The 72,089-nt window shown below is 35.6% G+C and overlaps 3 protein-coding genes and 1 pseudogene across 9 annotated transcripts; 2 read left to right on the forward strand and 2 right to left on the reverse strand.

The window, feature by feature from the left end:
* The first annotated feature begins 39,515 nt into the window (after positions 1–39,515).
* On the forward strand, positions 39,516–43,907 carry LOC141657720 (uncharacterized). 5 transcript variants are annotated; one of them, XM_074465048.1, is made up of 16 exons: positions 39,534–39,776; positions 39,885–39,997; positions 40,826–40,948; positions 41,062–41,121; positions 41,196–41,291; positions 41,475–41,555; positions 41,793–41,911; positions 42,007–42,108; positions 42,282–42,398; positions 42,488–42,544; positions 42,639–42,705; positions 42,847–42,900; positions 43,028–43,117; positions 43,222–43,254; positions 43,526–43,648; positions 43,780–43,907. In XM_074465048.1, the coding sequence occupies exons 2-15, from the start codon at positions 39,980–39,982 to the stop codon at positions 43,646–43,648; spliced, it is 1,140 nt and encodes a 379-aa protein (XP_074321149.1). In that variant the 5' UTR covers positions 39,534–39,776; positions 39,885–39,979; the 3' UTR covers positions 43,780–43,907. The 5 variants fall into 5 exon arrangements, with proteins under 5 accessions (XP_074321148.1, XP_074321149.1, XP_074321151.1 ...); XM_074465050.1 differs by having other exon boundaries at positions 41,065–41,121; XM_074465047.1 differs by having other exon boundaries at positions 39,516–39,776; positions 43,526–43,907.
* A 1,038-nt stretch (positions 43,908–44,945) lies between these two features.
* On the reverse strand, positions 44,946–46,768 carry LOC141657721 (uncharacterized). 2 transcript variants are annotated; one of them, XM_074465051.1, is made up of 2 exons: positions 46,554–46,768; positions 44,946–45,730 (listed from the first exon to the last, which is right to left on the reverse strand). In XM_074465051.1, the coding sequence occupies exons 1-2, from the start codon at positions 46,629–46,631 to the stop codon at positions 45,416–45,418; spliced, it is 393 nt and encodes a 130-aa protein (XP_074321152.1). In that variant the 5' UTR covers positions 46,632–46,768; the 3' UTR covers positions 44,946–45,415. The 2 variants fall into 2 exon arrangements, with proteins under 2 accessions (XP_074321152.1, XP_074321153.1); XM_074465052.1 differs by lacking the exon at positions 46,554–46,768 and adding an exon at positions 45,996–46,110.
* A 1,124-nt stretch (positions 46,769–47,892) lies between these two features.
* Positions 47,893–53,333, reverse strand: LOC141657722 (zinc finger CCCH domain-containing protein ZFN-like). 2 transcript variants are annotated; one of them, XM_074465053.1, is made up of 7 exons: positions 52,865–53,333; positions 51,456–51,628; positions 50,649–50,711; positions 49,989–50,108; positions 49,598–49,885; positions 48,626–48,955; positions 47,893–48,510 (listed from the first exon to the last, which is right to left on the reverse strand). In XM_074465053.1, exons 1-7 carry the CDS (start codon positions 52,983–52,985, stop codon positions 48,235–48,237), a joined length of 1,371 nt encoding a protein of 456 aa, XP_074321154.1. In that variant the 5' UTR covers positions 52,986–53,333; the 3' UTR covers positions 47,893–48,234. The 2 variants fall into 2 exon arrangements, with proteins under 2 accessions (XP_074321154.1, XP_074321155.1); XM_074465054.1 differs by having other exon boundaries at positions 48,626–48,949; positions 52,865–53,318.
* An 11,702-nt stretch (positions 53,334–65,035) lies between these two features.
* The window catches only part of LOC141657725 (putative pentatricopeptide repeat-containing protein At3g23330), a 9,132-nt pseudogene continuing 2,078 nt past the window's right edge, over positions 65,036–72,089 (forward strand).

The raw sequence follows: 72,089 nt of genomic DNA on the forward strand, positions 1-72,089 counted from the left end.
GGTATTTTTGTTTCACAACGAAAGTACGCTCTCGATATCCTAACTGAAACCGGTATTCTCGGGTCCAAACCAGCCGACGTACCAATGGAACCGAAACATCAATTCGCCTTGTCTACTGCAGACCCACTCCATGATCCACAACCATATCGTCGCCTTGTTGGACGATTGGTATATTTCACAATTACACGACCGGAGCTTACTTATTCCATTCACATCTTGGCACAATTTATGAATGCTCCAACGAAGGAACACTGGGATGCAGCCCTCCATGTTGTACGGTATCTCAAAAACTCTCCGGGTCTAGGCATTCTCCTTCGTGCTAATAACAACCTTGCCTTACATGCTTATTGTGATACGGACTATGCAAGCTGTCCCGCCAGTCGACGCTCTCTTAGCGCTTATATTGTCTTCCTCGGCTACTCTCCAATTTCATGGAAAACTAAAAAGCAAACAACCGTCTCTAAATCCTCCTCTGAAGCCGAATATCGCTCAATGGCATACACCACCTGTGAACTTAAATGGCTAAAAGGCTTCTCGCTTTTCTTGGAATACCTCACTGCCAGCCAATCGAACTTCATTGCGACAACCAATCCGCTTTATACATGCTCGCAATCCGGTCTTTCACGAACGCACCAAACATATAGAGGTCGATTGCCACTTTATCAGGGACGAGATTAAAAAGGGAGTCATTAACACCAAATACGTCCATACTAAACTCCAACTTGCGGATATCTTCACGAAGGCACTTGGCCGTATTCCCTTCACCGAGCTTATGTCCAAGTTGGGCGTCTCCAATCTCCACGCTCCAACTTGAGGGGGGGGGGGGTAATAGCAAGGCGCACGGCTAAGAAAGGTAGCCGTTGCTCATATGCAAGGCAACAATCCTTTGTTTCTTCCATTGTAAATATCATAGCTGTTAGAATTATTTCCTTCCGTAAATATGTTTAGCAAAGCTTGTGTATAAATAGTCTGATGTAATTTGTAATTAGAAACTTGAATGAAATATAATCATATACTTCTTCCCATATCAACGTTTATTACAAGAACACTTTTTTAAGTTCCAACAAACAAAAGGATAAAGCAATCGCCTGCAAATGATCAAGACATCGAAGCACTACAAATCCCGTGCCTTTAGCAAGGAGTCAAATCGTGAAAGAAATCAAGTCTAAAGACCTTCTTTCACCAAGTCAAATTCATCAAAGGAGATTAAGTTAAGTGACCCTCCTCCATTAATAATCATTTTTCGAATCCCGACCAACGTCAAGCACCCAAAATCGTGCAGTCAAAATTGAAGAGACGAAAGCTTTAGTGAAGGAGATTTAAAATCAACTAAACCCTCCTTTCAAATATCGCCATTCAAAAAGTGGAGGTAAAGTTATCAAGACCCTTCGTAATCAAACATTCAAATTCACGTGGAGATTGAATCAATGAATAGAATAAATAGAGATTGTACGAGAGGTCTCTCATTAATATTCATGAAAGACCGTCTCTCTTAAGAATTTGTGATACAATAAATACTATTGAGTTATAAAAGTTGTAGGTTAACATGTAAACCCGCTATAGCAGATAATAAATATTACAAATAACAATTACCAAAGAAATGTAAATTTTACAATGGTGATTATAGAAAAAAGTATTGTATATGATGCGGTCGTTTCTACACCAAAAATAAAATACCTAAGTACTACTAACAGAAGTCAGCGGTAAGTAGGGTCGATCTCCACAGGGAGGCGGTGTACTATCTATTTGTCTATTCTATCCGTCTGATGTCACAATTGGGGGTTGAAAGGTTTGTGTTAACTAAACTAAAGACTAAGCAAGAGAAATAAAAAAGAGAAATTAACAAAAAGAGAAGGGTAGTATGCTAAGAGTCGGTCCACCGTGGCAGCTATCGGATCTATTATATCAGGAATATTAAGGCGATTAGACTATTGATAGGAAGAGCTATGGTCGTCACCTTTCGGTCCTTAAACCGCCCTAGAGTGTAAACAGCTTAACTTTCGCCCTCACTGCAATACCCTATTGTAATTAAGCAAGCCTTCCCTTCCAATCTTTCGATCTAGGTCGGGGTTAACTAAATTTATGGTCTCCTGCATGCATTCATTCGACCGGATAACAATTAAATTGCCCAATACAATTCCTATCGCAAGACTAATCTATTTAATACAGTTAAGGCATCGCTACCACGGCTTCCCTAATCCTAACATACCAGGGGGATTTAGCTAGACATGGAATAAATAAGTACAATAAATAAATAGGGAGAGGGAATAATAAACATTAAAATAAAAAGAGAGAAAAGAGAGAAAAGAGAGAAGAAATTACCAAATTAAGGATCCGGAAAATGAGAGCAAAAGTAACAGAGCAATGATAGGAAAGTAACGTGATCCCACTTATTGGATTCTTGGATGATTACAAATGACAACCCTTACTCCTATTTATAAGAAATTAGGAGTAAAGGTTAAACCTAATGACGGAATTTAGACTAAAAAGCCCAACCCGTAGCAAAGTACACTCGATCGAGTAGAGAAAGTACTCGATCGAGCAAACTCAGCCAGGAAACAGCTCGATCGACTAAGGAAACTGTTCGATCGAGTAAGGGCATAAAGAAACTGGTCGATCGACTTAGGCTAGAGCTCGATCGACTGATTATTGACTCCTAAACCACTCGATCGACTAGAATAGCACTTGATCGAGTGGATCTTTGACTTCAGCAGCTTCAATTCTCGTTAATTTAACTTTGACTTGTCCTTTTAGCTCCCGAAACACCTTCACGCATCCCAAGACAGCAATATTTCCCGCTCCAAATTATCTCTTCCTCCAAATGCATGCAAGAAGAGTGGTAAATGGCTTGATTTCGCTACTTTCTGGTTCATTCCTGCAAATAAGACAAAATAACCCAAAGTAGCATATTCGGGGCATTTCGTAGCATAAAACCACGATAAAAGCATAGAAATACGTGCATAAAATAGGCTAAAAAGACTATATAAAATGCACGTATCAAATCTCCCCAAACCAAACCTTTACTCGTCCCCGAGTAAACTAAAATGCAACTAAAGGAACGGAAAAAGATAACTCAGAGCTAGCTACAAATGCCCACTTAAGCCAATTTAATGCGAGCAACTAATACTTATAGCTAACAGTCAAATGCAAACGAGTTATAGGATGTTTATAAAAGTAGCTGAACCGTCGACCTTGCAAGACCTTTAATAGTGGACTCTCACGGGTCACTCTTCTCTCATGAAGCAAAGGGTAAGCATATATATGTAAGAGAGAAGGAAAAATAGTCGCTCACCTAAACTACGACCCACATAAACATGCATGCAACAAATATGATAGACAATTCTAGCTACCGTACATACATTCCAACCAACAAGGTCCTGTCACAGCCGAGGGCTTACAAGAATATGGTAAAGTGAGGCAATGGGTAAGAAAAGGCAAAACATTTATGGGAATGTGGAGGTATAGGTGATCAAGCTAGTACCTAAACAAAACCATATGAAAGCATCCATTTCCAACTCAATTATGAAATAAGCACATGCCCTTCAGTTGGCATAAAATCTCACCAAACCCAACTGCAAACACTCCTCAAATGATATAAGATAGAACATAGGAGCAGAAACCGATCACCAAACATGAACCTCTTTTTTCATAATTTTTCTTCTTTCTTTTTCATTTTTCTTGGTTTCTTCTTTTCTTTTCTGAATTCTCTTTTTTTTCGATTCTTTTTTTTTCTTTTTTTTTTTCACATCATTTCTCATCATCCTCCTTTTCTTCATAAAATACCAACTCCGATTCAATAGAATATGCGCCAATATTTGATACAATAGAAAATATACCGCAAAACAATCTAAACTAGCTTGACAAGGCAGGCTAATTTGGATGTAGCTAAGGGTCAACTGGCAAATTTGGCTAATGTGGAGTTAAATGGGTAAAAATGAAAGAAAGGGAATTTGTAAGCACCTCCCTGCATGTGACACCAACCACTAACCCGAATGTATGACGGCAAAAAGCAATTGAATTTCATATATGTGCAAATTAATGAACATGTTATGCAAGGAGTAACTACTCACAATCCTACATGAAACTGGTCACAAATGACACCAGTTTATAAGGCTCTAAATCTTAGAAATTATAAGTAGGTTGCCAAAATTTCAGGTCGAGTCTATTCGTTCAGCTAAATTAAACATAAACTCGTAGATTATGCAATAAGACAAAGCTAAAAGATAACAGTTTAATGCAAGGCTTAAGCAAAAAGACAGTTATAGAGCAATATCATCATTGAAATCTACCGTTCCGACTCAACCTATATGCTAAAATAAACGTGAAATTTTTGAAATTTTCTATTTTTTTTTGGGATTTTGAATTTTAACGAAAATAAACAACAATGCAAACAGAAAATTAAACGTGATACAGAAATGCAAATAAAAACAGTATGCAGACACAGATATGGATGCATAACCTCCCCAAACCAAACCGTACAATGCCCCCATTGTACCAAAACATGGAAAGGAAATGCAAACTAAAGGAGAAAGAGAGTAAAAGCGGAAAACTTACAAGATAGCGCGAAATAAGGGGACCTCCCCAAACCGACCATGAAATGGGAGGTTGCTAAGGGCCCGGAAAACCGTCTCAGGAAGCTAATCCAAGTCAAATACACTCGATCAAGAGGGATAGTGGCTGATCGAGTATACTGGGCACCCAAACCTGCTCGATCGAAGAGGGTACAAGTCGATCGAGGGGTTTCTCATCCTGCAGGTGGTCGATCGAGTGGTTTCAGTTCTGCAGGCGGTCGATCGAGTAACATCTTCACTCGATCGACTGGATTCATCAGCAAAGGTACTCGATCGAGTAGAGAAACTACTCGATCGAGTGGATCTCAGCGTGTACCTGCAAAACACAATGGAAAACAGCCCGTAAACTAACTAGACAAGCAACTGATAAAGTCTATGGTTCAAAAACCATTTATTACAACTGAAATGAAATAAAAAAACAAAATAAAATCTCCGGGTTGCCTCCCGGGTAGCGCTAGCTTCAGTCAGGTCCCAGCTCGACCTTCTTTTTCTTCGAGCCTCTATAATTAATCACAATCAAAGCAACTCAAAGCGCGCAGCAACCTGTCAAATAGCTGCGCATGTGCTACACAACAGCATAAGTAGCACCAAAGTGGAATACAGAAATAGGAAATAAAAACATGTAAGCATTTAAGTCTAACAAATTTCCTATGTGAGCTCCCAAATTTATCCACATAATAAAGGAGCGCGGGAGCAACTGTCAATATATAAGGGTTCCGATTCAGATTAACAGTTTTGAAATGACGAGGACGGTGAGAATTTGCTAATTTAATCGTCCACTTGAGAGGGGGTATAACTTTAAAAGAAATTGCGCAAGTCAAACGAGGCAGGATACTATTAGAACAAACAATAATAGAATTATCGTTTACCACCTCAGATCGGTCGCTCTTAATGACGGAATCATAAGTAAAAGAGTCTATTACCTCTTCCGTGCTAGGAGCAATTACCGTCTCAACTGCTTCTTCATCAACCTCCTCAGTGGAACCCATCCCGTAACTCGCAGCTTCAAGTGTACCCGACTCGGCTGTGAATAAGGGAGGTTCACCATAACCTTCATCATCGTCAAACTCGTCATCCAATATGAACCCAAGTGACGAATAAAAGCTCCCATCAATGGCCAATTCAGTCAATCGAGCAAATTGCTCACTCGATCGACCAAGTTCCTTCCGCACCTCACTCGATCGAGCAGAATAGTCTCTCGATCGACCAACTTCCTCCTGGATTCCATTCGATCGAGCAGTGATATCATTCGATCGAGCAGGTTCTTCTGGAAAATCACTCGATCGACCAATAATTGTCACTCGATCGAGTGATTCCTCCTGTACAGCGCTGAAATCCTCGTGTGGGGCAGTGAAATATGATAGAAACTCGTCATCCGAGTCATAGAGGTCATGTTCCGCATTGGGTAACACGGTTTTCTCAGGGGAGAAACCGCTCTCAGCAAGGTATACCTCTTCCTCTTCCATCTCAGCTGCTAGCTGAGCAATTACAGACTCGAGCTCAAGGATTTGAGCATCCGCACGTCTATCACTCTCTTGCCTCACTCGATCATAATTCTGTATTTGAGATGCAAGTATCTCCATTAAAGACCTCAGTTCTGCAACCTCTTCTTCTTGTATCACAGCTGCTAACTGAGCAATGTCAGTTTCGAGCTTTTCAAGTTGCGAAGAAGTGCGTCTATCATGATCTTGCCTCTCTCGGTCACGATCTTGCAATTGAGATGCAAGTGTCTGCAGTAAGGATTTCAGCTCCGCAATCTCTTCTTCTTGTATATCAGGAGGATCTTGTTGCGGCGGCCATTGATAGGGTGGATGTGGCGGCACAACTACACCGCATTGTGCTCGGCAGACCACATCTCCCGTAGCGATCACCTACTGTTCCATATAATGGGACATCGGTGATGGGTCAAAGGTACTCAAGCCTTCCCTTTGACGGTCTTTCACCTAGAACTGTCTAGGTAGTACCCGTAAGGCCTATCAAAACAAAGACTAAACAAAAGATTAAAACGGCCTCAAGGGAAAAATCCCGAGGCTAAAAAAAAAGATAAAATTAAACAAATAAATAAATAGATTGCCTCCCCGGCAACGGCGCCAAAATTTGATGCGGTCGTTTCTACACCAAAAATAAAATACCTAAGTACTACTAACGAGTCGTCGGCGGTAAGTAGGGTCGATCTCCACAGGGAGGCGGTGTACTATCTATTTGTCTATTCTATCCGTCTCGATGTCACAATTGGGGTTGAAAGGTTTGTGTTAACTAAACTAAAGACTAAGCAAGAGAAATAAAAAAGAGAAATTAACAAAAAGAGAAGGGTAGTATGCTAAGAGTCGGTCCACCGTGGCGCAGCTATCGGATCTATTATATCGGAATATTAAGGCGATTAGACTATTGATAAGAAGAGCTATGGTCGTCACCTTTCGGTCCTTAAACCGCCCTAGAGTGTAAACAACTTAACTTTCGCCCTCACTGCAATACCCTATTGTAATTAAGCAAGCCTTCCCTTCCAATCTTTCGATCTAGGTCGGGTTAACTAAATTTATGGTCTCCTGCATGCATTCATTCGACCGGATAACAATTAAATTGCCCAATACAATTCCTATCGCAAGACTAATCTATTTAATACGCTTAAGGCATCGCTACCACGGCTTCCCTAATCCTAACATACCAGGGGGATTTAGCTAGACATGGAATAAATAAGTACAATAAATAAATAGGGAGAGGGAATAATAAACATTAAAATAAAAAGAGAGAAAAGAGAGAAAAGAGAGAAGAAATTACTGAAATTAAGGATCCTAAAATGAGAGCAAAAGTAACAAGAGCAATGATAGGAAAGTAACGTGATCCCGCACTTATTGGATTACTGGATGATTACAAATGACAACCCTTACTCCTATTTATAAGAAATTAGGAGTAAAGGTTAAACCTAATGACGGAATTTAGACTAAAAAGCCCAACCCGTAGCAAAGTACACTCGATCGAGTAGAGAAAGTACTCGATCGAGCAAACTCAAACCAGAAATGCATTTCGATCGACTAAGGAAACTGTTCGATCGAGTAAGGGCATAAAGAAACTGGTCGATCGACTTAGGCTAGAGCTCGATCGACTGATTATTGACTCCTAAACCACTCGATCGACTAGAATAGCACTTGATCGAGTGGATCTTTGACTTCAGCAGCTTCAATTCTCGTTAATTTAACTTTGACTTGTCCTTTTAGCTCCCGAAACACCTTCACGCATCCCAAGACAGCAATATTTCCCGCTCCAAATTATCTCTTCCTCCAAATGCATGCAAGAAGAGTGGTAAATGGCTTGATTTCGCTACTTTCTGGTTCATTCCTGCAAATAAGACAAAATAACCCAAAGTAGCATATTCGGGGCATTTCGTAGCATAAAACCACGATAAAAGCATAGAAATACGTGCATAAAATAGGCTAAAAAGACTATATAAAATGCACGTATCAGTATAATGGCAGTTTTAGAGAAATCTATATATCTATATAAAAGAGAGTTTTTTCGAGCGATTCTAGAGCGTCCACATCATCAAAAAATAATTTAGAAAAGTTTCATAAATAATATTTTCCACGTAAAAAATAAAGTTGGAGAATCTTTTAATTATTAAATATCTATATTTCCTAATTTATATTCATGAGAAGTTTCTAATCTAACGACCTTATACTAAAAATTTTGACATTTTATTTCGCAAAAAAATGTCGTTATAAAAATTATGAAGATAATATAATTAGATTCGTGGTAAAAAATGCTTTCATTAGAGTATAGATTTCATATGATTTGCACATATTAAAGATGGTGTACTTTTTACTATGTTATATGTCCCACATTGAAAAACAATGTTAGGACGGTGATTATAATACGTACAAATTATAGAATTGTCCTACATCGAAAGATTGACATAAGGTGGGTGTTCCTATGATTATAAATAGGAGTCATCATTGGAACCTATATACCAACCAAAACCTTTTGAGTCTCTGGTCTCTTAAATATTGTTTTAGAGAACTCTTAAGAGTTTATATAATTATCTTCACAGTATGATATATAAATACATATTTTTTCTATATTATGTATTATATTCAAGTGATATTTATAATCTTTATATAAAAACTTATACATCTCATTTGCCCAAAAAGGATTATAAAAAAATATGAAAATTATATTATAATAGATTCTTGGTAAAAGAAATGCTAGCATTAGAATATACTACATATAAATAGTTGAATTGTTTCACATTAGAAGATTATCATGAGGTGGGGTATCACATGATTATAAATAGGAGTCATATTTGAAACTTAGGGGTATCAATCCAAAATCTTTTGAACCGCTTAAATATTATCTCAGAGAGTTCTTATAAGAGTTTTTATTAACGACAAACCTTAGTTACAACAATACCATACAAACATTAATCACGTAGATATTTATAAAAGTGATTATATATTACTATATTAGTGATATTATAATGTTTATTTTAAGACAATCGGTAGTATAATAACTTTATTTAAGACAAAATCAAAATTAAAAAATAAAATGGGTGTTAAATATACATAAATTGGTTATTAATGTGTCTTATATAATGATAAATCTGCACTAAAAAAGAAAATTTATGAATTATAATACAATCAAGTGTTGCATAAAAAGATCTTGAATCCACAAACAAATCAATAATGAACTTTTTTACTTTGATAAATAGTAGAATTAAATCTTTTTCACTTTCAAATATAGGTAATTATTATGCCTTATTACATTTGAGTAACTAAAACACATCATAATTTTAAACCATTAATCAAAATCGCATCATAAAAAAAAAATATTTTGCATTTGTTTATACATTTTATTGCTCCCTCAATTACATCTTAAAAGTCGTGTTAGAAAAAAAATGTAATTTAAATCATATCATTTGTACATATTTTAATTATGACAAAAAATGGAAAAAAACATACGAATATAAATAGATAGTATAGTATTTTCTCATTATTAAATCGGGTTGGATATCGAAATAGGTGCAAAAAAGATGATGTACTTTTTTACGTGTTATTTGTCCCACATTGAAAATAACGTAGTTGTGGTAAATATATTACATATAAATAGTTGAATTGTCCCACATCAGAAAATTATCATAAGGTGGGGTGATCATAATTTAGGAAACTATTATAAATAATATTTTTTGATGTAAAAAATAAAGTGGAGAATCTTTTAATTGTTTTAATATTTATTTCTTATATTATATTCAAGTGATGTTTCTAATCCCCTATTTACTAAATGAATAGGTAAACTCAATTATTTTCCCGCCAAAAAGCATATTCTCAAAAAAGGAAACTAATGATAATTATGTTCATTTACTAAATAAGAAAACTAACAATTACAATTTAATTCATCTATTACATTTTCATTAAAATTAATATTTTCATCCAATAAGATTATTTTCACTAAACTCTAAACTATATTATTTAAAATAAAAAATTGATATAAAATTATAAATTACTAAATCTTTTATTGATCGTATTATTAGATGATGAGTAGACCATGTATAAAATGATGGTTATTATTACTTTCCTGACAAAGAAAATTGAAAAAAAAAATATAACTTGAAACTCATTAATTTTATGCTATAAAAATATTTTCATTAAAATATATTTCAACTTATTACTCAATTCTCTTAAATAATCTTCAGTTTTAGCTTTTATTTATCCAAGCAAAATACAATGATGACAAATGTAAACAATTATAAGGTATCAATATTATATAAATAATTTTATAAAAATATTAAACTTTAAATACCGTACATATAATGCACGGGGTCTAAACTAGTTTTTATATAAAAACCTTTAGATTTCATTTGGCAAAAAAATATCGTTAAGAAAATTATGAAAATAACATAATTTGATTCGTGGCCTGGTAAAAAATGCTATCATTAGCGTATAGATTTCATATAATTTGTACATATATAAAATTGTGTACTTCTTAGTATGTTATATGTCCCACATTGAAAAATAATATAGGATTATATAAAAATAATAGAATTGTCACACATCGAAAGATTAACATAAAATGTGGTGGTCTTATAGTTATAAATATAAGGCATCCTTGGAACTTAGTTATCAACCCAACATCTTTTGCGTCTCTTAAATAAGATGTTTTGACTTTTGATCATAACTAAATAAATGATTAGACATAAGATAAATATTAAGACCTTATAACCAATTTTTTGTTACTAAGTTAATTACCCCGTTGCAACGCACGTGCATCCAAACTAGTATATGTCTTTTATAATGGGGTTTTTTTCTAACGTGTGCCCTATAACCTAAATGTTGTAAGATTTGCAAGAGATTCTCATCAAATATTCAAGTATAAACTCATTTTTACCATAATTAGTAAGAATCTCTTGCAAATCTTACCATATTTTGATTATTAATGTGTGCCTTTAGGACACACGTTACAAAAACCCTTATAATGACATCAAATGCTTTTAACTCGCTAATTGTTCCAAAATTCCGACTTCATATAATATGCTTTATTGATCATTTGATCGTGGAAATATTCAAGGATATAGCTGATATTTTTCTTAACTAGTAGGAATGTAGGATAATTAGTTACGGAGTAGTTAATAAAGGATAGTCAATTGTTAATAAGGGCCCCTTATAAATGGCAAATGCTACCAAATGAAGAATAATTGCCAAATTAAAAATATTTGATTTGATTGTACAAGAATAATTCATGTAATAATAAGATTATTCTAGCTCAATTTCAAAATATTTTATTTCCATAACCATAATTAAACCCTTGTATACATAGTAGTATAAAATGCACAACAACCCTTTTGTTAGTTTCTCCATTAGTGAACGAGGAGGCTAATGGAGATGATGACTAATTTGATATATATATGCCTCTTACTCACATCAATCGTAAACCCTAATTCCGCTACTAATCGCCTAGCTTTCTCGTCGATGTCCGAATTGATAAGTTTCAATGTAGTCAAAAGTTTTGGTGCTAGGAATGACGGTAAGGTAGACGACAACAAATGCGTCATTAACGTGGGAACGCTGCATGCGCGTCCCCTGTCCCTAGCCAAATTTATGTACCAAATGGTAGATATTTGTTAAGGCCTATATCTTTTGAGGGACCTTGTAAATCAGGTATTTTGTTTAGAATTGATGGCACACTTTTGGCGCAAAGTGCTTATTTTGGTGAACAAAAGTGGATTGTTTTCCATAGTGTTGATGGCCTTCATATTAAGGGTGGTGTCCTTGATGCTAAAGGTGGGAATTTGTGGGCTTGTAAGGCAGAACGTCAGAGATGTCCCAATGGTGCCACGGTATGTACATTTTTCTTATACTGAGATAATTTCTCATTAATTATATAAAACGGTTTTACATAATTATTTATCTAAATTCATATATAAAAAATAATTACAACATCATCGTAAAAACATTTTCTCATCGTAACTACCACTATTTATATTAGGGTTAAAAACGTATTTTTGTTTATGGTTTTAGACTTTTAGTGCTATATTATAAGACAATTTTTCAAAAGACCTTCATGTAAGACATTTTATTTTATTTTATAATCACAAGTTCGAGTCATTACTTCAATGTCCTTTTATGATAGAAATCCATTTATTTAATTATCACTCAAAACTTTTAGCATTTGACCGAATGAAATGTCGTTTGTATGGTTTCTTTGTATTATTAATTAATAATATATCGATTTTTCTAACGTGTGTCTAATTTATTTATTTCTGTATAGTGTACACCCCCAAAAAAAAACAACACACACTATAATTCTCAATGATGATTTTCCTTGGATGTTACGGAAAATTTGGCAAGTCTATATTTCAATCAGGGATTATTTTTATTCTTACCTTTTAATTAGTAAGTTAAATAAAGAAACTTTTGGTACTCCTTAATTGTTTAATTTAGATATTTCCTTAATTGTTTTATTTTCTTATTATCCCCCTCCTCCCTATTATTCTATATCATAATGCGAGTAAGTAAGCGCCTCATTAGACCAAAAAAATTATCGAACTTCCTTAATTTACTCTTTTAAAAAATTCGGTATCACTAATATTATTTTTCTGAATTTAATTTGCAGTCATTGAGCTTAGATAACTCGAAGAACATAATTGTTGATGGTTTAACATCAACCAACAGCCAAAAGTTTCACATTACTCTTAACGCATGCCAAAACGTAAATATCGGAGGTTTGACAATTACGGCCGATGCAGATAGTCCTAACACTGACGGTATTCATTTTGAACAATCGTATGGAATTCAAATCATGCATTCTCAAATCAGGACCGGAGATGATTGTATCTCAATCGGCCCTAATAACCAAAATGTCTGGATTGAAGATATAAATTGTGGACCAGGTCACGGCATTAGGTAAAACTCTTACGGATTTATCATATAATTTAATGGTAATAAATTACTTACTGAAATTTAAATTTTTTTAATTGAGCAGCATAGGGAGCCTTGGACGTGACTCGGATGAAGGTGTAATGGTACGAAATGTGACGGTAAAATCTGTAACTTTTACTGGTACGGATAATGGGCTGAGGATAAAGACTTTTGCAACCCAAGTAAAAGGGACGGTAAAAGATATTTACTTCCTTGGAGCAACTATGAACAACGTCCGCAATCCAATTATAATCGATCAGAACTATTGTCCAAATAATATGTGCCCTAAAGCAAAGGTATCCTTCTACCTTACAATAATTCCCTTAAACTCGACTTTATTTAATAAGCTCTCTAGCAAATGTAAGCTCAGTTGGTCTTATTTAAAACCGTCTTAACTTGAGATCTTTGACCAAGCCACAATGCAAGCTCATGTTATTTCCACCTCTATTATTATCGCGGGTGAGAGACTGAGAGCAATCTTAAGTTAAGACGGTTTTAAATAACAAAACGTGCAAAATGCTAATAGATTATAACTTGATTATATTATTTTAACAGGGTTCGGGCATACAAATTAGCAATGTAATGTACAAGGCGATTCATGGAACATCATCTTCAGAAGAGGTAGTGATATTTGATTGTAGTCCATTGAAGCCATGTTATGGAATAACATTACAAGACATCAAGCTTTCATATGAACCAGAGACTCCTAAATGTGAATGCAACAATTGCTACGTAAAAGTGGAAGGCATGCAACCTTCTAAGTGTCTTGGCAACTAGTTAGTCTCGTGTAAGACGGTTTTACACTGATATAGTTGTAAAACGGATCTAAATTCAACCCTGACCTATAAGTGGGTAGAAGTGGTTACTCAAAACATCCTGTTTTACAATAAATTTGTGTAAAACCGTCTTACACAGGTATTTGTGTTAGAGTAATTTTAGGAAGATCTGTTTTGGAGTTTAGGGTTAGAAAAGGTTAATTAATCCCTATTTTTTAGTTAGGGTATTAGCTTAGTAAATTTAATGTAAGTTTGGGCACACAAGAAAAAGGTGGTAGGACTATTGAGGTGATGCTAAATGCTTCATTTCTCATGATGGTTAACTAATGAAAGCCTTTTTTTCTTTGTTGTGATAAGAATGACTTCAACTATTTTGTTATATGTATTATTTTCATTTTTCTCATTTTAAATGTTAATTATTTTAGTTGGTAAAGTTACAAGAGGTGATATACTCATAAGTGAATTATTTGAACCATGTAAGCTTTAGCATCAAAATTGCCCTTCTAATTCTCTTTTTACCAGAAAAAAAAAAAAAAGATATTTGCTACTTTTTCTCCAATTATCTCCAAAATATACCATGAAAATCATCAAATATTTTTGTAATATTAGATTGTCATTAACTTAACTCTAAAATATACTGAGTTTAGATCCTCCCCATTTCTTCTAATCGATGTATCTCATTTTCTATAAAATTCCACTCAAATTATATATAGAAACCCATATTATATACTCCCTCCATTTTTTTATATGTGACGTTTTGCATTTACGAGGTAAGCCTTTGAATTTAATATTTACAAAAATATATTTGTCCAAAAATATAAAAATGGTACCATTATATTCCGTACGAAAAACTCTTTCATATGAATATACATATCATAGTATTTAATCTTATATTTTAAGAGATATTGAAGAGAGAGAGAGTGTGTGACACCCCCATATACCAAGGAGCCTTACTAAAACCTTCCCTAACATATAAGGATATCACCATCTCGGTTGCCCGAGGAAAGTAATCATCAAAGGTCAATAAAAGAACGTTAAACTGTTTTACAAGCGTTACACCCAAACTGTTAAAAGAAAGATACAACTCATCACTATATCCTACTTCCTGTCATAACTCGTGAGGACTCATCCCAGCCTGGACTCCAGCAATCATCCAAGACAACACCTGTTAAGACTGACTGCTCACCATAAGGGATCACGGCAGACACAACAAAACAAACAAGACAAACCACACAAGATCACTAACCGAGATAAGACACGGCAAACATAACCAACTATAACAACCACAACCAAGCACGCCCACAGTCACAACCACTCTAATCAATCTCCGTCACCGACCGTCCACTGGACCAGCCTTGCCAAAGGGGGACCGCAGCCGTTCCCACCTAAGCCCCGCTCATCATATCGAGCGATAACCCCGTCCCATTAATGTGCACATCCCTTCCCATGGCGGGTTCCACGGAGAGCGAATTAGGGCGTGAAGCCACTCCCGCAAGTGACTCCACTCAGCCGAGGACGCACCTCGAGAACCAGAGACAATCAATCACAGACAGCTGCAATACAACAACAACCAACAACCTGTATACACCAATCGATTACCGCATATACTCTACCACACACACTCACAACAACAACAACAACAACACCACAAACACGACACAACAACCGACACACTAGACCAACCACATAAACTGAGTAGGCGAACCTACCTTTAAGCGACTGCAGCGGTTCCATGTCCACACACGCAAGACCCAGCAATCAAGCAACACCGATACACACAATACAATCATCTATCACTACCATTCTAACCCTAACTGAAAACACAAAGACATGGATGATGATGACGACATACCTACATGAGGAAATCTGGCAAAGGAACGCTACCCGACTCAAGCTACGCACTCCTATGGCATAAGGACCTTCAAAGGCTCCCATGGAAGGTATGTGGTGAAGGAAGGAGGAAGAGACGCCATTTAGGTTTAGAATAAAGAGGCGGAAATAATTTGCGGTTTTAAGAAAACACGATTATAAACCCTCGCTGAAAAGACGTTACTCGATCGAGTAACTAACGTACTCGATCGAGTGGCCCCTGTGTTGGGAAATGTGTCCTCAACAATAGTGCGATCACATGATTTAAATATCATTATTAAATCTCATTTTAAAGAATACAATTGGGAAGTAATTTTGTTATCATTAACCGGTCAACATATATCGGTAATGATTGGCTGACTAGAGTTTGACATTACTGTCGTATGACGGTGGTGATCAGTTGACCCCCTAGGTCATACCTATAGGGCAATACTCTTAATTGATCATTTAATTAATCGTATAACGTTACGAGTTAATTAAATTACTTGAAAAATTGACGGACGATTTTGGAAGTAAAAATTTACGTATCAAATTGAAATGTGATTAAATGAGATACGGTCTAAGTAATTGAATTGTATCATTACTTGGATGAAATTATTGTTTAAGGAAACAATTAAACTTGAATGAATTATTATAAATATGATTTACAAATTGGTAAAATATTTTGGCACAAGTAATTATGAATTACTAAGTCGATTTTGTATATGACGTATTTTTATTAATACGTTGATTTTTAATACGTTAAAAATACATAACAAATTTGTGTGACACATGACATGTGACATAAGACAAAATTGACAAAAATAAAATGGAAACCATGTTATCCAATGTGCCGAAATTTGGAGGAGAATTGAGCTAAATATTGTGTTTGTATTATAAGTGGAAAACATAATAATTATATGCTTTAGTAGCCATGCAACCCTAGTTTGCATTGTGAAGGCAAACAAGGGCATGCATTGGGTCTTTCTCTTCCACCTTTCTTTCCTCTTACACGGTTGGACCAAAGGAAAAGGCAAAGAGTTTTTGTCTTTTATTTTTGCCATACACTACATGTAATAGTGTAGTAAGATTATTCATAATTCCAACTTCAAAAAGGATTAAGTTTTAGAAAGATAAAAATCCTCTAAAATCTCTCTCTCTCAACCGGTTTTGAGAACCCAAAAACCAAACATTTTTGGTTCAATTTTTCACTAGATTAATATTATACTAGCTCAAATAATATTAATTAGATTAAGAGTTAAGCTTTGGGTATTATTCCTAAGGAGAGATCCTACACTTGGATCTTGTTCTTCCATTAAAGGAAAGCTCAAGAACAAAAGAAAAGGAGATTTCTTTTGTGCCCATTTGAACCGAAATTTCAATGTAAGGATATGATTTCTTCTCTATTTTATTATATTGTTTGCATGCATAAAATCCACATTTAATTTTATGACAAATTAATTAGACATATATGAGTATGTTAATATGTATATGAATCTACATTTCCTTCAATTGGTATCAGAGCCACGGTTGTTTGCATGCAAATTGGTTAAAAGTTTTTCCGAGTTATATGAATAACAAAATAAAACTTGTAAAATTTGTGTTATTATGATATATCACGAAATAATTACATGCATGTTAATATTTCTGGTCCTAAAGTGTTTTAGGATATTTTGGTTAATTTTTCGGATTTTTATTGTTCATATTTAATAATAATGACATTTAAATGTGATTTTATGAGTAAAAATGTCATTTTTGGTCGAAAATTAGCTATACTTCGAATTTTCACTTGGTTTTTGGATATGTTGTTACATATATTATTTTGAGATAACCTGTAAATTTTCATAATTTTTGGACTAGTTATGCTCGAAAAATGAATTTTTCATCATTAAATTCGGATTTAAGAGAAAAATAGGTTAATATGAGTTAAATTTCGAATCTGGTCATAGAAAATTAATATGTTGTCACATGCAATTTTACAAGATGTGTGTAAAATAATTGGCTATAAAGAAGTCTTTTAGCATGATTTATGGATTTTTGAAGAAAAATAGCATAAATAGTGACATTATTAGTGGAAAATTAATAAAACATAATCTATGACTTAGGAAAAACGTCTAATGTTGCATTTTATTATATTTTTCAGATATAAAATTGAAAAGTTAATGAAAATAATTTTTCCATGTTTTTATGATTATTTTATTAAAATCGATAAACCGCAACATTGTTTTTCCGGAAAAATTTCGAAATTTTTTAACCTAAGATTTTGAACATTATGAGTGTCATGGAATTTTTCCAGAATGTTCATGAGTTTAAATTTCAAATTTTGAATTTATTTGAAATTTTGTGAATTATTTGAAGTTTAATAGCTTATTTTTGTGATTTTTGGTCCATTTATGAACAACTTTGTAAATAAAGGTTAATTATGGTCAAATTTTTAGTGAAGACTAAATTTTGAGTCCTAAGAGGTTAGGGTAATTAACTTATGCATAAATATGAGTTTATGTATTTTTGTGATTATAAAATGTTGAAATCACGCAAATCGTAAAAACCGAGTAATATACGATATTGGCTAATTAAAGGCGATTTAGCATAAAATTGAGCATGTTCATACATATTATAATGCTGCATTTTTCTTTATGATTGTCATAATTTTAATTTATGTAATTTTGAATTATGTAATTTTACTTAGTATGGCCTTAGATTTAATTGGTATTTCCCGAAATGTATGGGAATATCGATTCGGTTGTAATTTTATTTGTGATCTCGTATCACCGTTTTGTAATTTAATAGATTTATTTTATTTTAGTTACAAATGTATAATAGGAAATTATGTAATTTATTATGTAATTTTATTCATTCCGGAGTTCCTAAAGACGGATTTCTTCAAGAATGGCGATACATAAAGACGGTGTTACCTCGAGATGCGTGTCACAACCGAAGTTCAAGGGACCAATGGAGTTGGTTTCCGAATATGTAATAGATTAATAGTTTTTCTATTTTAGGAAAGGCCATACTAGGATTTATTTACTTTTATGCTTGCATTTTATTTTATGTCACATGCATCGCTAAATCGCCATAACTAAACATGCATTGTTATTTTATCGAGTTTATCGACCGTGTCAATTCGAATTATCGTAGTTCACCGCTTTAGTTCACTTAAAACGTGATAGATAATAAATTGACATGACCTCTCGCTAAAACAATTAATTGAGATATAGCCTTACCAAATAGTAGAAACCATGAAAACCTATTTCGTGAGGGAGTGCACTCGGCTATCCCGGGGTACAAACCTTGTTACGTAGGGGAAGTGGGTGATGAATGTTTATCCACCGAATTCGTGTTGATGAGGGTTGTATCGGCCATCCCGTGCCCAAATTAATATGAGTTTGGATCATGGACACATTTATTCGAAATTTGGATTGAACTCAACAAAAGTATTTAATAAGGGTTGTATCGGCTATCCCGTGCCCTTGTTGATGTGTTTTGGGCTATAGATAAACATTAGAGTAATTTTATCGACCAAGAGTTCTAAAAGTAGAATCGATTAAAAGGTTAATCCACCGAGTTATATCGATAAAGGTTGCATCGGCTATCCCGTGCCTAAGTTGATATGAATTTGGGTCTTGGAATCATTTATAATAGTTGGGTAGAGGTCACTATATAAATGTTCATATCTTGTTAATATTTTACAAGTATGATTTTAAAAGACAAATGTTAATATTTCCTTTTCCTCCATATTTGTAGTTCTTTACAAATGAATCCATCAAATGCTACCGCACCTATCACTATTGATTCTTATCACAATGTTCTTGACGACATTTGCTCCAACAACGATTTCGATACAACTAGAGAACTTCATTTCGGGATAGGTTCGGATGGAAACCTTAACTTCATCACCTCTTCTATACCACCCACTACTACTAGACCTCGTGTGAGTCCGTCTCAGGAAGACTACCTCATGCAATCTTTAGGGTCTTTGTCTCTGGAAGATAAAAATGCCAAAGCTAGTGGGAGCTCTAGCAATCAAGTTCTTGCTACAAAGGGCAAGAGGTTTAAGAAGAAGGGAAAGAAAATCAAGAACTTCAAGCAAGTTAATGATGAATGCCATTATTGCTATGGCATGGGACATTGGCTTAGGAATTGTCCCGTGTATTTGCGAAATATAAGGGAAGGAATCATCACTCCGAAAGGTACAATTCCTAAAGAAATTTATGTTATTGATATAAATTATACTTCCACTACGACATGGGTACTAGATACCGGTTGTGGTTCTCACCTTTGTAATCATTTACAGGGTTTAAGAGATGTGGAGAAGCTTAGCAAGGGAGATGTGGATCTTCGACTTGGAAATGGAGCTCGGGTAGCGGCCGAATCCAAGGGAACTTATGTTTTAGCTTTGCCAAATGGATTTGAGTTGTATTTGCATAATTGTTTTTATGTTCCTACACTCTCTAAAAACATTATTTCAATCGCCATGCTAGACATGGACGGTTTTTGTTTTGTCATTAAGAACAATCGTTGCTCTATTTCCAGGAATGATTTGGTTATTGGCCAAGCTTCTTCCGTAAATGGCATATACATTTTAGAGACCTCAAATCCGACAAATGATATTTATAACATTCATTCAAAGAAACTCAAAACAAGTGACCCAAGTGAAGCGTTCATTTGGCATTGTCGATTAGGTCACATAAACGAGAATCGCATCAAAAGATTAATTTCTACTAATGTGATTACACCATTTGATTATCAATCATTTGGTACATGCGAATATTGCCTACTTGGCAAAATGACTCGTAATCCTTTTAGTGGTAAAGGGACACGAGCTAGTGAGCTATTAGGACTCATACACACCGATGTATGTGGACCAATGAGTATCACCGCTCGTGGAAATTATGACTACTTTATAACCTTCACCGACGACTTGAGTAGACATGGGCATGTCTATTTAATGAAACATAAGAGTGAAGCGTTTGTGAAATTCAAGGAATTTCAAAACGAAGTAGAGAACCAATTGAACAAAAGGATTAAGGCACTACGATCCGATCGTGGTGGTGAATACCTTAGTCTTGAATTTGATTCACACTTGAAAAGTCGTGGTATTATATCACAACTTTCTCCACCCGGAACACCACAACTCAATGGTGTTGCCGAAAGGAGAAATCGAACCCTACTTGATATGGTTCGATCGATGATGAGTCAAACCGAGTTACCGAACTCGTTTTGGGGATTTGCGCTTCAAACCGCAATGCTATCTTTAAATAATAGTCCCACTAAAGCCACCGAAAAGACTCCATTTGAAACATGGAGAGGAAGAGTTCCTAATCTATCCTACATGAAAATTTGGGGATGTGATGCTTATGTCAAGACTAAACCCGACAATAAGCTTGCCCCAAGATCCGAAAAATGCATCTTTGTAGGTTATCCCTTGACCTCTCGAGGTTACTACTTCTACAAACCTCAAGATAACAAAGTGTTTGTGTCTTGTGAGGCTGTCTTCTTAGAAAGAGAGTTTATTTCTAAGAGACAGAGTGGGAGAAATTTTGAACTTGATGAAGTTCGAGAGCCACAAACCGAGATAGAGACGCAAGAAGATGTTCCTTCGTCGTCTAACGCGGTTGTACCTCCTCCACTAAGAAGGACGGGCCGAGTAATTCGCCATCCCGATCGATATGTGGGACTTATCGAGGAAGATGGAACACTCGATGTGTTGCTTATGGAAAGTGACGAGCCCGCCACCTACAAGGCCGCAATCTCTAGTCCTAATTCCACCTTATGGCTTGAAGCCATGAAGTCCGAAATGGATTCTATGCTTGAAAACCAAGTTTGGGACTTGGTAGATTTGCCTAAAGGGGCAAGACCCTCCAATGCAAATGGATATTCAAGGTCAAAAATGGCATAGAAGGACATGACGATGTCTACAAAGCTAGGCTAGTGGCAAAAGGATTTACCCAAGTCCAAGGTCTCCATTATGATGAGACATTTGCCCCCGTAGCCATGCTAAGATCCATACGGATTTTGTTAGCGATCGCCGCATTTCATGATTATGAAATATGGCAAATGGATGTCAAAACCGCTTTTCTAAATGGGCATTTAGAAGAGGAGGTGTACATGATACAACCCGAAGGTTTTGTTGATTCTGAAAATCCTAACAAAGTGTGCAAGCTTAAGAGATCCATTTATGGTCTTAAGCAAGCATCTAGAAGTTGGAATCATCGATTCAATCATGTTATAAAGGAAAATGGTTTCACTCGAAATGTTGAGGAACCATGTTTATACATGAAATTCAGTGGGAGCAATGTTGTGTTCCTAATCTTGTATGTCGATGACATACTACTCATTGGAAATGATATTCCAATGTTGTCTTCTGTTAAGAAGTGGTTAGGTAACCACTTCCAAATGAAGGATTTAGGAGAGGCACAACGCATATTAGGTATCCGGATCTATAGAGATAGATCCAAGAGGATATTGGCACTAAGTCAAGAGTCTTATGTTGATAAGATTCTTCGACGGTTCAGCATGGAGAAATCCAAAAGGGGTTTGGTACCTATGGTAACCGGGACAATATTGAGCAAGACTCAATCTCCCTCCGAACCCCATGATGTTGAACGCATGAGTGAAATCCCTTACGCTTCCGTTGTCGGATCAATCATGTATGCCATGATATGCACACGCCCTGATGTCTCGTATGCCTTGAGCATGACGAGTAGATATCAAGGAAATCCAGGTGAGAGTCACTGGATTGCTGTCAAGAACATCCTTAAGTACTTGAGAAGAACTAAGGACTCTATCCTTGTATTTGGAGGAGACAATGAGTTGCGTGTTACTGGATACACGGACTCAAGTTTTCAAACAGATAGAGATGACATGAAATCACAAGCTGGTTTTGTTTTCATGCTCAATGGTGGTGCCGTAAGCTGGAGAAGCTTCAAGGAAGCTGTAACCGCGGATTCTACAACGGAGGCTGAGTACATAGCAGCATCAGAAGCTGCCAAGGAAGCTATGTGGATCAAGCAATTCACGGAAGGTCTAAAAGTAGTACCTACCGCCAATGATCCCATCACTCTCTATTGTGATAATAGTGGGACGATCTTCCAAGCTAAAGAGCCAAAGTCTAGTAATAGATCTAGACACGTACTTAGAAAGTATCATGTAATAAGAGATTTTATTGATAGAAAGGAAATTGCGTTATGTAAGGTTGGGACGGATGACAACATAGCCGATCCGCTCACCAAGCCTTTATCGCAAGCTAAGCATGATGGACATGTTACGTCCATGGGACTTAAACGTGTACCAAATTTTTGTTAGATTTTGAAATGAAATAAAAGTGTTGTTTTTGTTCATGTTCATAATCACATTTGTCTTTTATCTTTAATTTATACATTGTTGCATCCAAACGGGTTGTAGAGACAATTGAACCCCGTTAAAGTGAACATGGATTAACATTGTATTTGCCCATAGTCACTTATATGAGGTGACGTCTCGAAGTGACTAGAGTGTGAGGCGATTGATGGCAAGTTCAAGTGCCATAGAGTCATGTGAGATGACTAGTCGATCACATAAAGGCGATCATTAGGAACATTTTGTCGGGCCTAATGACCGCTTATAGAGTTCCGGCAAATTTATATAGCCTGGTCGTGGCGAGAGCTACTATAGTATTCGAATGAGTCGATTCTTTTGACTAAAGACTGTTCACCTAAGATGGCACAGTTTTCGATTAACTTTGATTTGTGTTACTACGACCTTCGTAAATGGGGTCAAATGGGCATATTTTGGGTTATGATGGTTGTGGCTAGTCGAAGGGAATGAGTGCGATAGGAATTGTCCACCCCTAGTCGTGGTTATAAAAATATCTCGGGGCCACTCGAGGAGTAATGAATCGAAATGCGTGGCCACGCTCGGAAGGTATCCGAGTGGATAAATCCGGTCAATCGCTTATTCTCCGGATCGAGGAAACCACTCTCGATATGATCACTTGCAAGTACGACCGAAAGACACCTTGCATTGAGTGGGAGATAGTAATAGGACAAGAGAATTGGTGACGCACACTTGTCGAGGACAAGTGGGAGATTGTTGGGAAATGTGTCCTCAACAATAGTGCGATCACATGATTTAAATATCATTATTAAATCTCATTTTAAAGAATACAATTGGGAAGTAATTTTGTTATCACAACTGGTCAACATATATCGGTAATGATTGGCCGACTAGAGTTTGACATTACCGTCGTATGACGGTGGTGATCGATTGACCCCTAGGTCATACCTATAGGGCAATACTCTTAATTGATCATTTAATTAATCGTATAACGTTACGAGTTAATTAAATTACTTGAAAAATTGACGGACGATTTTGGAAGTAAAAATTTACGTATCAAATTGAAATGTGATTAAATGAGATACGGTCTAAGTAATTGAATTGTATCATTACTTGGATGAAATTATTGTTTAAGGAAACAATTAAACTTGAATGAATTATTATAAATATGATTTACAAATTGGTAAAATATTTTGGCACAAGTAATTATGAATTACTAAGTCGATTTTGTATATGACGTATTTTTATTAATACGTTGATTTTTAATACGTTAAAAATACATAACAAATTTGTGTGACACATGACATGTGACATAAGACAAAATTGACAAAAATAAAATGGAAACCATGTTATCCAATGTGCCGAAATTTGGAGGAGAATTGAGCTAAATATTGTGTTTGTATTATAAGTGGAAAACATAATAATTATATGCTTTAGTAGCCATGCAACCCTAGTTTGCATTGTGAAGGCAAACAAGGGCATGCATTGGGTCTTTCTCTTCCACCTTTCTTTCCTCTTACACGGTTGGACCAAAGGAAAAGGCAAAGAGTTTTTGTCTTTTATTTTTGCCATACACTACATGTAATAGTGTAGTAAGATTATTCATAATTCCAACTTCAAAAAGGATTAAGTTTTAGAAAGATAAAAATCCTCTAAAATCTCTCTCTCTCAACCGGTTTTGAGAACCCAAAAACCAAACATTTTTGGTTCAATTTTTCACTAGATTAATATTATACTAGCTCAAATAATATTAATTAGATTAAGAGTTAAGCTTTGGGTATTATTCCTAAGGAGAGATCCTACACTTGGATCTTGTTCTTCCATTAAAGGAAAGCTCAAGAACAAAAGAAAAGGAGATTTCTTTTGTGCCCATTTGAACCGAAATTTCAATGTAAGGATATGATTTCTTCTCTATTTTATTATATTGTTTGCATGCATAAAATCCACATTTAATTTTATGACAAATTAATTAGACATATATGAGTATGTTAATATGTATATGAATCTACATTTCCTTCACCCTGCTCGATCGAGTATCCAAGCTAATCTATCGAGTAGCCTCTACTCTATCGAGTACCACCCACAACTCAAGACACAAGGTAACTTGGGTACTTATTCCTAAGGAGTATTACTGCTCCCAAGGTCGGTCAATGCTGGCCAACGGGTCCCTAAAAGGGCGGGTATTACAGTCTTCCCCCTTAAAAAGAACTTCGTCCCCGAAGTTCAACTCACCTTTCCCAAAGCGCAAGATACGGAAACAAGGTCGTCATCATTACCGCTCTTCCGACATAGATCGCTACTCTCCGGAAGTACTATCCCCCCCATGTCATCATCAACTGTCTAACACACCATACAGACCGACTTCTACAACCAACCACTTGAAGTACCAACCTCACAACATGGACCAACACAACCAACGACTACACTGCTGTTCACTACTCTTAGCCACGCACTAAGAGACTATACTTTTACTAGTACACGACTATCAACACGAAACATGTCACATAACACAACTATGTTACCCAACGATTCTATTCCTACGCATGACCCAAAGCTGTACCACTCGTTACCGTGTCTGGCATAACTATCTCTCTATGACCGTCTTTTCATAGCACATCATTCAACTTTTACTTCAACATACAAATTACTCAACAAACCATAGAAACAATTATAGCGTCGTATTAGAAATGTAACAGAAATAATAAAAAGCATTATAAACAAACAACAAAATTATTGTAATATCGGCCTTTTTATTTTGCGACATTACTCTTCCCCTCTAAAAGGAACTTCGTCCCCGAAGTTCACCACCGAATTATTGCCCACATTACCAGAACTTACCTCTTGACGTTTATCCAACACATACAATTCCTTGTTGACATTACTCATTAATCATACAAACATTAATTCATAAAATCATTTGCAACTTTATTCGAATAATTAGCCACAGTCACGAATGCATGTGTGTATCATTTGTATATGGGAAATACGCGAATTCTGTGAAATTTAACTAGTCTTTTCGATCATAAATAAGTTAGGCTACTAAGCTTAGTAAACGTTGAGGATGTAAAATGAATGCAATAAGAACCAACTACTACTTGCACTATTCGTCACTAATCTGTATTCACAATCCAAGCACGACTTCAAACAAATCAAATTAACGGTTCAAACATATTACTAATCATCAACAACCATGTTAAACACCAAAACATGCAATGATATTAACATTAAAACAATTTTAATTAACGAAATGTTCCTGTAACAGTGCTACTCGATTGAGTATATAGGGTACTCGATCGAGCTGACCTTACTCGATCGAGCGTCTTAACTACTCGATCGAGTAGCTTGAGATCAGAATGATCTCTACCTGCCACACCTGCAGCTACTCGACCGAGTAGGGAGCACTCTGTCGAGTGGCCACAGGTCAAATGCTACTCCGAAACTTCCTGTTTCAACACAACACGAATATATATATATATATATATATATATATATATATATATATATATATATATATATATATATATATATATATATATATATATATATATATATATATATATCGCGAGTCGGAATGATAACCCGACCCCAAGTCCCACAAACAAGTCTCAACAAAGCAAGTACGGCCTTATGGCCAACATACAACCAAACATGATAAGTACGAAAAGCGAAAGTTCCAAACAACGCAAACTAATATCCAACGCAACCATGAACAAGATAGGAAAAAGGAGTATCACACCTGCTGCTGCTGCTCATCCATCATCTCATCTCCATCACCACCCGAGGTACCTGCCCCTGAAGCCCCAAGACCCGCACCATCCCCTACTTCAACCTCTGGACTCTCATACCATGGGGTCAAACCGCCAAAAGCAAAGGACTGTGGTGTCCCCCACGCGGACATGTCCACCCCGTAAAAGTGGAAAACCCCGCTGTAGTCCCCAACTCCGCTCCACCACACTAGATGTGGTCTCTCGGTCCCAATACCCTGAGTATATGCCATCTCATGCATGTTCCGGAGCGTCAAGGTAGAGGACACTCTCTCTGCCAAGTAGCTCGAACGTGTCTCTGGAGTATCAAGGTAGGGATAGCAAGGAAATGGGTGTTGTGATGGTGCTGCTGGCTGTGGTCGGGTCTCAGCCGTCCTCTCCCGCACCCGACGTGGTCCTCTCCCCAACCTGGGTCTATCCTCCGCCGCTCTCACATTCTCCCCCTTCTTCGGCTCGGGCATAACCTGAAGGATCGTGTTATCAATGAGGCATGTCTGTATCGGCCGAGGTGCATCCTCACCCTCCTCCTCATCAGAATCAACCGCATCCAAAGGCTTAGTCGGTGGGAGGTTCTCAGGAGCCGGTATCCTAATCCAGCTCATACCCCACACCCTCCATGCTAGGCTACCATCCGCCAAGGCTCTCAACCATTTCAAGTCAAGGTAGTAATCTTTGTCCATGGTAGGCACCGGGGTGGCTAAGGGAACGTACTCAGAGGAAGCCTCAAAGGAGGTTAGCTTTTCATCTAACCGAGTGGCAAAAGCACCACAACTCAAGTACCGAGTGGTAGAAGAAGCCATCAAAGCAAGGCTGGCACAGACCATGGCAGGAGCATTAAAGACCACCTTCTCGGTCCGCTCCGGGTTAAGATAAGCCATCAAAAGCAATAACTCATGAGAGTTTAACTTGCTCATATCAGGCCTCTCATAAAAAAGATTTGATATGGAACGAAGAAAGATTCCTCAAAGTAACATGTTGCACATCATTAATCAACATGTTGCTGGCGGTGGGAGCTGACTTCCCAGTAAGGCAAGGCATAAGGCGGCAAACCCCGCACTCAGCTGGAATGTCACGGAGAGATCTCTTGGGAGGCTTAGCCAACCCAAGGTGAGAAGCAAAGAGGTCCATGGTTAAAACAAAACTCGTGTTCATAAGACAGAACTGGACAGACTGCTCAGCCGGCTCGTATTTAAACGAGCTCATGAACTCCAAGGTCAGAAAAGCATAGGAATGTTTCCGCAAACGGTACAACCCAGTGAATCCTAAGGTCTCAAAAATATGACGTACATCCGTCTCAACCCCCATGTCCTCTAGAAGAGTGGTGTCCACACAGCGAGTGGGTCTCATTTTTCGTTTCTGTAAAGCTACAAACCTCTCCCTCTGTTTGTAGTCCACAAAGACTACCGAAGGATACTCTGGTACTAACGGTACTACTGGTCCGCTACCCTCCCCAACTTCGGGTTGAGAAGCCCTTCCCCTCTTACTTTGTCGGGTTCCCAAGTTTAGTCTCGGCATCTGTTTCAGCATATAATTTAAGTAAACTCAAATAGGCACCAAAGCATGTAATTTACACAGATTAAGCATTGAATAAACCATTCATGTACACACTATCACCAACAATTTTTCCCAATTTATACATAGAATTTCAGTTTATTGCATTTCAGTCGGTCTCTACAGCTTGTGAAAATTTTAGCATAATTAACATGAATTACTCAACTACTACAACTCTCAACACATGGCTCGAATAGAACCACATATATACTTGAAAACATGTAAAACATTCATGTACGTTCATAGAAAAGAGCAACTAAATACACATTATCATAAACAATCCAAAATTATAAGTAAAGTTCTCAATTCTAGTCATCAGACGGTCTCTACAGCTGTAAAAAGTTTGACATATTTAGCATGAATTACATTACTACTACTACATCAAAGGTTTAACCCTTCAACATATTTTCATGTTCAACACAAAATTCCAATCATAGAAAACGAATTTCAGATTTGGGGCACTTTTAAGACGGAGTTTTAAGGTAAATTTTGAGGTGAAAATCACAAAAATTGACTCCCAACATGATATATACAACATATATTACTCAAATTTCATCCTTCAACATGTACAAGACACCCAAAAATCAATTTAATTTCACAAACCCTAGAAAATTCGATCCCAATTTTTGCAATTTCTATTCGATTTTCTTAGCATAATAAACAACATCAATCATAAAAGGGAAGCATGTGGATCATATTACTACAATTACAAGCAACTTCTCTTCATATAAATCGAAATTTCAGATTGTTCTACCATTCCAATCGTTTCTAAGTGACGAAAACATTAAAATAGGAAAGAAATTCATACCTTAATCAATTAGGGAGTGAAAGAACAAGTAAAAGCAAGGAAAAACCACCTGATAAATTACCACAAACACAAGATTTCAGGCGTTGGAGGGAGATTGAGGGGTTAGGGTTTGCTATGAATGAGGAAGAAATAAGAGGAATGAGGAAGGAAAGGGGTTTATGAACCCGCGAATTTTCCCGGTACTGTAGCTAACTCGATCGAGTGTCTAGGGTACTCGATCGAGTAGGCGCCGCTATTGTATCGAGTAACCGTAGGAAATTTCCTACATCTCGATGTCATAGCTTCCTAACTAGATCGAGTTAGGTCTACTCGGTCTAGTAAGCACTCACACTCGGTCAAGTAAGGTTGGGTACACGGCCGGAATTACAAGATTAACTGAAGATTCCTGCAAGACAATATCACGTGTCGATTCCAAACCAAGTTCGGAAGTCGTCACTGGTTATCATACCCATTCACATTATACCATTACTACTCAAATGCATTGTAACAGTTTCGCCAACTAAGACTTATATCACATTATTTCATAATGAGCTTCACACAACATAGTTTACCCTACTATTGACTCATCCATATATGCAATTAACCCATTATATCATGTCTAACCTTTGTCTACAACATCGCTAACAATTTGATAATCGCCTTACTCTAAGCACATATTTAGCATTAACTTTCCATATGTCATCCAAGTACATTAGCAACATATTCGTGCGTCAACATAAACTAATTAACTTACTCAAATTAATCACGTCACATGAGGAGACTTTCAGCCATACACATATCACATTATTTCATTGACGTCTTATAATGCCCCTTACAATTCTACAACTATTTAACTACTAGTATTAGCACTATTATAGGACTTATAAAACCGTGTAAAGCTACCATTACCCACAAGCTGAAGCCAATACAACCGTTACCACCCTCCAGATCACATCACACATTTCTACTCTTTTCACATACTTCTATCGTATAAACCTTTCACGTTCCTTATTATCATCACATACACACACCAACTCTTTCAAGTTTTCACCATACACAATTCTAACAAAACCATGATGCCTACCTTAACTTCAACAAGACTCAACCATTAGCACTACTAGTTTAACTATCCCACACATTGAACACATATTTGCCGACTCCATATTCTCATACCCAGTGACTGGCTTAAGCACAATAGGGCCAAGATTTTGAAGTGAGGGCGCCTACTCACCCAAAATCTAGCATCAGCTGGGGCTCCCATTGCACATACACCAGGTTCATTTTAATAGACTCACTACGTTCATTAGGTTCATTTGTTACAGGTTCCAAAATCGTCGCTCTGATACCACTTTGCGACACCCTCATATACCAAGGAGCCTTACTAAGACCTTCCCAACCATATAAGGATATCACCATCTCGGTTGCCCGAGGAAATTAATCATCAAAGGTCAATAAAAGAACGTTAAACTGTTTTACAAGCGTTACACCCAAACTGTTAAAAGAAAGATACAACTCATCACTATATCCTACTTCCTGTCATAACTCGTGAGGACTCATCCCAGCCTGGACTCCAGCAATCATCCAAGACAACACCTGTTAAGACTGACTGCTCACCATAAGGGATCACGGCAGACACAACAAAACAAACAAGACAAACCACACAAGATCACTAACCGAGATAAGACACGGCAAACATAACCAACTATAACAACCACAACCAAGCACGCCCACAGTCACAACCACTCTAATCAATCTCCGTCACCGACCATCCACTGGACCAGCCTTGCCAAAGGGGGACCGCAGCCGTTCCCACCTAAGCCCCGCTCATCATATCGAGCGATAACCCCGTCCCATTAATGTGCACATCCTCTCCCGTGGCGGGTTCCACGGAGGGCGAAACTAGGGCGTGAAGCCACTCCCGCAAGTGACTCCACTCAGCCGAGGACGCACCTCGAGAACCAGAGACAATCAATCACGACACCGCAATACAACAACAACCAACAACCTGTATACACCAATCGATTACCGCATATACTCTACCACACACACTCACAACAACAACAACACCACAAACACGACACAACAACCGACACACTAGACCAACCACAGAAACTGAGTAGGCGAACCTGCCTTTAAGCGACTGCAGCGGTTCCATGTCCACACACGCAAGACCCAGCAATCAAGCAACACCTATACACACAATACAATCATCTATCACTACCATTCTAACCCTAACTGAAAACACAAAGACACGGATGATGATGACGACATATTTACATGAGGAAATCTGGCAAAGGACCGCTACCCGACTCAAGCTACGCACTCCTATGGCATAAGGACCTTCAAAGGCTCCCATGGAAGGTATGTGGTGAAGGAAGGAGGAAGAGACGCCATTTAGGTTTAGAAGAAATAGGCGGAAATGATTTGCGGTTTTAAGAAAACACGATTATAAACCCTCGCTGAAAAGACGTTACTCGATCGAGTAACTAACGTACTCGATCGAGTGGCCCCTACTCGATCGAGTATCCAAGTTACTCGATCGAGTAGCCTCTACTCTATCGAGTACCACCCACAACTCAAGACACAAGGTAACTTGGGTACGTATTCCTAAGGAGTATTACTGCTCCCAAGGTCGGTCAATGCTGGTCAACGGGTCCCTAAAAGGGCGGGTATTACAGAGTGTCTTGAAATGTGAGAAAGTCATATATAAAAAAACAAAGGGAGTATATTATTATTACAACAAAAAGGAAAAAAGACGCATATTAGGCATATGGAATCGAATCGTTGAGTCATAATAAAATCGTGTTAAATCGTTTTACAATTCTACAACTACATTATTTAAAATAACTTGAATCGTAAAATCATATTATAAATTTAAGATTCTACCTAGTAACTAGATTGGTCATGATATTTTGGATTGTAAAAATGTAGAGTTATAGATCGAATCGGAATTTTAATAATATACTACCTCTATTAAAACTACTTCAAATTATTATTTGTTTCAAACTCATTAAACATCTACGGAGTACTTCAGATAAAAGAACAATTTGATTGTTTCAAAATAAAATACAAGCCCGCAAGGGTGGAGTCTAGTGGTTAAAACTTGGGTGAAATTCCCAGGAGACCCAAGTTCAAGCCTCCCCAAGAGCAAAATCTTGTGGAGCATTCTTGGCCTGAGTCCATGCCTAATAGACTTCGAGCCTGTCACTCTCGGGTGGTATACGTGGTTTGCAGGCTATCACGTACACTCGCGGGTTTACCCAGTGGACACCGAAGGTAGCGGCTGCGGGTTCCCTCGTTACCAAAAATAAAAAAAATACAAATGAGAAATTGAAGAGAAGAAAATGCAAGTATAAACTTACTTTTACCATAATTAATGAGAACTAGTTTTGTGCCCGTGCAATGCACAGAATGTTTATGGTTTCTTACGAAAAATGCTTTAATATAGTGGTTTAGACTTAAGATAAAGTTATGGAAATGAACATTACATCCTCTATATGTTCGAATCCCTCTTTCTCATATATTATAATAGTTCCCTTTGTAACTCATTTCACACGGGAAAAAAAATACTTTAATACTATTCCGTATGTAAGATAGTGAATTCATCAAAAATACTTACGGTGTATGATACTCCATTATCTACGCTACCTCAAATTATGTTGGCAAAGTGCACCATTAAAATTTTAGTTCGCATCTTCACAACAAAAATCCAACCAATACAAATAAATCAAATATCTAATACATCGGCACCAAAAATTTATGGATACCATGTCTATACCTTCAAAAACAAATCTTGATTTGGACTTGCAAAACTTAAAGACAAAGTTAAGGTTCACAAAGTACACAAAGTTAAACTTAACCACAAAGTTAAACACCCTGATGAACACCATTATCCCATCCACCACAAATTGTTGAGAAAAACACCCAAAACAAATTATGAGAAATTCAACTACTTAAATATAGAAGAGTAGTCCTCCACCTTCAAATGCCTCTATTGTCCAAATTTGATGGTGAACTCTTATTTACTTGCAAATAGATTGATTTACCAGCATTTGCGTAAGCACAACTCCAAAAAATTCTCCGGAGTTCGTCCAACAAACGAAGTACGACTGTACGACGTATATTCCATACTCTTAACAATAGATAACAAATTAAAATAAAACTTACATGTGAAAGAAGTTTGATAGATAAGAAAAAGGGTTAATTAATGGGAATACTATGAACTATGGGTGTCCTTCTCAAAATACTATAACCTATTAATTAACTACGATTACTATCAACTATTAACCCACTCTTCTCTCATTACACTAGGTGACCTACTACCTGTTTAGCAAGTAAAGTCTTCCTTTCTTTCTATACAAACCCATCAATGACACACCCTGCCTTTATCATCACCACATCCGCAACACCATCCGCAACACCATCCACCTGTAACCACCTACCCCGAACTCTCCGACCACCTAATTCAGACACACGCCAATCATAACAACACCATGCCAACCCAAACCTCCAAACTCTAAATTAAAAATTTATCCCCAAATTGATTTGGGGATCTAGGGTTATGAAAAATTACATCGATTGTTGATGGAGGAGCACATCGACGACGACAATGAGGCATGACGCGCTTCACCTATGCTCTATCAACCACCACAACTTACGTCACTCAACAAACAAGTGCAAAGCACCCATATTGCTACAATCTCTCTCATCTATATCTATGAACCTCATTTTCGCAGTCGTTTACTAATTCAATCGAGTTTTTCATTGAATTGAACAAATGCGTGGTTAGCGTATCATTTTGCTATTGTTAAACTGGAACAACTTTTCCTGGATTATAAATCTCATAGTTGATGATTTGTTGTGCATATTATTTGCTTTATCTTTATTTTTCTTGGAGATTGGTAATTTAAGTAGATTTTGAATGAAATTGTGTAATGGTGATTAGGGATAATTGTCGACGATGTCAAATGGTGGGATGTTGAACGAGATGAGCGGAACTGGTCAGAAGATGGCGACGAGTTGCGGCTGGTCAGTGGTGAATGGTGGTTGAGAATGATGTAAATGAGAGAAAGATTGAGCGATAGTGGTGGGAGGGTGTTGTAGTGCTACTGTTAAAGGAAAAAAAATGGGCCACCTATAATTTTTAACCTGCTCCAATGGGTAAAGAAAATGACCAATTCTGTTCTGGGAAACCGAGTGCAATAGTTGCTAGTAATCCTAGTTAATCAATAGGTCAGAGTATTTTGAGAAGGGCACCCATAGTTCATAGTATTCCCATTAAATAACCCTAAGAAAAATGTACCTACAAAGTTATTCATTTTCGAGTCCACGGTTCATCACATACCTATTAATTAACAAACAAATATTAGAACAACCTGAGTATTGCATGAATTTGTAAGAGGGTGGGTACCAACTGATGGCGCCCTATCATTATCCGAAATCATTAAAAACAGAGATCATGGATCAATTAAAGTAAAATATACAGATTAGCTAAGACTATGTATTCAAAATACTACTGAGAAAATCAAAAATAAGAAATTTTTTATATTCCAAGTTTTTCACATATCAAATTTGATGCGACGACAATTATTATGGGTGATGAACGGATAGGCTGGTATTTGATTCATTTCTACAGTTAATGAATTGAGACATTGAATTTAAGCAGCATGTTTTGTGGGGACTTGGAAGCCGTTAAGAGAAGTAGTGAAAAAGGGAGATTAATAGTCAACTTAGTGAGTATGAGTATAGATTAATCATAGACGACTTCAAAAGTATGAGCACTCAGACATGGTGTAAGACACATGTTGTAGCCGCAGTCCCTTAAATACCGAAACAACATCTGCAATACAGAGATTTCAAATACATAATTTTAGTGAGGTATGGAAAAGGTCATTTGGTTGTAGAAAATAATTCTCATGACATACCATAAGTTCGGAAAAAAATCATTCAATTTCACTCTAGAGGGTTACACAATCTTTAAAACACTGCAAATTATAGTAACTAATAATTTTTCAGATTTAACTATTGTTGCCTTCCAAATCCCTCCACCATCCTTTTGCTAATTAACCAACCAAAAGAAAAAATAAAACAAAAAAGAAGAGAGAATCACCTGTAGATAAATTCATGGTGAACATATATTAAGAAATACCGATTTCAGTCATCTTTGAAGGGTAGTAAACCTGTAAAATATGAAACTACTAATTAAGACCAAAATAAGGACCATATTCAAATCAGATCCTAAATTTACCTTTAATCAATTTATAATCAAAGCAATCAAATAATAAATTGCAAGAAACAGAGCCTTACCATAGGAATAGGATGGTGCAAATGGCAACGATTAATATAGGACACTCAGAGAGGCGGTCATGTGGTATGAGTGTAACGTCATATATTATTAAAGAAGCAATTGATTGGTTCAATTAAGAAATAGGTGTAAATAAATAATCATGAAGAATATGAAGAGGGGAAGAAATAGATGGGAATTAAAAGAGACATAGTAAAGGAATGGTGAATCAAGCGTTTAGAAGAGGAACGACCATATATGGCATAATTTTTTTATTGGGATTTTCTCATCTGTACCCCTGTGTTATTCACTTTTCTCACTTGTACCCCTCCGTTTTCGAAAAGCCCACATATACCCCTAAACTTTGTTAATGAGTTTCAAAAATGACCAAAATTAAACCCATCAATTTTATTCTATTAAAAAAATGATTTACTATTTAACATAATTAATCATAAAAATTAAAAAGTTAAAATGATTTTCTTAAACTCCCAGGTAAATAGAAAAAGCCAACCTCGCTCTACAACCACGTTGCGACCACCGACCACCACCTACTAAGTCGTTGCCTTTTCACGACCACCACATTCACACATCTACACACTGCACCCGCTTTCGACCACAACTATTCAAGTTTATTGCCCTCACCTTTGTTCCTGTCACTTCTATTACCTTCGACTTTTGACGGGGAACATCGTCAAATCAATTATGGAACACCATTCCTAACCAGCCACATCTTCAAAAGCTTATAGTTAGCGGTGGGATTGTCTGGTTCTATTCGTGAGGGAAGCTTGCTGGTAGTGATTTTGGAGTTGGTGGGCTTGTGGTTGTAGTAGGGAAGTCGACAGGGGTGAGAATGAGGGTGAAGTCGGTGTTGTTGGAGCTTGGTGGAAGTCTTAATTTTCATTTTATTAGTTAATTATTGTCTTTGGATTAAGCTTAATTTAACTTTATCTATAATTAATTGATTATTAAATTAATTTAACAAATTAAAATTGGCAGAACTTGACATTTGGTCACATATGGAAGCCACTAACAAAGTTTAGGGGTATATGTGGGCTTTTCAAAAACGGAGGGGTACAAGTAGGAAAAGCGAATAACACAGGGGTACAGATGAGAAAATCCCTTTTTTATTTTATTTTTCCTATTTTATTTGTTCAATTTTCATCGAGGACGCCAGATTCACGGACTGGGCTTCGTTGAAGTAAGGCTTTTCAAGTTATACTAGTTTTAAACCCGTGCAAAATTGCACGGGTATGTATTTGAGTCAGTATTAATGTTTTTGGATGTATATTTGTTTTTGCATTTCTAATGTACTTATCTAGTTGGTCTAAATCTGCGATCTACATAATTTATGTTTAAATTTGTTACAAAACGTGTTCACATACACTGGTTTATAAGGAAATAACGTAATCTACTCTTGTAAATAAAAATTGCATACATAAAAAACTTTACATCCGAATAAAAGAAATATAATCTAATATAATCAACTTTAACATATGCAAGTTATTTATCACGACGATATTAACGTTGCCTATCATTCGTACTTGTAGAAGTAGAAACTACTCGGTAGCCTATCATTATCATCTTCCGAATTCGTAGTTCGAGACTGATAGTAAAGTTGCTAGAATTTTTGCTCCGAGTACATAATCCTCGGTGATGAACGGCGTTCTATACAGATCTGAGAGGATTATTTTTTCTAAAAAGAACATATTTTAAAGTTTTTCGACTGTTAACTTATCGTGGTGTTATTATTAAAAAAATATTTATTACAACAATTGTGAGGTATTTATTAAAAAAAATTTCAAAAAATTTTATTAAATTTTTTTTAATCACATGTAAATTAAATTAAAATTTATTTGTTTTTTACAGTAAAAAAAAAAATTAATTTTGCTTTAAATTCTAGTTGAAGACTAAATTAACTCGGTTGCCTATCATTGTCACCTACCATTTTCGTTGTGCGCGGTTGATAGTTAAGTTGCCGAGTTTTATATTCCAAGTAAATACTCCGTCATAATTGATTTTTTAAACAAAAATTTTGTACCATGTAGTTTTAAAAAATTATGTTGTGATGTTGTTGCTGCATGGTACAATAATATTAACCAAAATACATGAATATTTTATACTCCAAGTAAATACTCCGTCAAGATTTATTTTTTAAACAAAAAATATTGTACCATGTAGTTTTAAAAAAAATTGTATGTAACTCATTTGCGTTTTATGTTCGATCCCGTATATAAATGTTATTCTTCTTGAAATTATGTAATTTTATTATTATGTAATTTTGTTTTAAAAATTATGTAATTCAATTTCATTTATTCGCATTTGTAATTCATTATGCGTATATGTTATTAATTTTATTTTCACGGAATGTATAAAATTATTTCATAATATTAATTCATAGAATTTTTTCATAATATTATTTCATAGAATTTGTTGTAAGACGGAATTTATCGCATGTTTGAAAAGACGGAAATCTGAAGAAATGAATATATTGCACACTCACGGGTCCCACCATAACATGAATTTCCAAAAAAAAAAAAAAAAAACCTGCATTAATGACGTGGCGCGCTGAGGATTGAGTATTGTCTTTTGTATTAATATAGATAAGATTGCCACGTACATCTTTTTGTTTTGCCTTTTTATAGTATTTATAGATGTGGCATTGCGTTAATCAGACGTGGCATATTACAATCACACGTGGCTTTGTTGACGTGGACTTTATGAGCCATTTTAGTTTAGACTTTTAATAGTATTTTATAGATATCTTGTACATCGATGTACTTTGAATATCTTTCCATATAAAACTTATTAATGTGTTATCAAGAAAAAAAAGGATTATCTTTCCATATAAAACTTATTAATGTGTTATTAAGAGAAAAAAGATTACGCATCTGAGGTAGTTCCTTGTAGTTTTTTAGCATATACACATTTTTTCTGAGCATATTATCATTTATAAATATAGTTTTTGAGCAATATTATATTTTTTTTTAGTGTAATGTTTTAGTAAATGTGCTCAAAAAATTTATACTAAAGCAGAACTCAAAAACTTTAAAATAAAACTCAGAAAATAAATAATAAAAAATACTAGCTAAGATGTATAGTCTATGAACTGGTGTTATTAAGCACTCGTTAGAAAAACTGTTCATGAAAATGATTGGTGGGACGAGTAAGTGGGTGGAAATTTTGGCACTATTGGGTCCGGTTTAGCAAAGTTGAGTCCAAATCAATAAGATGAAGCTTTGACAAAAGTTAAATCCAATTAAGTTGAACATAACTATAGTACTTTGAATATCTTATCCGTTAGTCTATATCAATCCCATGAAAAACAAACCAACCAACAACGTTGGTGCCCTCTTTGTTACTTCACTTATCGAGTAGTATGTTTTCCGCACAAGCCACCAATTTAGTAGACAATTCTTATATAAAACCGTTTTACACAAACATTATTAAAAAATTAAATTATATTTCATCTAAATGACCCAACTAAATATCTTTCACAAATCACTATTAATTTTCCATAATAAGGGCATCAATGTCATTCATACATCGTATTATAAAACCGTTTTATAAGAAACTTACTCATAGTTAACACAAATATATACGGAGTAGACGGTAAGTCTCCTAAGAGACGATTTCTATATAAAACCGTTTTATACGAACATTATTATAAAATCAAATTATAATTATATTTTATCTAAATGACCCAACTAAAATAACTTTCACAAATCACTACTCCGTATTACTTTTCCATAATAAGGGCATAAATGTCATTCATACATCGTATTATAAAACCATTTTATATGAGGATTACTCATAGTTAACACAAATATATAGTCTTTCCGTCTCGGTCATTTGTTTACCTATTTCATTCTGGAGTGTGTGACTCAATTGTTTACCATTATATTTTCAAAATGTCTTTGATAAACAATTTGATCATCTACACTCAATTTGGTCCAATTCCCATCTAATAATTGGTCTCATCCTCTTCCCTTTATTTTTGTGCTAAAACCAAAGATAAACGATTGACCGGACGAAGGGAGTATTACTAAGTAGATAAAACATATTTTCATAACTAACAAAAGTTATTAATTGATATAAATGTATTTGTATAGGTAGTTTTTCATTAACCTAACTTATTTTATCGATATATACGTGTTTTGTATTATGATTTTCGACTATTTTTATGTAAAACAGTTTTATATAACCGAGTATTATTTTCATGGTGGTGGCTTTACGTACGTAACCGTGTCAAATATCCAAAATATTCATCTTAAGTTTTGTCGTCCAATTTTGAACCCTTAATTTGTTGGGTGGATTGCCAAACATCCTGCAACTTCATCTTAATTTTCCTCATCCTCCTTCTCTTCAAATTTTATTCATGAATTTTAATTTAATTACGTTATATATCAAACACTTGATGATCCTTAATAAAACTTGTTAATTCATATTCATTTTTATTTATTGATCGAATTATAATAAGGTGGGAAGTATAAAATTTCAAACTTTGATATATTTTGAATTAATTTTGGTGAATTATTATTATTATTAAGTTATATGATTTGATTCATATGAATTATATATTTTTCAGGGATCATAATTTTAAGCATTTATATGGTTTATTTGTGTGGCATGTGAAGTTGTTTGACGAAGGATGTTGCAAATTTAGAATTCCTTGACATAAAAATGGCTGCCAAGAACAATGTAAGTTTTTTTTTCCGTCTCCATCATTTGTTTACGATTATTAACAAGAGTAAATAATTGACAAGGACGGAGAGAGTGTGTTATTGTATTTTTATTTGTGTTATGCATTGGTTGATTTCTCTTGTAATTTATTCTCATGTTGTTGTTTACTCCCTCTGACTCAACAGATATCTTACACTTTTATTCATTTATGAGGAGTATTTTAATAACACGTAAATAATCTATTGAGTCGGATGTAGTATGTGACAATATTTGTATTGAATAGGTCATTTTGCATGTGGGTTTTTCATGTTTTAGCTGAATTTCAACTTTTTGTTATTAAAAATTGATTATGATTATTTTAATTGAAATGCCCTTTTGGTTTGTTTGTTTATATGATCCTAGAAGTAGAAATTTATTGTTTTGTGTTTGGTTGTAGGATAATGTTTTGTTATGGCATTATGAAAGGAAGTTTCTCCTTTGAATTTGTTGTTAGGGGGTGAAAATTTTCAGGAGACGAACTAGAAAAAAATATATATAAAAATTTCTATTGTTAAGGGGGGCGAGCGCCCTTACTAGCCCCCTAGATCCACTACTAGGTGTACGATGATAAAAATTTGAAAATTCCGTGGCTGGGTTTTATATGTTAGGGAAATATGATGGCTTTGTGGGAATATATAACACTGTTAGGTCCATAGCTCCATCATCGTCACATCAGTACGATATTGTCCGCTAACATGCATCATCATTTGAAACGCGATTTAAAAAGTCTGTATATATATCAGTTTTGAGTATTTGAATATGATGAGCTGAGGATTTTAAATAATATAACAGAGGATTTCGATGCAGATTTCACTAGCGCCTGATGTAAAAAACCGAAGATCATTTATGTGCAGTGTTGTTAAAGTAGCTGCAGTAATTATTCTGGTTTACTGGATTGGAAGTGTGTTCATTGTACCAGGTTTTAGACAGGTATACTTCATATCAGCAGTAATTTCTTGTTAATTTTTACTGTGGTGCTCCAGAAATTAAACTTATGAGAAACATTGCTTCTTTTTTCTGATAAATCTTCTCTTTCTGTGCAGAAGACTTTAAAATTGCCAATTACTGAAAGTATGAATCTTTTGGTGGTCGATAGATGCGAGGTTTGTTCTCCTTGATCTGCAGTTACTTTGGTACTGATACGCGACTTTTGTTCAAGGCTTGTTCCGTGTTGTAGAACCAGTGCAGACCTCGTGGAACTGAATCGTTGCCTGAAGGTATAGTTGCAAAGCATTCTAGCTTGGAGATGAGACCGTTGTGGGGCCTACCAAAGGTGAATTCCGCTTCTTACTGCATTATTACCTCCTATGTTATTTCGACTCTTCACTTCTTAGGTTGAATATATACCCGACTCTCCCTTAATAATGCTTCAAACATTCTGAATTTCTGATTGTCCAGTTCAAAACCATTTTCAGTTTTTCCTGTGAATTTTTTTGTGTTTCCTGATCTATTACAGAAACGTGAATCGCCTTTGAATTTGCTAGCAATCGCTGTTGGGATTAAGCAAAAGCGACTTGTGAATGAAATGGTTGTGAAGGTAATAACTTGTGACAGTACTTTCACTAGCCTACCTCGAAAAATTTATTACTGCGCGTCTGTGTCCCCCTTGTAAATATCAAAGCTAATTTATGAATTTAGATTTTCTTTTCTAAAAACACGGTACAAAACAGTCGAATTTTCCACTAGGACCGGATATCCTTGTACATAAATCCGCGAATGCTAGGACATCAGTACACGCCTTGCGATTTTGACAGTCTCTCATTTGGCATGGCAGTTTCTCTCAAATGAATTTACAGTAATGCTTTTCCATTATGATGGTAAAGTTGATGAATGGAGGAGCTTTGACTGGAATCACCGGGTTCTACATGTATCCGCCATCAATCAAACTAAGTGGTAATACTTTGTACGTCGATGGTTTATCATACTGTAGTATTTTCGATGATTTCTTTGTTAGCTGATGATTTCGTTGCTCTGGTATCATGATCTAGGTGGTTTGCAAAGCGGTTTATGCATCCAGATGTAGTTGCTGCCTACGACTATGTATTCCTCTGGGATGAAGATCTTGGAGTCGAAGATTTTAATCCTCAGCGGTATGTAATAGTTATACTCGACTGTACTGTAGAATTTTGTACTGTACGGAAGATTTTCATAAAAGCCGAGTCCTACACTTGGAAATCTGTCTACCGAGTCTCAAAAACGCATTACAAAGACTCCCGCTGCAGAATGATTCTTAAATTAGTACTCCGGAATGTATATCTTGTAGGTACATATCTATAGTGAAGGAGGAGGGACTAGAAATATCACAGCCAGCACTCGATGGTAACAAATCGGAGGTGCACCACCAGATTACGTCCCGTGGGAGGAGAGCAGATGTTCACAGGTTGTTTCAATGAAATAGTGAATCAGTATTTTTTGTGTAAAGAGCGCTGGTTTCGATCCTAATGGGGGACATTCTGTTATGCTTGGCAGGAGAACATACAAGCAGGGTGAATGTGATGACGACAGTACAGGTCCTCCGTGTACAGGGTAATGTTTCACTCACCCAGTGATTGGTGAGATCAAATACTGAGTTAGTAAACTGGAGTTTGACAGTTTAAGAGACGGTTTTAACATGTTTCAGATGGATCGAAGTCATGGCTCCTGTGTTCTCCCGAGCTGCATGGCGCTGTGTCTGGTACATGGTTCAGGTGTGTGCCATGGGGTTCCATCAAATATTTTAAATACATTATTTTACGAAAAATCTATAAATTCAAAATTTTATAGAAATTAAATTCATATAACGCATCAGAAAATCTAATTTTCTGTTACCTGTAAATTTGTAATTGCAGAATGACTGTATTCATGCTTGGGGTCTGGACATGCAGCTTGGATACTGTGCTCAGGCAATCCTTCTGCTCTAAATATAAAGCATATCTCTTCTCTTGTTTAATAATGCGGATTGTTTTTTTTTTTGGTGCTTAATAATGCGGATTGTTGATGTTAGCTAGTTTGCTCGCTCGCTCTTCACAGGGAGATCGTACCAAAAATATCGGTGTTGTGGATGCCGAGTATGTCATTCATCACGGCCTGCCTACTCTAGGAGAGCCCTTAGGAAAAAAGGTTGGAAATTTATGATATTTTTCAACCAATTCTTCTGTCACTAACCGATGTTTCCTCAATGTCAAGTAACTGTACGCGGTTTTTTTTTTTCCTTTTTTCTGCAGCCTCGGATTAATGTTCTTGACGAGCGAATAGAAGTAAGTTCTTAAACCTCGTTGCAGAACGTTCTCTGATTTCGTCTCATTTTCAAGTTTTGGGGGGTAATTTTGAAAAGTCGCGAGATTCAGAGAATCGGCTAAGAGACTGAAATACACTGTCGTGGACTCGCGGTTAGAACAACATAACCGTTGGAATAGTAGAACTTTTTCCGAAATTAAGCACTGACTCGGCCAATTTTCGCCCTACATTCGTTATTACGGAGCTTTATACTCCTGCCATTTTATAACCTAAACCTCGGTTTCTCTACAGGTAAGAAGGCAGTCTTACAACGAATACAAGGTATTCAGAAGGCGATGGGATAAAGCTGCAAAGATGGATGCATGCTGGAATGATCCGTATCCAACGCAATCGAAGCCAATGTTACAATACTAGGTAAATTAACACAAAAAAAAAAAAACATTTTTTTAACACAACCAATATTATTAACACATCATAATGAGATTATTTTAGAGTATATAGGGCAACAGAAACTGAACTAGCTAAACAGGAGATTTTTTGTACAGGATTTATACACATTTTACACGCGATGCTTAAGCTTGTACATGTAACACACAGCATCGGAATAATGTTGTATTTTACACGTACTGTTAATCGAGTAAGCTCATTTAGATCGGATGGTTATACGTCTGGTTGTTTCGGTTATGTGTATTAAGGTTTTTTTTAGGTTACGGCATTTGGGGTGTTTTTCTGTTATTCTGGTCGGGTCAGCGTGGGTACTCAAGGACATTTTCCGGAACCTAACAAGATAATGGACAAAGACTTACATTGAAGGCACTATGCATAGTTAGCCACACACTTGAATATATCTTCCAACTACATATCTAATTCAACATCCACCCACCTCAACTGTTAATTAATGTTTCTCAACAATTATTCATCTTTGTGTTGGAGGATTGATTATATGATTCTCAACAATTATTCATCTCTCTCAAAACCCTAATTATTTTAATGGGCTAATCGCCGCTTAAGCTAGTTTTTTTTTTGTCAGATAGAAAAAGGGCGATTATAGTACCCCAAAAGTTACAGAACAAGCTAGTAGACTAAGTTGCACTAGAAGCCCGACTTGCAAAACTAGTTGTAACTCTTATAATCATAATTTAAAAGCTAAACAAAAAATTAATCCGTACTATTATTATATCACAAATTCTTATATGAGACTGCACGACGGTTGCACATGTACTGCGTACTCAAGACAGCAGTGAAGCACATGTACTGCGTCTGCGTACCCGAGACAACCAAACCATCAATATTGTACCTCTATTTAGGACTCTTCATTCAGTAACATGAACTGGGTTCGTTCTGAATGTTTCAAGTTATATACTCCGTAACTGATAACTGGACTCTGCGGTTTTTTCAGCAAAAAAAACCTCGGTATTCAACTTTTAAGACTTAATTATACGGAGTAAATATTAAGCATACAGGGTTTTGAAGCAATGCAACATGACAGCAACTAGCTACCCACGGCCCAACAAACAATCATCACCTTTGCCCAGATGACGAAAATCATAGACGCTTCCACTTATCCATGATGAAACTCAAGCTGCATCAGATATGTGCTCTACCGCATTCTATTCTATTGAAACTAAATGAATAGCGCGTCTTTGACCAGTGAAATCGGAAAACAACCAAAAAATTTAACAGTAGACAGGAACACCAGATTCGCAGCAAATGATAACGCAAATATAATATATGGTGTAACAATTCAATAACATAATCACAGTTCTGAACAATCCACCTTAATTTTCTACTCCTATCACTAACACTAAAATTTAAAACAACCAAAGCTAAATTTTCGGGGCACTGCTTTTTCCAGGCAAACTTTTGCTTCTTCCAAAACCAAGTTTTTCCGGTCTTCTACAATTAACCAAGTTCCAAGATGACAAAAAGAGCATAAATCACAGGAATTAGCAAAACTTTGCCTGGAAATAGTTGTTCCCAATTCAATAAACTAACTTAATGAAGATCATTGAACGGCGTACAACAACTCATAATCAACTTATACACTTTATTTAATAATACTCGTAACAGCGAGCCAATGAGGTGCATAAGCTGTTATAACTTATAAGACCGTTGTATGCCGTAAAAACAAATGCTTTTTTTTTCCAATTCGCATTCTCGGAACACGATTGATGTTTAATTTCAAAGATGGCAACCAAAGCAATTACAAGTTTTGGGAGTGAAAGAGCAATAACCAAAGGGTCGATTTGGTATATTGCAATTAATAGCATAGCAACAAGGTGAAGGCAAGCAATAACCTCTAGCACCACAACATGTACATGGTGCACATAGTTGAAAACTTCCTAGCTTCCTTCTTGTTTCATTCATCATTAACATCATTTTCTTCACTTCTTTTCCCTTTATTAATGGATATAATTTCGTCCATTTTCCTTCTTCATTTCTTGATACATTTGATTCATTCTTATTTGATGATGTTGATGAACATAACCCATTTGCCTAATTATCACAAGAAAACAATAAATTGATCAAATATGAGAAAATAAGAAGAAATCAAACAATTCTAGCTAATTCTACCCAAATACGACCCTCGGTCGCAATCATTTACTTACCTTTGGTTAAAATACTCATCAATACAAAAAAGGCAATTGGGTTTTGAAGAAAACATACATTGAACACAACCCATTTGCCTAATTATCACAAGAAAACAATAAATTGATCAAATTTGTGAAATGAGAAGAAATCAGAGAATTATAGCTACTACCTGAATACGACTCTCAGTCGCAATCATTTATTTACCTTTGATTAAAATACCCGTCAAAAAAAAATACAAAAGGTAAATAGATAATTGGGATGGAAAGAGTGATAATTAGTGGAAATGGCAATTGGGTTTTGAAGAAAACATACATACAACACAACCCATTTGACTAATTATCAAAAGAAAACAATAAATAGACCAAATTTGAGAAAGTCAGAACAAATATAACAATTCTAGCTACTACCTGAATACGACCCTTACTCGCAATTATTTATTTACCTTTGATTAAAATACCCGTCACAAAAAAAAAATACAAAAGGTAAACAGATAATTGGGACGGAGGGAGTAATAATTAGTGGAAATTGCAATTGGGTTTTAAAGAAAATATACACATTGATCAAATTTGAGAAAATAAGAACAAATATAACAATTCTAGCTACTACCCGGGTATTCGCTCCGTCTCAATCATTTGTTTACCTTTTTTGTATTCTGAGAGGTATTTTAATTAAAGGTAAACAAATGATTGCGACGAAAGGAGTAATAATTAGTGGAAATTGTACATACATTGGCAAGGTTTAATTGGGCAGAAGAAAGCTGCAAAATTAGGAGAGAAAATAATAAATATGAAGTAAAAGTTGCCATCTTTGTTGAATTAATGTAGAAATGAGAGGTTTAAGAAGGTGGGTTTTGGAGTGTAAGTGATTTTATGATTAGGGTTTGTGAATTTGGAGAGAATGGTTTGAGGATTCACATGAATCTCTTGAATTAGGGTTTGTTCAAGAGTGAGAGTGTGGAAATTGAGGTGTGAATTGGGGAAAATTTACATGGTTTTTGAGGAGACCAGAAGAAAAAAGGTTGGAGAATGCAATAATGTTAGTGGGGTTATTGTGTCCTACTGTTGAGTAGTGTGGATTATTATCATTTATGAACATCAATTATCATGATTTATTATGAGGAGAATCATATGCTCCCACTATACAGAGGTATTTTTATATAAGACGGTTTTACGTAATATCTTGAGAGTTGAAACGGTTTACTGTAAGATTATAAAAAGCTTTTACATGTAAAATTATGAGTTGATTAACTGGAAAAAAAATATGAGTTGATTAATTGAAAAAAATTGCCACATAAATTTGTTTAGAATTTTTTTGTGTGTAAAACCCGTCTTACACAATATTTTATACTCCGTAAAACATTGATAAGATGAGAGAGGTCTTTTCTTTTTGTATGGAATGGAGGTAAAGACTCGTTTCTCTTTGGTATAGTTTTCTGGATTATGACGAAACAAATCAGAATGTCTCAATAAAGTGGTTGCAATTCTTTCTTTTGTAAAGTAGTGGTCCTTTTATGTAGTTCTCGAGGCAATTTGCTCTTTGAAAATAGTTTTTTTCTGTGTTGCTAACGATGTATACATTTGACCCCTCCTCTAATCCTCTTACCTCGTAATTGACGGAAGTCATTGAAATACTAGGGTAATGTCGTCGTTGTAGTTGATGTTGGCTTGTTGGTCCTTCAATATTATTGGCAATGACATTGACATGAAGAGAATGTGATTCCAGGGATTGTATATCAAATCAGATCTGATCATATCTTAATAAAGGGCATCTACATCTCTTTGTATATACTGTACTAAACCAAGTATACACAAGTTTTGAAAATGTTGCAGGTTCGAATCTCGCGTCCCTTTATTTTGCGCTTTCTTTACGACTCATTTGCAAGTACTCCATCGATTCTGATGAACAAGCAACACCTTTGGTTGGTGTGATTGCAATTCCTCAACTAGTTTCAAAACAGTTGAAGCATAATCAAGTTTTTAACCAAAATCGATGACCCATTTGCCAGGTCGTCTTCTTATCACTGATTGTTTTGTATGTTTCGAACAAACGCACCATGACGGCAATAATGAAAAAGATAATGAACAGTTTTAGCATAGTTTGTATTGTTCACAATGGTTTCACCAGAGTGACAATCAATAATTCAGATTTATACAACAAAGGGAGGAAGAATAAGAGAGAGAGGAGCCAAAGACTGGTGTCAGCTGAGAGATGCGTTTTTATCTTTTCCAGACAAAGTTATAAATCAACATTTAACACGAAAATTAAACGGCGCTGTACATTTTCAGCAATTGGGGAATCAATTTACAGGTACCGTACATTCATACCTCCTCTTCATGCTGCAAAAGATCGCAAAAAGGGAGTCAATCCCCGGCCCCACCCGGTTCTTCTTGGGAAAATCGGACATGCTATCATCCCTCGTTCTCCACATTACGGTGGTCATCCCCTGAAGGAATGTCATCTCTGCTCTCGGACAAAGAAACCCTTCTGTTGTGTACTGATCCTCCTGATTCAACGAGCCCTTCGCCTGCTGCGGAGGATGATCCCAGATAACGCCTCATACCCGAAGCAACAGTCGCTGTTGGAGACATATTGTATGAAAAGATTTCCATCGGATGATCGAACTTGCAGTTTGGTCCAAACTTGCATATTCCATATCGGGAATAAAATATGCACAGAGGTTCTCCCTGTTTGAAAATGCAAATGGGCTTCTGTTATATATCGGATCCGTCATGCATAAATTCTTATATGAGCAGTTACGATGCTAACGGGTTTCAAACCCCAAGGATAGCAGAAACCTACCGGGCGCAATGGCAAGCCCAAGGGGCTCAAATGACAGTCGGGGGCAGGAATCAGTCGTTCCCGAGGATGATGAAACCGACAGACTGCGCCAAATTTACAGTCACCAGTCTTCATGTAATATTGACATTCAGGTTGCCCAGGTCTCTCAGGGAACACACTGTCTCTCTGAAGTGCATAATAACCCATAGGGATAGAGCCAGAGCGATAGGTCGAGTATGCCCCTTGAGTTGCAGAGATAGAAGATTCGTTCTGTCGTCCACTTCCATACATTGAATTGTTTCCTGACGTCTGCTGCTGGCTGTCAGTACCAGAAACTGACCCCATCTGACCCTACCAAAGAAAAGGCATATCAGCTACAACAACAAAAAAGTTCAAAACCTTACAATTTTGACACGGTAAACTGCAAAATTACTCTTCCAAGCACAAGAAATTTCGTTGACCTAAAAACAACCATATAAGCACTCAAAAGCTACTCTAACAGACGTAACACTTCATACATAGTACAGTATGTTTTTAAGTTCGAGGTATCAAGTCATAGGGATTGGGAGAACAAAGAAGTACTACCACAGTACCACCGATTCAGAAAGACTTCTGATATTTCCTTTTGTTCTGATTCATAAAGACCGACTATTTGCTTCTCGGAGCAACCTTTTAGTGACAAAAGGAACATATTGCCGTCAACCTAGCGGCTCAGTTGCACTTAGTTTTCCAATTCTTATTGCTTTCCCTTGATAAATCTTCCATTAAATCTCAATCAACTGGCGGAATTACACTTCTGTTTCCAATTTCTTATTGTTTATCTAGTGTCACCGTTGAAACCTTGAAACGGTACATCTTTTTACTCCGAAACCCGGATGGAGTATAATTCCATAAAATAAAATAAAAACACTACAAAGAATACCAATATATATACAATGAATTTCTGATACAATCACACGGCAGTTAAAAAAAAGGGGTCAAGGCAAGTCATACCATATAAGCATTCCAGCCGGGAACAGAAACCATTCCTTGTGGAAGAATCAAAGGAGTGTAGGTGGAAGGGCCTTGCCAGCGTGGACTAGGAATAATGGATGTTCTCGACAAAGGCCAACTCGCTATGCCTCCTGGATATGATTGCTGACCAGGAGTTGTTGGAGACTGCACAGTAGGATACACAGAAGTACCACGCAAAGAAGCAGAAGGTTGAGGATGATGGAACTTACATGTGCTTCCAAATTTACACTGTCCAGTTCTCAAATAGTATGCACACTCTGGATCGCTCTGTTTGAAGTGCAGAACAATTAAAGAAACGAAGACTCAAAATGCGTAAAATTAATAGAACTGAGATTCTATTAGAATATTTATTAGAACAAAATATGTCTACCGGACGAAGAGGATAGCCTAAAACATTTACTGGAACTCTTCCAGCAATCCCGGCTTTGTCCTTAGGATGATGAAACTTGCATGTCGCTCCAAACTTGCAGGTCCCTGTCTTCAAGTAGTACTGCAGGAAGTTGAAATGTAGAGTTAATAAGAGTCTAAAAACCTCAAAAACAAATAAACTTAAACTCCACTCTGCAGAATGTTAAATTGTTATCGATCCACATTCCAAACTGCGACATAAAAAAGGCAGAACGTATTGAAAGATTTTTTTTTAAAGGAAAAAACACTGCCGCTACTTCAAAGGATTACATCATGACGAAATAACCATGCTATCACTTACACAGGGTGCCACAGGAAGACAGGCGAAAACCGCCACGTCACAGGGGTATCGTTAATGTGGTGGTTGTTGTACAGGCTGGTATAATCATGTGAAGAATAGATCATTTAAACTCAAACATGAAAGATAATCAAGAATTCCATGTACCCGATGATAAGTGAACAGAATGCTGTTTCGGGGTTCATGCAAAGCATTGCCATTTCATGCTTACTTCACGGCTCACGCGACGCGACTATAATGTGGAACGGTCTCAAGCATATTCATAAAAGTTCACATAAAATTGTACAAATGAAAAAACCAAAGTATAGTGAGATAAATTCATGCCTGGCAATCAGGTTGACCCATCCTTTCTGGAAACTCTCCCTTCATTCTTGCAGTAGCAAGAGCCTGTGAAACGATGGTATCTATCAAGTTCATCAAATACACATTCCGAACAACATAAAAAACCATAATTATGGAGAAAATCTAAAAACAAAGATACAAAATGAATGCTTCATCCCAGTGTGACTCCAACTTTCCTTCCAATTAAAAACATATATAATCCAACTGTCGTCTCCTCATAAACGCATCAAATTAAGAAATCCAACATGCCGATATTTTAAATATTTTGAAGAAAGATACTCACTTTCCCAATCAGAATTGAATCAAATTCCGAGTGCAGATCAGTAAAAGAAAAACAGTTCAAGTAGGAAAGATCTGAGTGATCCTTGTTCGCATAACACTCTTTTATGGCAAATTGTTAAGGGGATCTACCAATTATGAATTAAATTTTTCACACGAGTTGTCGAGTACCTCTCCCACTCCTAAATAAAATCTTCTTACAAGGGTAGACACTCCGTTTCTATTTTTATACAAATAACACTGACATGATACTAGAAAAATCGAGTTTTGGTTTCCAAAAGATGAACCAAATCCAGCTTTCAACTGTAGGAATAATGATTTTGTCTCATTAATATGAATTCATAAATCTCATAAGTTAATCCATGTCTCCTTGCATGTCTATAATAATGACCTGATTTAAGAACAAAATACTAACAAGAATCTGACATGTTAGAGACATCAAAACAAACACCTTCAAATCTTTGTAAGGAATACGAGGATTCCGCTCTAAAGTTTGCACAACACACTTACTAGCTTTCTATTAGAGGGATGATTAAAGCGGCATGTTGAACCAAATCTACAAAGGCCAGTCCTGAGGTAGAAAGAACAATCTTGCTCCCCTTCACGCTCTGGGTAGGGTCCAGACGGATAAAGACCAGAGTCGATAGCTTCAGTGGATCGCATATTGGCAGGCCACATGGAGTCTGCCATGCAAATGCAAAAATCAGCAATGCTATATTGACAAAAGTTCATTATTAGTATTGCAAAAATCAACAGCTTCAAAGCACAGACAATAAGGCTACGAGCTGCAAAGGTTCTAGATAACCAACCGTTCAGGTTAGCCGTCCCAAATCACTTTGTAACAATCATCAAATTTATAAGCATTACTACATTCAGACATTCAGTGCTCTCTGCTTCTTTTTGCACCATTTGAAAGATCGTAATTAGATCCAAATTCATAGAGTTAAACACCATGAAATTTCGTCTACTTGTAACAAAAGCTTCTGATTACTAAATTCCAACACAACCTAGAGCCCGAACTTACACAACACCATGACAGCAAATCACAAGGGCCGTATCACTGACAAGAAGCGAACATGTTTCAACCCTCATTTCCATTTGCACAACAAGCATTACTGATTACTAAATTCCAACCCAATCAAAATTTCAATGAACATAAATAAATCAAAATTCATAGAATTAAACATTATAAGAATTTCGTCTACTTGTAACAAAAGCTTCAAATTACTAAATTTCAACACAACCTAGAGCCCGAACTTACACCAACACCATGACAGCAAATCACAAGGGCCGTATCACTTGCAGGACGCGAACATGTATCATTCCTCATTTTCGTTTGCACAACATGCATTACCAAGTTAGCTTAATTTCTTCACCACCCCCCTCCTAAGAAAATAACAATTATGTTCAGATACAAATTTCGAAAAGGAAGGCATAGGGAAAGAATCTATGAGCTTTTACTTCGACTTGGAATCGCCATTTCTGTCCCCCTCCATTTCCTTCCAAAGCAACTTACTAACCAAACAACCGAAATTGATCCCTCCATTTCCCTTCCCAACAATTCTTTCTACCCTTTCTACCCAAACAAAGCCTAAATTTCACAACCCATTCAACAAATATCTCCAATAACCTATAAAGATCATAACTTTATCAAAGACAAACACAAACCCCACAATTTAATTTTAAAAAAAAAAAAAAACATATTTTACACCTAACAAAAATTGGGTTTACACTAGAATTATCATATAGCACCCCAATTTGGATACAACAACAACAACATTACCCTAGTACCTTAGCAGCTTCTGCAAATAACCCGTGTTAGCAACACAAAGAGACTGTTTCTGAATGACGACTGTAATTTGATAATTAAAAAATTTTAAACATGGGATCAAAAATTAAAAATTTAAAAAAAAAATAACCTTCATCTAAAAGAGGGGATGATCCAGAATTAACGGCAACAGAAGAAGCTCTAGAAATTGGGATTCTAGAAACGTCACCATGTTCATCATCATCAATTACAACAACATCACGATATGCCATTTTTATTTTTATTTAATTTCACACCACATTAACAATCTATCATCATCATGATCATCATCATCAAACTAGAACAAAATCATCATTAATAATAATACTTTTTAATATTCTACGTACTAATATATAATATAATATAAAAAAGGGGGGATTTTTATATATGATGATTATTATATTAGCAATTTTTGTGTTGAAATAAAAATATATAAAATGTAATAATTTTGATGGGAATAAAAATAAAAGAAAAGAAAAAGGAAAAAGAAAAAGGGGAGGTGAAAAATCAGAGCTCTCTCTCCTCCACAAAACTAGAGTGGGAAAAGAAGACCCGAAACAGAGAATAAAAAAAAACCCAATACTTTTTTATTTTTAAATTAAATATTAAATACTAAAAATAATAAAAAAAATTATTTTATTTGTTATGTATTTAATTTGTATTTGGTATTTGGGTTTTATTATTATTAATTAATTGTGAGTTTGTTATGTATGTATTTGAGGCGGGTAAAGTAAAGGACTAGAGGGAGCAAAAACGGTTTACAAACGCGCGGGAATTTGGGATCGTGGTTTTACGCGCACCCTTTTTGGGGACTCTTTCGTTGTGTTGTACTCCTCATGTGTCGACAACTGGTTTAGTAGTAGGTCTTTTTTAATACGGATTTTAAAAGTAAAACGGATTAAATATACCTCATTTATATAGACGGAAATATGAGACAAATGTTTTGCTACTATTAATGAATTTGTCTTTGTCTTTATGTATGATACTTGATATGTTTTAAGATTAAGACGGATATAACGTTTTAAGGTTAAGACATTTACCTTTGAATGGAGTAGGGGTGTAGGCTTCCGTGGATGGGGGTGGTGCAGAAGAGGACGAGGCACGATATGTGTTGGCGTTGTAGGTACGGGTGGGGGTACGACTGGATTGGGCAGCATGGGCGGAAGCAGGGAAAGGAGGCGGCTTGGTGTTGTGTTTTTGGGTGAGTTCAAAGTTAATGAGTTTTTAATGTACGGCATCAAACGATTTAGGATCATCACGAGTGTTAATAGCATCTGGGTCCATTGGTTTTCCAAGAACAACAAGAGGGTCGGTACATGAATTGATGGAGTGCTTATAGTCGGAGACGGTTTGGTCAGTGATTTTCGAGATGGATTCGAGACTGGATTGGGCAGCATGTGCGGACAGTGGCGGAGCCAAGATTTTCCATTAGGGTGGGCGAAAAATCTCAGCGGGGGCGAACGAGTAATTTCATAAGGCAGATTTGAAAAAAGGTCGAAAATTTAACTAAAACCTTCGGGTTTTTTCAACTTCAGCGGTACCGACCGCCCCCGCTAGCGCATTCATTAAAACATTACTTTTATAAAACAATTACAACAATTAGATCATCCCAATATTTAATGTGAAGCGTTCAAAAATAATGGAGAGAATCCAGACTACGTCAAAAGTGCGTTATATACTTGCGTAGTAGCCTGTGTTGGGTATGTATACAGTATACGTATGGTTGGAAAATGTGTGGACCGTTGCACATCTTTGAAGATTAACAAGGATATTTGGAGGACAATTGTGATAAAGTTTGAGTGTCCGTTAATGCTCCCAAAGGTGAAGCAAGCAAACTATGTAGTATGTACCCGATTTTATTTTGTTTCTTCTAGTACCAAATACTACAGTTTACAAGAAAATTTATGGACAGAAGCATTTTTAAAATTAGTTTTTAATTAAAAGTAGTGTCATAAATTGATTTTATGATCATTTGTTTGAGAAATGTGAGACTTTTACATACGCCTACTGAAAATGTTTAGCTTGGTGAGTGGTTAAGAAGAGGTATAGTGAACAATCAATCTTAAGTTTGAATATCTCTACCCGACATATTGTATTGTCCTTATGATTCATTTGACACTGACAAATATTAGTATTATAAGAGAGTAATGTAAATTTGTTCACTTATAATAAGTTACTATCAAAGACACAACTAGCTAATTTCATCGATACTTTCGGCTAAGCACAAAAACAACAAAAACAAGAAGTCAACAAATTGATTGAGATAATCATTTTTTTACTATTAACAACCTTGTATGTGTAGCGATAAAATACAAAAGGTGGTTATATTAAATTATAAAATGGTGTTTGAAAGGATAATCAAGTTTTGTTATTATATTAAAATATTTCTCAGGTCTCATTCATTTATTTGTCTTTTATTGAAATATTTCTCACAAAGAATAAAGAGTTAAACAAATAATTGAGATAGAAGGGTTAATTTGTTGTTCCTTGGGCGATACAATGAAAAAAAAGATGTCATTCAAGATCAGTATTTTATCTTAATTACTAGATAAAGACTATTTTGTTAAAGTTAGATTGACACAAATTATGCTATAAGAGCATGTTATGATATCACTTAAAAAATGACTATTTAATGATAAATGTAACCATTTTATAACCACTTCTTCAATATAATCACTTTTTAACTAAAAATAGTCCCTATTTATTATTATTTTTTTAATCGCAACATACAACGGTAGATCATAATAAAGCATAGAAACGTATATTAGTTGTGCTCTTTACGCAAAAGGATTACAATCTCCAAGTGATTGTTGCCACTTTGCGTCTAATACAGTTCTTAAAAGCTTAAAAAGTGATAAGATTATAGAGGGAAGAATTACATAGGAAGGGAATTGTATTATTGAAATGTTGATTGTCTTATCTAAGATATAATGAGAGCTATTTACAATAGCTCACATCTTAATTAACCATAACCTAATTATGCAAATCTTAATGGGCTTAATATCCTAATATCCTCCCGCAATCGTAAAGGCAGTATGTGAGTATTCCACATTGGAAAAAAGAGGAGAGAGTTGTCTATCATATAAACCAAGGAGTTACTCCACCCATTGCCAATTGGTTTTGGGATGGAACCTCCTTGGACTTATAAGTTTGACTCTCTCTCCTCCATGCGGGTGCGGCCCAGGCCCGATAACGGAACTTATCATGGTATCAGAGCCCATGGTCGAAAAAACTAAAAACAAAAGACCTGGGCATGAAAAATAGAAAAAGAAAAATTGGGCCAGAAAAATTGCAGTTAGACAAAAGACTTGAAAAAATCCAATCTGCTTGAACAGGGACCTCACATGTGAGGGGACTGCCAAGATACAACTCACCTATGATAAAGACACATGTGAGTATCACACATTGGAAAAAAGAGGAGAGAGATGTCTATCATATAAACCAAGGAGTTACTCCACTCATTGCCAATTGGTTTTGGGATGGAACCTCCTTGAACTTATAAGCCGGACTCTCTCTCCTCCATGCGGGTGCGACCCAGGCCCGATAACGGAACTTATCAAAAAGCTATTTAAGGTTGACGTTTTAATATTTGATTACATCACATCTTTAAGAGTGCTACCGCCCCTAAGAGCAATAACAATAATGGTTCTTAATCTTTGGATGATCACAAAGAATCAAAAATAAAAAGTTATTCTATTGCAAGTAAAAGGCTTGTTCTTAATTTTAAGAATTGAGTTCCAAAATAAGAATTTGGTTGTTCATACAAGGGAAACTGAGAACCAATAAACATACTTTGAAAAATGTGGAAGATCAATTATTTATTTTTTATTTAAGAACTTTATACAAATGTTATCTATTGTGGACAAAAGTTCTTAAACATTAGAACTAATAAAATATAATATGGCATAAGAAGAATTTAATATAAAGTTCTTTTATTGCTATTGGTCTAAGGGGTCATAAGCGGTTATATTCGGACAGAGTACAATTCAGATATTCGATCCAAAGTACTAGTTCAGATCGGAAATTCATATTAGAAATTCTTGAAGTTATATATTCATATTTAAACCAAATATACGGATATCCAAAATAATCGGATTGGATGCGGATATCCATAATTTGAAAATCTTTCTTCTATTAAAGCAAGATCATTTAGAACATTTTAGTGAAGCCACCTCATCATCAATACACAAGGGCCCACTAATTTCTAACTTCATTTAATTAAATTACACCTTTTAAAATATGAGTAATATTTATAAAATGCTTTTTGATTTTTTTTTTTTTCAATTTTACAAATAATTTATGTGAAAAATTAGGATTTATTGATTTTGTACCAAGTTCACTCTCTTAAAATGTAGTAATTTAATTTAACACATTCTCCCGGATACATGGCTTAATAATGTTATATATGTAAAATTGTCAAATGTTAGTATATAATATTGGTCATGTCATAAATAGTTCGGGTGACTCGGATCGGAATATGGTCAGAAAACAGGTCAAAATTGGTGTATGCCGCCTCTTTTCACCATTTCACAATTGAAAAAAGATAATCTGTCTAAAAAATAAATCAAGTTTGCTATTATCGCTTTAATTATATCTCTTACATCACTTACATTGTAGTAGTTATTATAAACATCAAGTTTTTTATATAATTTTTTAATTCATAATGTGATTTAGAATGTTTGATTTTTTTTATATTTATTTCATAGATACATGAATGTTAATATGTCGGATTTATATTCTATACGAATCATTCTATATATGCGCATGTGAATTCCAAAATTTAACAATACTATTCATTTTGTTAAATATTTGTTAAGAACAAATATTTGAAAAACAAACCCGTGCAAATTTGCACGGGGGTAAAACTAGTTACTTTAAAATTAAGTTTGAAACACGATCATATTCATCGTCTTACATGACGATTTTCTTTAGTATTCGTACTCCACTTCAATATTATCGACCTAAAATGTAAGTACCACTTACATATTTCTCTAACATTTTAAACTTTAATTAAATTGTTGTATCAGATAAAATTGTATTTTCTCCAAATTATACTAGAAAACTATAGTTTTGGATCAAATCGGATATCCAAATGTTTTAATTCTAATATCCATATCCATACCAAAACCAGAGATTTCGGATCAGATATCCAATTCAAACTTAACTTTCAGATTGGATACCAATAATTTGGATTCGGGTATCAAATCAGTTTGGATAATCAAACTTTTTGCTCATCCCTAGCGGGTACGCATTTTGTTGCAGATCTACTAGTATACTAAGATATTCACTGTCTCAGTCAATAGTTTAGACTTACTTTATTTTCCACCTATAAAGTAAACATAAAACGGAGGACTTAGTATTGACTATCACAAAATCTCATTAAAGACGGCGATATCCGTCACAAGCTTGTGACGGATACCGTTTTATCTCACAAAATACCCATAAGAGGTGAATGGGGAAGCACATGGGGGGTGTCCCACCTTATCCCCTGTCTCTTTTTGTGAGAGGTCTTCAGCTTGTGACGGTATTAGCCCGTCACAAGCAAGACGCTTTTGATTGACTATAGAAAGAAAACGGTAAAAAAAAAACATTTAGAAAAAGAGTAAGTCTTGCTTAAAACGGGTCGGATTTTAAGACGGGTTGTTGTGTGAGAGGAAATGGGTAGAGGGGACAAAGGTGGGACCTCCCATATGCTTCTCCACTCACCCTAAATGGGTATTTTGTGAGAGAATATGGTATCCGTCTTATTAATAAGACGGATACCTTGGTCTGAAATAAGAATTGGTGTTAGAAAAATGAAAGTAAAGTGAGGTATAAAGTGAGGCTGCTAAGGCATCAAGGATATCCTTTTTCGAAGCAATCATTGACCACTTAACAACATACACGGTTATTAAGAGCTTCCACATCCAAAAGGATGGATGATTTTCTCCTTTTATTTTTTCTTTTTTCTTTTCTAATTTGAACACCTCACTTTCACACAAATAAGATTATACGTCTTGATGTATAGAAGCATTGTACAACCAAGGTATAAGAATCCGAGCTTATATATATTTTTTCTGAGCTAATTCTAAAGTTCATATTTTTAATATGTAAATGGATGAGTTCAAATACTTTCTAATAAAACTCATATTCTTTAACATAAAGCTCAGATACTTTATTACAAAGTTCAGATTTTACACCCTAAAACTTATACAACTGGTTGTGTAGTACATGAATTGGTAGGTGACATGTAAAAAAGAAGATCATTTTATCATCATCACCCATATTCCACTATCTTCATCCTCTCATCTCATCACCCATGTAAAAAAGAAGATCATTTTATCATCATCTCCCATGTGTTTTGTTACCAAAAATAAAAAAAAGAAATATATTATATGCCACATGGTAGATGATGGATGAGTGGTGTGCACAAGGGCCAACGTTGCACATCCTTTAAAAATAAAGGAAGTATTCCTCTTCCTTCTTTTAAGAGGACATGTAACATTGGTTTCACATTGAAGAGGACAACCTCTTGGATGAGAGAGAGTCAAATGATGGTTCATCCTCTTCAATGTGAATGCTCTAACAAAATATGAGTATTTTATTTGTAGGCTCGCAATTTGTTTATAATGCCAATGAGATAGTAAACGTATTCCGTCCAATTTTACATAACCTTCTTCTTCATTTTGATATACTCTGTACTATATAATTAAATTTAAACAACAAAAATATATTATTTTATCATATAATAAAATTCGGAGCACACAAACATTTTCAAAAAATAGAAAATGGAAAGAATTGTGAATAGACTGAAAATGAAATAAAAAGGATTATTCTAGGAGGGAGTATGTACGGGTTTTATGAATTACGGAGTATTATATATTGTTAGGTGAAGAGATTGTTTATGAACTTCTTCTAAATGTGTTAAACGTTAAATCGATGGAATGCTAATTCAAATAAGTAGGCTATTAATTAATACGAGTAATTTGTTTGACTCGTTCGTCATATTTTATGCAAAAAATATAAATATATGCACTGAAATTTTCAGACCCACTAGACTAAATCTAACTAAATAGTTCAATCAAATGGAGAGTAGATTAACATTTCGTAAGTTTTTTTTGGTACAACATTTGATAAGTTAATACTCCCTCCTATTCAATATAAACTTCCCTATTTCTTTTTCCGTCTATTCACAATAACCTCCCTATTTTCTTTTTTGGTAAGTATTTGTGTGGTCCAAATTTAATTGTATAGTGAGGTAATGTATTTGCGTGGTCTAAATTTATTTATATGATGGGGTAGTATATTTTCTTAATTTTTGTGTCAAAATGAAATGAAATGAGAGTTTTATTGTGAATAAGAGGGAGTATATGTGATTTTTGTGCGAATATGATAGCATTTCGTGAATATGGTGCCATATTCTTGGTAATACATCAACCAAAATAACTATAGATAACAAATTTGATAATTGATTTTGTTTGAATGGATTATAATGATTTTGGTAGACATAAATATTTATGTTAACCATACTCATTTTTTTGGTACATTATTTTAACCATATTCATAAACACGTTTGAGTAAATTATAAACAACTCCCTTATATAATCGACTATTTTAAAATAACTCCCTTTTATAATTTTTTGTTCAAATAACTCGCTTTTAAAACATTTTTTTATACAAATCAATGTCTCTTCACCGGATGAGACTTATTTTTGAATTTTCCGGCTAAAAATTCGTTTTATCCTTCATTTTTCACTTATATGAGATGTTAAATAACAATTGTGCCCGTTTACTCACTATTTTGTTCTATAAAATAAGACAAAATGACGAATTTATACTTGATTCTTCTTCGTTTAGAGTGCATGATTTGAGTGTTATTATATTTCCGAGAGATTTGAAATTGTTCATAGGTTATGAAAACGTAGTAGCGGTGTAGGGATTATGTTATAAGAAGGGTAAATTAATCAAATTATAAAAAATAGATTTAGTTCCGGTGAAGAGGCATTGATTTGTTGAAAAACAAGTTTATAAGGGAGTTATTTGGATAGAAAATTATAAAAGAGAGTTATTTCAAAAAAGATGATTATATAAGGGAGTTATTTGTAATTTACTCAACATGTTTTAATGTTTATAAATGTGAGATGATACATGAACAAAACAATTTGTTAGACCATCCCCAAGCAGTGGTCACGCTAACTAGGTCACGACCCGATTTTACTCTTAATTCCACCTTATTAACCTTGACTTATTTTCACCCTCTCAAGCAGAAGGTCGCGACCTAGGTCATTAACCCAATCATTTTCCACTTCACAACATTCCCAATCATACCCCACTATCATATTATATACTTTTTTTTATTATTTTTTTATTGTTCCACCAATCAAATTTGGACACATGGGAGGGAGTCGCATAAGTGGTCATTTGTGGCCAAAGTGAAAGCGATCGTGAAAGCGATTGGCGCTGGCAGGGATGGTCTTATAGTAGTACGTACTACCATACACACATAAGCACAATATAATACTTCATTTGATACTTTCCTAAAAAAAATACGGCATTTGATACAAACAGTCGTTTACATTGTTATTGGATTAGATTTGTATAGAAGTCGTATTCAGTCACTAAAATTAAATACTTACAATTCTCTATCCATTATCCCACCGTCCTCGCAGTTAATGTATTATACAACTGGTTGTATATACAACTTAGTCAATATAACTGAGCTTTGTTACAAAGTTGTCGAGCTCAGTTAACAAAATTATTGAGTTATGGTACAAAGTTATTGAGCTTACCAGAATAATTATTAAGCTCAATAACTTCTGAAAATAGTTCAATAACTTGTAAAATAACTCAACAACTTTATGTAAGAGCTCAATAACTTTAAAACGGTTGTACAATACTATTATATAACTGATTATAGAATATTCCTAATACTTACCACCTCCCAACTATCCACCGCGTATTCAGTGGTAGCCATATTACAGAGTACAAATTATTGGGATCTTGAGACCTCACTACTTTCCAACAATGGATTTTTTCATCATGAAAGTAAATTTTATACCTTTGCGGCTCCATGATAAAAATAATACTTCCTTCGTCTCTGTCAATTGTTGTCTTTTGGTTTTGACACAAAGACAAAGAAAAGAGAAGGAGGTCAATTACTAAATGACAAGTGAACCAAATTGAGTGTGATTGATAAAACTGCTCATCAAGTTCATTCTTAAAATAAAAATGTCAACAATTGACTGAGACACCTCAAAATGAAAAAGGACGACAAATGAACGAGACAGAAGGAGTAATAACCTATTACGGGGTAACTAAAATTAACCTCACAGTTAAACATTTTGACTTACTTATTATCCAACTATCCTACCTGACAATCTCCACCACACCCAACCATCTTGATCCATTTGTAATGAACAGTCTCCCGTGCCCTATTCTACCCCCGAAAATATCACAAAAACTATCCTACAACCAGTTGTATAATAGCATTGTACAACCGTCTCAAAATTATTGAGCTCTTACACAAAGCTGTTGAGCTATTTTACAAGTTATTGAGCTATTTTATGAAATTATTGAGTTTAATAATTATCCTGTTAAGCTCAATGATTTTGTACCATAGCTCGATAATTTTGTTAATAAAACTCGACAACTATGTAACAAAGCTCAACTACAGTTGTATATACAACCAGATGTATAATATATTAACTGCGAAAATATTGATCTAATATCAAAATGTGACACCATATAGAATGAGAGTGTATATAGCAGTGCAACCAGGGGCGGACCGAGGAATTTTCATATGGTGTAGCAAATTTATATCGCCTATTTTATTATGTTAATTAATCAATATATTCCGGAGCGGTTACGGCGATATAAGCAACATTTTTTTTACACCATGATAGTGTACTTAAAGCAATAATAAAAACCATAATTATATGAAAGCTTTTTTTATAAAGAATTTAATGGTATAATTTTGATAAGTTTTTGATTACTTATACTTTTATAAAAATTAAAGTTAAAGGGTTACCTCGAAAAACAGAAACGTCATATATACAAAAATGGAGGGAGTATTAGTTACTGCAATATATATACTTCGTATGATCAAACTATGGCACAAGAAAAATTCTTAAATAAAACTTTCAGATTTGAGTTTCAGAAAAAACAATAAATGATTTGTAAACTTTTTTTCTCCTTTGTTTAAAAATCATCCTATTAGTGTTTGTATTAGGAGTTTGTGAGGCCGTGAGGGCGTTATATATGCATACATGCATATACCTGCATATATAACAACATTATACAAAATATAACCTCTTTCCTTATTGAAATTAGAGAAAATTAATGAAGAAAAGGAGAGATTTAATTAGAGACTAACTAATACAGTAATTAATACAAGCATATAGTACGTAGGAAATTGTAATGGTCATTAACTATAGTCATAAAGAGAGTTCAGTAACTAATTTTTGGTGTAGCAAAAAGTTATTTCTTCACAATTTTTTTTAGATTTGGTGTAGCAAATGCTACACTATTGCTAAGCGTGGGTCCGCCCCTGAGTGCAACTATATTGTAATGAAATATATCACGTAAAAAATCTCAAAAATTTAAATTTTATGGTTATCGCGTCTATTGATTTTGAGTTCGTTCATTCCTTTTATTTCCTCTCTTTCTCCCCCATTTTATCGTCTAAAAATGCTCTATATAGAGTATAATCCAATGGTAATTTGGTACCCGTATATAAAAGATTCGAATCTTTTTACTCTCAAATTTTACATAAACTTGATCCGTTATCCACCAAGAGTTATAATCGCTCCCGAAAGCATGAGTAACTAAAATCTACTGCATAATACTCCCTCCTATTCTATACTATCTTTTACATTGGTTTTGGACCAATATTTAGTGGAGTAGTAATATGTGGAGGAAAATGAAAATAAGAGAGAGAATGTGACTCGAAAAGGCTGACCCAAGACCCGAAATTGACCCGAACTAATCATCCGAATGTGACTCGAAACCCGGACCGATCCCACCCGACCCGAACATGACTCGAGCTTTCTTGACCCGTATTTGACCAGACCCGAAAATGACTTGATCCGAAAGACCGAAACCACCAAACCTGGAAATGATCCGATAAAACATAACTCTAATTGAACCGGAAATGCTTGAACTAGCTTTTTCTCTCTTATCCATTGACCCGGAAATGACCCTACACGTAACAACCCGGCCCGCTTGACCCGAAATAAACCCGAAACTAGAGCTGATCAAATGGCCCAAGCCCATTGGCCCTACCCGGTCCGGCCCGGTTTTTTGAAGGGCTTGGGCCTTTAGTTTTGGCCCAAAAAAGCCCATGGACCGACCTTAAAAGGCCCAAAATATTTTGGGGCCGGGTTTGGGCCAAGCGTTAGGCCCAAATTTTGGCCCAACCCGGCCCATATTTATTAATAATGAATATTTTTTCTAATAAAACCTATTGAAGTAGCGTTAATGTTTTACCCAACTCTTTACAAACTCAAGTATATTTTTTTAGATTTATAAAACAAAGTATACATAACATAAATCATATCTAAGAATGCATGATTAAGCATTCTAAAGTGGCGATTTTTGTCATTATTTTATTTTAGAGAGCAATTCATATGCATTTCATCATATTTTGTGCAATTTTATAAACTATGTATGTTTTAAAAGTTGTAACTGAAGGTATTACGCTAATTATTTCCTAGGGTAAATCGTAAATTTTAGGGCCTGAAAAAGCCCTTTTAGGCCCAAAAGCCCGCATTAGCCCATAAGGGTCGGGTTTGGGCTTGCTAAATAAGCCCAAGCACCTGGCCCGACTCGGCCCGGCCCACACAAATGAGCCATTTTTTTTATAAAGGCCCGGCCCAAGCCCGCATTGGCCCGGCCCATGATCACCTCTACCCGAAACCCAACCCATCCCAAATTAACCCGAAATCAATAAGAGACCCAAACTAATTCGACCCGAATTATTTCGATCCAAACTCAACATGATTAACCCTTTTAACAGGTCTGATCATACCCTTAAATTTTTCAGTCAGTCTTGCTGAAGACGGGTCGGAGCAAGTGACGGGTAATGTCACTCACAAAACGGCTAGGGGGACAAGGTGGGGGCACCCCCATATACTTCTCTCTCTCCTTTATTTGGGTCATTTGTAAAAGAAAATGGTATCCGTCACTCCAAAGTGACGGATACGTGCTGTCTTCTTTGCGTAATTTTTTAACGAGCTTACTCACTAGATAAACATTGACTCACATTTGTTTTAAAGAAGGCGGTCCAATTTTCATGTAAAAGGATTGTCGTGAAAACACTCGTAAAGAGTAAGGTGTCGGCTATGGCCAACAATCTCTCTCTTTAGAAAAATATCCGCGATACTCATAAGTCATAACTTTTGCGTGAAATCGAGATAATCGATCGATCGATCGCACCAAGGGTTCTTCCCTCATTTAATTTTTCCCCCTTTTTTTACGATTCCAGGATCTCATTCTCATTAGATCTTCAGAATCATTCTCTTACATTTTCAATTTGTTCTGATTCCCGAATATCGTTAATTTTTTAACGGTAAAAAAATGAATTACCGTTTGAAAAACCCTAGATTCATTCTTTCTATTATTGCCGTTATTCTGTTGCTCACTCCGTTGATTTACGCTCAGGTAATTATGTAATTTTTTTGAAGATTTTTGGTTTGAATTTCATTTTAGGGGTTTTGTTGAGATTATATTGAATTGAGTGATGTGGTGCAGGAAAGTGGTGACGATGATGATCATAATGATGGCAATACTAAATCAATCAAGGATCTCGGCCGTCGTAGTAAGGTGATTATTTGATTTGAATGAAATGTTGAAGCTTTTCTGTTGATTTTAATGAAATTTAGGATCGAAAATGTATCTAGCTATTTGATTTAGCTTCGATATGTCGAATTGAGATGTGTTGTTGGAAAATGTGTGGAATTTTTCTTGATTGAGCTACTTATATCGGCGCCATCTTATTTTGGTTTGATCAAGAAATGCAAAGGTAGAAGTACTGAAATTGTAGCAGCTGGGGTGGGTATATCACGTACTGAAATGCTTAGCGTTGTTAGAATCTCTGTCAATCTCTTGTTCAGGATGGGTATATCACGTATATGTAGTGCTGGAGCTTTTTCTTGTATCCGTTTCGTGGATGATCTTCTATAGTTCGATGATATTGTTACTAGAATACCATTTTCTTGATAAACATGTGGGATTGCTTTGATGCTTCAGAAGCTGAATGGTGGTTTTGGTCTTTGGACTTGGAATCATAGTTAAGAAGCATGATGAATGTGTAGGTCAGGGAAGGGTAAAGTCACGAGAAAAGTACGGTGGCTTTGTGGAAGTTCTTCCTAATTGCTCTAATTGTAATAGGCCTCAAGTTTTTGGGTTTTAGTTAATTCAATTTTATTGTGTAAAGGAGCACTGGGACAGTTGACATTGCTGGTTTTGTTCTTATGTTGTGTATTTTGCCTCTAATATCCCTTCAGTAAAGATTTCGTCTTCTAGGCCTCCGAAAGTTTCATTGTTGTTAGTTGCCTCTGATTGCTTTTTCTTTGATACTAAGCTTGATTTTTAGAAGAGAGGTATATACTAACTCTCATCTGTATACGTTTAACTAACCGTGGTTGGGTGTTGCAGATTGTCTTGGAGCACCTGGGAAAAGATGCGCATTCAATTCATCTAGGCATAAATTTGGACTCTGGATTAGGGGTTTTTGATGCATTCTTTGCGAGTTTATGTATGATTCTCGTCAGTGAGGTATGTCCTTCTGTGGTTCTCTTTCATTTTCTTTAAAGTCCGCTGTTTAGATTGTGCATATACGATACTTCGTAATTAATATTTGCTGTTACTTTTACCGCCCCTTCGTCATCTGATTTAGTGTCCAGATCTAGTTCCTGCTGAAATCTTCCTTATGTAGTTATTTGTTTTGTGATAGATTGGAGATGAAACATTCATTATAGCAGCTTTGATGGCGATGCGACATCCAAAATCCATTGTCTTATCTGGTGCTCTTAGTGCTTTGTTTGTGATGACAGTAAGTTATTTCTAGATTTGGCCTCAATAGCTACATTTATTTACGTGATTCCAAGCATCCATTATCTATTCCATATGATTTTCTCTATTCTCATATAATAAATTTCTGAAAATTTCTGAAAAATTTCTGCTTTGAGAATATTGATCTTATTATTTTTGCCCGCGTTGGAAACTCTGCTAGTTGACTGAAACATTTCTACTTTGGCGATATAGCTGCTCTCCACTGGACTTGGTAGGATAGTTCCAAACTTGATATCGAGAAAGCATACAAACAGTGCAGCTACAGGTGAATCTTATCAAGCATCCTATTCTCTTTTTTAGAAGATTTCATAGCACCGAATCTACTGCTTGTCTCGTATTTTATTGTCTTATTATTAGCTTTATCTGTTCACATGCTTTGGCTAGTGCAATTATCTTTGGAGTTTGTCAATGCACTATATGAACTTTTTCTATTCAAGTTTTAAATCCTGATCAAACCGAATGTTTAGTCGTGGAACTCTACAGAACGATCCTAACAAGAAATTGTATACATCAATTAGCATTATTAAAAGACGTAGATTGACATTGTTTAAGTAGTTTATTGAAAGCTGTAGAACTCTTTGATCTTCGTAGAACGAGTAGAGTCTTGACAAGAGATAACACAAACGACGTCCGTGTGTTGGATACTTGGATCTGCTTGGATTTTATCTGATGTAGGTTAAAAGCTGGTATGATACTCTGAGCAAGATACTAATATAGCTGTACTTCTGTGTCATCTCTGTTGTCTGGACCAAGCCATTTCACGGCTATTGGGCTCTAGCCATTGATTTTCTCGTCAGGCAGCTGACTTTATATGTGATATTAATTCTGTTTTATCCTTTCCCCCTCTCTCAAGATTGTCATGTGGTATGCTTTGTTTTGTTTTGTTTTGTGCTTCATTGACCTGACTGAGGTTAGTTGGATTAAGATGAGATCAAGAATAGTGAGCATCATGGGCTCCATATCTTTTGCCTTGTCTCAAATGCATACTTTCTTTTCATTGCAGTTCTCTATTTGTTTTTTGGGTTACGGCTGCTTTACATTGCTTGGAGATCAGATCCTAAAGGATCCCAAAAGAAGGAGATGGAGGAGGTATGCCAGTTTATCTACTAAGATGTGTTCAAAAATTTCTGGTAATTATACCCATTGGCCATCGTTACCAAATCCTTCTACTTGAGAACTTAATGCGCCCCTTGTAGTTGTAGAATGAAGGTAAAACTGTGGAACATTTTTTGTTTTCTAGCATTGAAAGCATTCAAATTCTTTTATTAACAAGCTCCGTAATGTGTATGATAATGAGAGTAACAGAGGTAGGTGACGGAATTAAGGTGCTTGCAAATGAATCACTTGAGTATTTATCTGTTATCCTATCCAATTAATGCTGTCGATTCAATGCATGTGTGCCATAATGCAAACTTCATTGCACTTGCAAAGAGGCTTTTGGTTTCGCTGTGTGGTACCTTGGTCTTTTGACCTAAATAAGTGATTGAGCCACAATAAAAGGTACATCAGTGAGATGTAATTCCTCTATTGGTATTTGATGTTACGATCATCCATTCATGCTTGTGGGTCTTATTTGTTTGTCCTCCCTGCTGCCATTAATGGCTCGTTGGGTATGAAGTCACAAACTGAGGGAATGGCAATGATTTTTTGTACGTGAGTTTAGTTGAAGTGGTCCCATTTGGGTTCCCATGGTAATGCTCCCAGCTCTTTTGCAAGTTTCTTATGATTGATTCTTTTTATTTTTCCCTTTCATTTCCCTGAACCTTACCTACTACCACGCATGAGGCGGGTAATTAACTGCTAATGTTATATAAGGACAAATTCACAGATTGGATGGTAGTAATAGTTTCATTAAAATGAACATCCACGATACTCATTTCAGACAAATTATCGTACAAGTCTTTTCACCAGCCCCCCAATAAATTTACCTGTACCAAACAGTCCCTCAGAGTATTTTTGAATGTGTGAATCCCTTATTCCCCTATGCTTGTTATTGTTACAGTGTTCTCTAGTCTGTAATTCTGGGATAAGTCCTCTTAACTTGTTATCATTTCTAATTATCTGACTTTATTTTGGTGTCCTGTCTAGGTTGAAGAGAAGCTTGAGGGTGGGCAAGGGAAAACATCAATTCGCCGCTTCTTTACAAGATTTTGTACTCCTATATTCTTGGAGGTACATTTAATTAAGAACTATTATTATCTTTTTTTTTTTTTTTTTTTTTTTTTTTTTTTTTTTTTACAAGAACTATTATTATCTAGCATATCCAACATCATTCATTTTGTATCTGAGTGTTTAGTTGTGGGAAGGATATATACTCGGAGTAAGAGGAAAATGAAAAAGTGTAAAGGAATTGTGATTTCTTGTTTTTAGTACATGGGTATTTGTCTATTTGATAATGCAAACTAGTGTCGTGGTGTGATGTGAATATTTTATTTTCTGCAGTCATTTATCCTGACCTTCCTAGCCGAGTGGGGTGATCGTAGTCAGATTGCAACCATTGCTGTAAGTTAATTTTTCTTTACTATAATTTAGAAATATGCTCTGTGCAACCATCTACGACACTATTGACAATATGACGGATAAGACAAACTGTGAGCTCATTGACTAGAATTTTAAATGTTCTTTTATGATTCGTGCCTCCATTAGGAACTTACTAGAATTTTAAATGTTCTTTTATGATTTGTGCCTCCATTAGGAACTTTGTTTGTGTTGCTTGTGGTTTGCTTTAGAAGGGAAATTTAGTATCCTTCTCAGGCTGCTTTATGCGCTATTCCTGGCTTTTTTTCGTGGGTTAACTATTATCTACAAATTCTTGCTCGTACAGTTTCTCGAATGTTCGTAATTTACCTGTGCCTTTTTTAGGCCTTCAGAAAAAAAAAAACAGCTGTATTGCTCTGTTGCTATCAACTTCTTTATATTGTTCCTTGATCAAATATTCTTTAGATTCTGTGTTAACTTTTGATCATGAAGGAATAGCACAAATTTTGTCCCCATATCTACTCAACTTGCGTTCTGATAGTAGTTCTACATTAGTTGTAAAGAAATTGGGACAGAACCTATGTGTTCCTTGCCAAGTCGAATGGCCAAATTATTCAATTATTCCCACAAAAAGCAGTTAAGGAGCTGTGCAGATGTCCTGCTAAACTGACTAGTAAAATCATCGATTGGTTGAAGTCATGACCTTGGTTCAAAACCCGTCAGCATCAAAACTGTCATTGTGGTTCCCTCTAGTCTCGGAAAATAGAAGGGGGAGAAAAACAATAATCAAGTGTTGCTACATTCTTAGGTTGTGTAAATGTTGCTTACAAAAAGTCGATCCCAATGGTGGCAATCATAAGCTCATAACTAATGGAAGATCGTTTTGTTTTGGCAGTTGGCAACGCACAAGAATGCATTGGGAGTATGTATAGGAGCAATTCTCGGACACACGGTGTGTACATCAGTGGCCGTGGTGGGAGGAAGCATGTTGGCTTCCCGGATCTCACAACGAACAGTGGCAACTGTTGGTGGCTTTCTCTTTCTGGGATTCTCACTATCTTCCTACTTCTACCCTCCACTATAAAAGCAAACTAACCTGTGCTAAAATTGTAGGCTACCCGTATCCATTTTACACCCCCTTGCCTTTTTGCAGTTTAATATTCAAAGAAAAGAAAATAGTTTTCTTGTATCGTGTTATCTTTGATTAATTGAACATTATTATCTTGAAGCAAGGATTCGGCTGCTTATCAGCAAGCAACAACAAAGTCGTTCGTCTTAAAGTTGGGTGTGAGCCTGTGAGGCTTGATTTATTATATGACGATATGGCTGGATCTGGATTCTGGGTTCTGACCTGTGTATTTTGTTACACTGCTCTCCGAAACCACAAATCTGACTAAAACGATTGTCCTAGATGAAATATTCATTAAAAGTTTGCAATAAGAAGCCTAAATTATTGCACACCAAAATCTCAACGCTAACTTGAGTAATTTAACTTTCGTTTTTTTGGCATAAAGGGAGCTGCAATAGACACTATAATGATGACGGGATTTGAACTCGGGTCATAAGTAGCATTTTTCATGACTTTACGAGCTGAGCTAGCTGACATCTGCATTTAGTGTTAATTCAATGGTAAAGCGAGACGAGATACCTGGCGCGATGGTCATCTCTCTTAATGAAGAATTTTAAATTTTTGTAAAATATTTTCATCTGTTTATCAAATGCATTACTAGTGCGCCCTATGATATCTTAAACAAATGGTAAAAGTGGCGGAACTAAGAAAGGATTACTAGGGACGTTCGCTTTCATTGACCAAGGTTACTTTGAAAACTCTAGTTATTTTGGGCCTTTTATCTATTTTATCTTAATGTATTACTATTCTCTCCCCCCCCCCCCCCCCCCCTATTTTCCCGAGCCCAAAATATTAAATCTTGGTTCCGCCTAGGGCTGTAAATGATCTGAACCGGCTCGTAGAGCCCTTAAAATCAACTCGGACAAAGCTTGGCTCAAAACCGGTCACAATAGATTCCGAGCCGATTTTGAGCCTAGGGTTGACCAAATACGAGCCAATTCCGGATCGGGAGCTCGTTTTATTCTTTTATCATTACATAATGTGGACATTTTACAATTATTTTTATTCTTAATATAATGTTGTTTTTGCATTTATGATTATATTATATTTATTATATTTGACAAGTATTTTGTATTTGCATTTTTCATAAAATATATTTATTTTTAGTTTGATTAAAAAAAAGTAAAAAAAATAATTATTTAACCGAGCTCGAGTCAGGCACGGGTTGAGCTCAAGCCTAATTTGAGCTGATTCGGAGCTTTAATTTTTTAAGCTTGGAAGATTTCAAGACGATCATGAACTCGAGCCTCAAATTTCCGAGCCGAAACCCACCCAAGCTCAAGCGTAAATCGGCTCGGTTACACCCTACGAGTCACTCCCGCCCGTGACTTCAAATCCATTTTTTTTTATCAAAGGCGGGAAAAGCTGTTCAATAATAGTTAGAAGTTAGAACACAATGCAACAAGGGAATTTTGTGTAAACTATTTTTGATCTGAAAGACTGAAACCCTTCTAAATTACTTAAGATAAGATGCGATTAATTAATCTAAGCCCTAAATTCTACAAATTGGGCAAAAATGAGATTATCCCAAAACAATTACAGCATTTCTATGCAACCCTCTCCCCTAAAATCAACTACCCACAATCCAAAATGTTGGGTTTTATTGATAATTTAAAGGACGAAAATACCCTTATGACCCTCCATGGAAGGGTTATAAAAGACGGGTCGATATGCGATTTGG

This window comes from Silene latifolia, chromosome 5, assembly GCF_048544455.1.
Source record: "Silene latifolia isolate original U9 population chromosome 5, ASM4854445v1, whole genome shotgun sequence".
NCBI classification, from domain to species: Eukaryota; Viridiplantae; Streptophyta; class Magnoliopsida; order Caryophyllales; family Caryophyllaceae; genus Silene; species Silene latifolia.

Excerpts from the sequence above, each read along its gene's own strand:
- LOC141657720 (XM_074465046.1), top strand. Across the intron at positions 41,122-41,195 it reads TGGTGGTCGATAGATGCGAG|AACCAGTGCAGACCTCGTGG; the intron begins GTTTGTTCTCCT and ends TCCGTGTTGTAG. Across the intron at positions 42,109-42,281 it reads GAAGATTTTAATCCTCAGCG|GTACATATCTATAGTGAAGG; the intron begins GTATGTAATAGT and ends TATATCTTGTAG.
- LOC141657721 (XM_074465051.1), bottom strand. The coding sequence starts at position 46,631 with ATGGCAACTTTTACTTCATATTTATTATTTTCTCTCCTAATTTTGCAG. Across the intron at positions 45,731-46,553 it reads CCCAATTAAACCTTGCCAAT|GCAAATGGGTTATGTTCATC; the intron begins GTATGTACAATT and ends TGTGATAATTAG.
- LOC141657722 (XM_074465053.1), bottom strand. The coding sequence starts at position 52,985 with ATGGCATATCGTGATGTTGTTGTAATTGATGATGATGAACATGGTGAC. Across the intron at positions 50,712-51,455 it reads ATCCCTCTAATAGAAAGCTA|GCTCTTGCTACTGCAAGAAT; the intron begins GTAAGTGTGTTG and ends ATCGTTTCACAG. Across the intron at positions 50,109-50,648 it reads TGGGTCAACCTGATTGCCAG|TACTACTTGAAGACAGGGAC; the intron begins GCATGAATTTAT and ends AACTTCCTGCAG.